The 72,089-nt window shown below is 40.9% G+C and overlaps 1 protein-coding gene across 1 annotated transcript; it reads left to right on the forward strand.

Annotated features, from left to right (window-relative positions):
• The first annotated feature begins 13,565 nt into the window (after nucleotides 1-13,565).
• Nucleotides 13,566-43,528, forward strand: LOC139471698 (uncharacterized). The gene is made up of 2 exons (XM_071254160.1): nucleotides 13,566-13,722; nucleotides 42,982-43,528. The coding sequence occupies exons 1-2, from the start codon at nucleotides 13,624-13,626 to the stop codon at nucleotides 43,186-43,188; spliced, it is 306 nt and encodes a 101-aa protein (XP_071110261.1). The 5' UTR covers nucleotides 13,566-13,623; the 3' UTR covers nucleotides 43,189-43,528.
• The last annotated feature ends 28,561 nt before the right edge of the window (nucleotides 43,529-72,089 follow it).

Raw genomic sequence — 72,089 nt, forward strand, 5'->3', positions numbered from 1 at the left:
GGCACGTGAAGGGTTCTAACAAGACAGTCTAAAGTGTTCTGGAACATTGGGAAGTTACATCGTTTGAGCTGATCTTACCAGGGCAGTGATGTAGAAACGTGATGCTTTTTATGCAGGGGCTGACCATTTGAGGCCTTGGTGTGTGTGTGTGTGTGTGTGTTGGAGGGGGGGGGGGGGGGGCTGTGGTGGCTCATACCAACTTAAAATACTTAAGTCTATAACAAGGTGTTTTTTTAAATAAAAACAACACCAACATTTAGACTCGAATAATAAACTACGTTTATAACGAACTGACGGATATAACGAACCTATTTTACTATCCCGACTATTTGTGGTAGTTATGCTGTATGTGTGCTTATAACAAACTACGGTTAATACGAACTAAAATTAGTGGTCCCTTTGAGTTCCTTATAACCGTAGTTTACTGTAGTTTTAATGAAGAAAAATAAAATATCCGGTTTTGCTGCCGTAGTGAGTGAATAAAAAGGTAAGAAGGAAGTATCAAATGGCACAACAAGAGTGAGTGAGTTTAACGCAACATACGCATTATTTCACTCAGTCACTGCCCATGGACATTGACACACATATCTGAACATCCTTTTCTGTACTCGACAACAGATTTTCTCAGACCAGCGTTCTATGAACACATATTCACTAACTCGTTTACACTTAAACAGTAAACAGGGATTTTTTGCGACCGTTTTATTATTGCGAGTTTTGCGAACGAGACTCAATCGCAAAAATTAAAAACGCAAAAATAAGTATAAATAATACATACATACTTTATTCATTGCAACACGTCATCAAATGTTGAAATCATCAACCAGAACCACAAGTTACTCAATAAGTTAAAAACACAAATGAATGCAGAATGGTCACACAATACATCACAAATGACAGTGTAAACAGACCAATTAGTGTCACTGTTACCTCACAGTAATCCTGCCTTCTCCTAACCTCGCTTGATTGCGTCAGTGTCCTTTGCAATTTTGTCCACACAGGAAACAAGCCATCTTGCGTGTACCGTTACGTATCTCCACATTGTCACAATTTGTGAGTGACGAACTTTCATTAAAATCCATCTTATATTCATTCAAACTCAGTCATGACACTAAGTTGAGTCAATTATCGTATTTGATAATATCAACACGGCAACTCGCAAAAATATCTCGCCGCAGTATTGTCTTTGGTGTGGTATTCGCAATATTTTAAGGACGCAGAATAAAGCTAACTGGGGAGCCTCCAAAGATACCCTCCTCTCTCTCTACATATCACTAATTAGATCAAAACTAGACTACGGCTGCGCCATATACAACACCCTAAACAACTCTCTATCTAAAAAACTTGACTCAATACAATATCAGGCTCTCAAACTAATTACACGCACCCAACATGGCACCTCCTACACTTCACTTCAGGCCTTAACAGGAGAAATGCCACTAAGTCTACGCAGGGAACAGCTAAGCTTAAATTTCTGGGCCGCGTCCCAATCAAACCCTCTCATCCAAAACTTAATAAACCAAAATATCAGCCCCCAAAACCAAGCTCTAGCTCGTAAACACCCCTTACTTACCCCAATATCCCAAAGAATAACAAACTACCTCAATGAACACCAAATTAAAAATCTTAAACAAAACTGCAAACAATCAAATATCTTCACCCCTAAACTTAAAATACCCAAAATAGACACAACACTAGCTAGCCAAATAATTAAACAAACCGACCCAAACATAGCTAAAACCACCACACTAGCATACATTCACGAAAATTGGCCAAATTGGTGTCACATTTACACGGACGGATCTTCAGATCCGACCTCCAAACACACAGGTTTCGGAGTCCATACCACACAACCAACTAAAACCACACAATCCTTACGACTCCCAAACAACCAATCAATATTCACGGCAGAACTAATGGGCATGGCCTCAGCCCTCCATAATCAAGAATCCAAAAAAACACAAAAATTCCTAATACTTACCGACTCCCTAAGTGGACTGCAAGCCCTCCAAAACAAAAATACCAAAAGCCGACCTAAATTAATAAATCAAATACTTAAAAGCTCCAACGACCTAACTAAGGCAGGCAAACAAATAACCTTCTTGTGGATACCCACCCACGTAGGAATATACGGTAATGAAAACGCCGATAAAGCAGCTAAACTATCCCTCAAAATCCCAGAAATAAGCTTAAACTTATCAATCTCAAAATCAGAAATTAAAAGCGTAAACAAGCAAAAAATCACCAAAAAATGGCATAACCTTTATCTAAACTCAAATAGCCAAATCAAAAAAGTACTCAGCAAACCACTAACCAAACCAAAAATTCTCTATCCATCAAAAAAAATCGACAGAGTAATCACTAAACTCCAAACAGGACACACCAACCTAAATAACCATCTAAAAAAATTTAAAAACATACTACAGGTAACTGCCCACACTGCAAACAACTAGAAACCCCAGAACACGCACTCATTCACTGCACACACTACCTAACACATCGAACCGCATTACAAACCACCCTCAATCTAAACAAGGCTCTCACTCTAGAAGCAATACCCAACCCACAAAATAAACTAGAAAACTTCAAGGCCTTAGGCGTATTCTTAATCAAAACGGAACTAATAAAACGCATCTAAAAACACTATAATCTACCAAATCAAAATTACATAAACAAACAAACATCCACCATACCCAGCACCTAGTTCTCCTCCCCAACCCCATCGGCACCTATTCCAAATCTCAAAATTCCAAAATTCTATATAAGCAACCCCTTAAGCCCCCTCTTGGGTTGCACACACCACTTTCGCCCCTTTCGGAAACACATTAAATGGCCTGGCCGGGCCCGTGTGCGAAATACGCATCAGTCGGAAAGCGCACGTTAAATCTCCAAAGTAAGTAAGTAAGTAAGTAAGTAAGTAAGTAAGTAAGTAAGTAAGTAAGTAAGTAAGTAAGTAAGTAAGTAAGTAAGTAAGTAAGTAAGTAAGTAAGTAAGTAAGTAAGTAAGTAAGTAAAGCTGTTTACACTTATTACAAATCAACATCAAAATCCTCTCATTTACATACTTGTAAATATTATCAGAGACAACAGCTAAAAATGATATTGATGTGTGAATGTTGTTTTACACAGCAGTCCACAATATGCCATATATAGCCCGGTGGTTGGCTCAGGTAATAACTGGTCGTCAGCACAAATGGACGACAACACACCGTCAGAGTTCATTTTTCCCATCCGATCCTCAGTTCAGTCGACAGGGAACTGGAGACCAGCACTGATCCGGAATCCCCGTGAGAGTACCATGCTAATAGCACCGGCGAGTGCTGTCAAGACTTTCCGATAATACAGTTATTGAAATATGATTTCCAGTTTGATTTGTCTCGTAGATGGATTTGTCTGCGTTGGCAGCGGATATCCTGATCTTTGTGATAAATCTGACCAGTCAATTATAAGGTTACTGTACATTAGAGTACGCTGAGAGAAATAAATAAATTGAATACTGTTGATTTCTGGTAATATGATATAGTGTTGTGGTGTTTCTAATACAGATCAAATGCGCTTGAAATGATGAATGCACACCCGGGTACTCTCCCAATTTCAGTCAACAGATTGGGAGGTACCAAACCTAAGGCACCGAGAACAATGGAAAGTCGGATAACTTGGTACTTGGGATGCAAGCGTGACATTTCGAAAGCGAGGTCCGCATATTTGCCATGTTTTCCCCCAATCTTGTCAATCACGTTGGTGTCAAAAGGGACAGAGAATTCATTGGATATTGAAAAAGAACAAGATAAGGTTTGTTGGCCTGGATACGTCTGAGGCTGTATACGGGCCTATTCCAAAGAATTTTGTATTTATCATTGTCCATGAAGCCCTCTACATATTTTTGGCCGTACCATGTATGGACCCCTGTGTCAAAACCACAAGGATGGCGAAGACGGTAATAAAAAGATCGAGCCACGCCATCGTGTCGCTTAAGATACTGTGTTTGAGCCAAAGCTGGGCATCCACTGACAATGTGTTGGAGAGTCTCTTTGAACTCATTGCATAATCTACATTCCATATTTACATTTTGATGCAAAATCACACATTAACGCATTGACTGGGAAGTGACTGGTCCTGAGCAGCGACCAAAAAGCCGTCTGTTTCCCCTTTTCATCCAGTCGACTTAATCCAAGCTAAGGACATTGAGAAAGTGTCCCCCATCCTTGGCTCGTTTAAAAAAAGCTGTGGAATGCCTTGTTTTCATCATGAGTCTTGACATGCTTCACACGAGGGTCACCAGACGAAATGAATGTGTGCAAAAGTGCACAGAACAATTTGTGGCGTTAACTTTATTGCGAGTCTGTTTATTATTATAATTATTATTATCATTGTTATTATTATTATTATTATTATTATTATTATTATTGAGATGCAACGAAAACATAACGTTATCAGCGTATGGGTGGACAGATCGTGGTTTTGAATTATTATTATTATCATTGTTATTATTATTATTGAGATGCAACGAAAAAATAACGTTATCAGCGTATGGGTGGACAGATCGTGGTTTTGAATTATTATTATTATTATTATTATTATTATTATTATTATAATTATTATTAAGATGCAACGAAAACATAACATTATCAGCGTTGGTTTGAATCCCTGGTTCGCCCCGATTATAATTGTTGGCCTGAAGGCACCACTTCCGTGTTTACATTTTTTCCCAATAAACGACCTGCGGTCACCCTTCCTTTTGCACTAAACACATCCCACTCACCCACTCACTCAATATCTTTTCAAACATTAAAACATTATCAACGCCAAAAACCGTCATCTCAATTATTCAAATCACCTATGTATAAAACATTCGTTTTCTTACACACCAAGACGTTTGAACATGTCCACGATTCCATTAACGCCACTACGACGCATCACCGTCAAGGCAGCGGTTCCGTTATCAGACACACTCAGACGCAGCACGATACTGAATGTCAGAACTCATAAATCTATAACCCAATGACACATGGTGCACCTTCCATACATGGGGATCACAATCCTTATCCTAAAGGCCGTATTCACGAATGTCAGAAAAAGCCTTGTGGTCAAATACAGCATAACCTATACGTTGTCGTGATCGATATGTGCTCCCAAATTCGTCCCCAAAGGTCTAAAACAGCTAATGGTATGTTCACCCGGACCAAAATGGTAGAATAGATTGTTAACTTCCACGAAAGACATAAGAGTGAGTGAGTGAGTTCGGTTTAACACCGCTTTTTACAATATTCCAGTTATATCGTGTCAGCTTAATGTGAGAGGAAAGCCCGAAGTGATGCAGGTCTTAGACGTTTACCACTTCGGTGAAACCCACGAGCACGGACAAACCTAGAAACATAATCGGGGCGAACGGGGATTCGAACCCACAATCATGGGTTTCTGGCGTGCCCAAGGGACGCAACTCTGCACAGCGAATCGCAGCGCCTAAGACGACTGGGCCACCCGTGCCCCCGAAAGACATAAGAAGCCTTAAGAAGCCGAATAAAGGAGAGAAAACCTGCGACTTCACTTGCTTTCGTTTCAAAATCAATTTTGTTTTTCTTAGATCTTTTAGACGTTAACATTGCGCACAACCAGCCTTTTACTTACATGAGTGAGTGAGTAATTATTAGTCACATCGGCAATATTTCAGCCATATCGTGACTAAATCAAGTTGTACATTAATAATACATAAATATAGACATTAAAATCTGTCGACAAAGGACAGTATTAATTACATGACATTTAATAGCAAATATTGACACTGCGACGTTGTTTATTTACAAGATATATGGCCATGCAACTGTAAGCTGAATGCTGGGCGGTCGGGTAGCCTAGTGGTTAAAGCGTTCGCTCGTCACGCCGAAGACCCGGGTTCGAACTTCGACAGGGTACAATGTGTGAAGCCCATTTCTGGTGTCCCCCGCCGTGATATTGCTAAAAGCGGCGTAAAACCATACTCACTCACTCACTCACTGATCAATGCTTGATGTCGGAAGGAACTAAACACGAGACTGAAGAGTGAGTGAGTGAGTATAGATCTACGCCGCTTTTAGCAATATTCCAGCAAGATCACGAAAGGGACACCTGCATCTTCGGCGTGAGGAGCGAACGCTTTAACCACTAGGCTACGCGACCCCCCCCCCCCCCCCCCCCCCCCGCTTTGACTTGAGGAGCGAATGCTTTAACTACAAGGCTACCCATCGCCCTCATACTTAAAGGTATTTTAACCTGCATGTATATGTGATAAATATAAATGTTTGATATGTAAATTACATCTATGTTAGATTGTGAATATAAATTATCAGTGCAAGAGAACAACCTCTCTAAATTAACCACCGAAACAGATTCCATTTAGCGTAAAGGGCAAAATGGCTGTGGAAATTATATGAATGGACCACTGAAAATCAGTGATGACACCAGGTGCTCGCGAAAAGGGCAAGCATGTCCTGCCCTACAGGTAGAACCCGTCATCCACACATGTGCATGAATTGAGTTCATAGTTGTGGGTCAGTTGTGGAACTGAATTAAAATCAACTTAAGGACTTCACGTATATTGTCTATTCCAGTACCTTAACCTCAGATACGTTTAACGTTCTATTTTAATTATATGACGACGTGTCAGTGTCATGTCCAAGAAAAACAAAACAGAAACTGAATTAGGATGGGGGAATTGGTGTGTGTGTGTGTGTGTGTGTGTGTGTGTGTGTGTGTGATGAATTAGAACCACAGATCAACAGATCCTTGAATGAACAATGTACATGAACTACGGTTATAACGACCTCAAAGGGACTACTAATTTTAGTTCGTTATAACCGTAGTTCGTTATAAGCATATATACAGCATATTTACAGCAAATAGTAGGGACCAAAATGCAACTTCGTTATATCTGTCAGTTCGTTATAAGCGTAGTTTATCCGGGTCTTCAGCAACCAATGCTTGCCGCACAAGTCAACTATGCTCGTCGTGAGAGGCGGGTAACGGGATCGGGTGGTCAGGCTCGCTGACTTGGTTGATGCATGTCATCGATCCCAATTGCGTGGATCGATGCTCATGATTTCAATCACTGGATTCTATTATTTACACACCGTGAGGCGTTAAACAACAAACAAAATACAATCAAATATGCATACAGAATTGCGACACATTCGACAGGTTGCACAACATGTTTTTTCGAGTCAAAATATGAGGGGCGGTCGGGTAGCCTCGTGGTAAAAGCGTTCGTTCGTCACGCTGAAGACCCGGGTTCGATTCCCGACATGGGAACAATGTGTGAAGCCCATTTCTGGTGTCCACCGTCGTAATATGGCTGTTATATAGATAAAGGAGGCGCAAAACAATACTCACCCAGTCACTCACCGAGAGTGCTGAATTTATTCATGTTTCCTTTCAAAAACTTTAAAAGTTATACAACAAAAAACATTGAAATTTTTTGTGAAGATGTTTTGCGGTGGTTGACACGTGAATATAAGCATTATATTATAAGTGATTGTTTCCCCTGATTGTGCGAATTTAATTCTTCTTCTTGAATTGACGTGAAAACTATGGTCACCTTTCTACTGATTTAAAAAACGCACTTGCCTTTCTTTTTAATTTAACAGATATCACTCGATGGCACTGTCTGCAGCTCAAAGAAAACGTTTTAAGGCGTCAATGATAAATGATCGCCTGTCTATTCGGACGTACCAGTGAATAAAAACAATATGTGATTGATATAATTCATAGTTATTTTGTTGAGGAGGATGTCACACACAGTAATCATATCAAAATGAAAAATGTAGAAAATGGTGTTTTCATGTTAGAGATAGGCACTTTCCCATTTTGCGTTTGTTTGATAGATGATTCTATCAAATTACAACGAAACGTACATTAGGTTTGAGCCGAGCTACTCTTCAGTTTGCGAAATAGTGAAACAGACACGCTCTCAAATGACGTTGACATCTGAATGGGTGTATAGGGACCATCGTGAGTTATTGAGTGTGTGTGCACGTGCCCAACTCTCGCGCTAAGTCCCGCGCTCGAGACCACTCCACGCGCTGAGCAGCAAATTACTTCAGATCATTTCGGGGCTGCATTTCCTGCCAAGAGAGATGTGATCCATATGGGTGGCAGGAGTTATGATTTATATGAATTAGTGATACACGTTCTTCTGTTTTGGGTAAGTGAGGTAGGCGGGTGGTTGATATCGATGATTGATGATCTGCGTTTTGTTGTTTACATGACGTTTTCACCTACTTAATTGTATTATAACACACTGAATTCATGAATTCTAGTTTTAATAGATATATTCAAATTACTGTAATGGAAGACCTCTCTTCGAAACAAGTCTGCCTTGTTTCATATTCCGGAGCAGGGGGGGGGGGGGGGGGAGAGAGAGAGAGAGAGAGAGAGAGAGAGAGAGAGAGAGAGAGAGAACGTGTAAGGAGTTATAAAACACGCATTGGTTCGAACAAGCAGTCACACACGCAAGCACGCGCACACACACACACGCACGCACGCAGAATAAATCCAAAACTCTGTCTTCGTGGGAAAGGCATTTAAGAACTTACATACATATTCATCAGCTAGAACCCTTCACAAAAAAGGCAGTTTGTTGAACGGCAGTATCCTATAGATGTCTAACGTGTGGATATCGTTGCCCAGAGGGGGCACGGGTGGCCCAGTCGTCTATGGCGCCGCGATTCGCTGTGCAGAGTTGCGTCCCTTGGGCACGACAAGAACCTATGATTGTGGGTTCGAATCCCGGTTCGCCCTGATTATGTTTCTAGGTTTGTCAGCACCATACCCGTGCTCTTGGGTTTCACCGAAGTGGTAAACGTCTGAGGCCTGCATCACTGTTTGACGCTGCCAGGGCTCTCCATCTACCAGACCTCAGAGGCGGTCAATTCATCTTTGATAATTAATACTGTTGACAGGAATACATGAAGCGGATAAGAGGGGAAACAACCAGATTGATATATAACTGAATCATTATGTGGTTTTATACGTGGTGTTTTCCATAATTGTTACGACCCGTGAATACCCGGGGTAGAATAGGTCTTCATCAACCCATGCTTGCCGTAAAAGGGAACTATGCTTGCCGTAAAAGGGAACCATGCTTGCCGTAAAAGGGAACTATGCTTGTCGGAAGAGACTAAGGGGATCGGGTGGTCAGGCTTGGTTGGTGCATGTCATCGTATCCCAAATGCGTTGACCGATGCTCATGATGTCAATCACTGGATTGTCTGGTACAGACTCGATTATTTACAGACCGCCGTCATATAGCTGGAATATTGCTGAGTGCGGCGTTAAACAACAAACAAACAAACAAACAAACTGCATCACTTCGGACTTTTCTCCCAGATGAAGCTGAGACGATGGGATATAACTCAAATACTGTTCAAAACGGCGTTAAACCCACTTCACTCACTAACTCACTCGATCTATATTTCTTAGGAATCTTAGCGGAATTTCGATTTTCTGTCGCGAGTGATCTGAATTCGCGAGACGGGTAATATGCTGTTCCGGTATCGATTTGGTTACATTGTTGTTTATTCAGAGATATGGACTTTGTGCAACAACATCCTTCATCGCAACGTTGTAGCTACTGATATACAGCTGAACCGTAAATGACGTCACGAACAATGCTTTCCTGCAGTACGTCATGCTGACGTCATACTTTCATTCGGCCATTTTTGGTTTCGGTTCGAAGATAAACATTATTGACCAGAATCTTTACAAAAAATCCCAATATGTGCCCCTGTGGGTGTGGGTGTGTATGGTTTTACGCCGCTTTTAGCAATATTCCAGAGTCATGGCGGGGGATACCAGAAATGGGCTTCACACATTGTACCCATTTCGGGAATCGAACCCGGGTCTTCGGCGTGACGAGCGAACGCTTTAACCACTAGGCTACCCGACCGCCCCTGTGTCCCTGTGGGCCTGTGGTAGCAATATTACTACACCTAACATCCTCGTGAGATTGTATTTCTGTCAGATAATCTATGTTGCCAAATCCAATCACTATATATCACAAGCATTATTTAGCATATATGATTAATTTACGAGTGACCGATAAAACGATCCAAAAAAATTAAAACATGTTTCTTTTTACACATCTACTTTAGAAAGGATGTTATTCCATCATCACAAGATTAACTAGTATGGATTCTGGGTTAGAATTAGTCCCGACAATTTGACCTTGTCGCACGAGTCGACGTTATGGATCGGGTCCTCGGGGACTTGGTTGATAGCGTGTCAACGTACCACGAGTAAGTGAGTGAGTATGGTTTTACGCCGCTTTTAGAAATATTCCAGCAATATCACGGCGGGGGACACCAGAAATGGGCTTCGCACATTGTACCCATATAGGGAAACGAACCCGGGTCTTCGGCGTGACGAGCGAACGCTTTAACCACAAGGCTACCCGGCCGCCCCCACCGTACCACGAAGGTACGTGTCGTTGCTCATGATATCAATCACTGATTTGTCTGGACCAGACTCGTTTATTGACAGGCCGCCGTCTTTGAGTATGGCGTTAAATAAACATCACAAGGTTAACCAAAGGGGGTGGAAACAGGTCTTGACGTTGATAGTCGGTACTTGTGTTAAAAACTATGTGTTTGTGGCGGGTACCACCAGTGGAGCAGGATATGCTCACCTTTTCGCCCCAAACACGGTATCATCGCTATTTGACAGTGATTCATAAACACATCCTCTCATGACAGAGTTGGAATCGTACAATCGACTCTGCTTTTGACGGAAACTTCATGTGGCTATGGTTGATTTGGTTGGTTGGTTTGTTGTTTAACGCCGCAATGTTCCAGCTATATGACGGCGGTCTGTAAATAGCCGAGTCTGGACCAGACAATCCAGTGATTGATATCATGAGCATCGATCCACGCAATTGGGATCGATGACATGCATCAACCAAGTCAGCGAGCCTGACCACCCGATCCCGTTAGTCGCCTTTTACGGCAAGCATGGGTTGCTGAAGACCTGTTCTATCCCGGATCTTCACGGGTCTCTTGTGGCTATGGAAATGGTCTTGTCGCTATTTTATATTTTTCTGGGTGCAACGTATTCTACTTACATCGAATATTCTTCGAATAGTGTTTGTCGAATTCGTCTTATCTGTAGTTTTTACCAACAAGCTGTATTTCATTTGAACTTGAATTTATGTACATTAGAAATATTAGTACCTGCCGAATATATCTGTAAGAAACCCCAACAATAAAACGTTGCACGTCAACGACAGAGAATAACCAGTCTCGATAAGTGTCCACCGAAACAGATTCCAATGGACGTGAAAGGAAATTTTGCGGTGAAAATGATATAATTGGATCAATAAAAGACACAATTGTTCCCTTTTTTAAACATGGCGAGAAATAAAATAAGTAAAAGTTTATCGATGATTGTCATATTAAAGGCACACTGACACTTATGAATAAACATGAACAGAAGAAATATATGAATATGCATTTGGGAATAGCAATGAAGATGATCAACAATGAGCACTACTTTCAACTTTCGTGAAACTTAAGACCACAGGCAACTGTTGTGACAATTATGTTTCTTTGTTTGTTGTTTAACGCCTCACTCAGAAATATTCCAGCTATATGACGGCGGTCTGTAAATAATCGAGTCTGGACCAGACAATCCAGTGATTGACATTATGAGCATCGGTCAACGCATTTGGGATACGATGACATGCACCAAACAAGCCTGACCACCCGATCCCCTTAGTCGCATCTTCCGACAAGCATAGTTCCCTTTTACGGCAAGCATAGTTCCCTTTTACGGCAAGCATAGTTCCCTTTTACGGCAAGCATGGGTTGATGAAGACCTATTCTACCCCGGGTATTCACGGGTCGTAACAATTATGGAAAACACCACGTATAAAACCACATAATGATTCAGTTATATATCAATCTGGTTGTTTCCCCTCTTATCCGCTTCATGTATTCCTGTCAACAGTGTTAATTATCAAAGATGAATTGACCGCCTCTGAGGTCTGGTAGATGGAGAGCCCTGGCGGCGTCAAACTAAAAGACAGACTTAAAGGTGGTTCTTCCTGTTTCACTGCTTGGCGCTCTTAAATGAGGTAAAACTAGGACTGGTCGGCTCGGAGTGGTATCTGAGTGGGCTAGCGCTATAACATTCGTCACCACTCGACCCTTTCCGTAACCTGCAAGAAGACTCGTCCCCCCTATCGATGAATGTTATGTGCGAAAATACGACAAACCAATCAGGATGCGCGTATGATTTCAAGTTCTTCGTCAAAGAATCCCTCAGAAATAATTTTTGATTTTACACGTCTTGCATTTAAAAATATACCCAAGGCACAGTTAAATGTGTTCAATCATATTGTATAATTCCGCATGTCCAGATGTGCTTTAAATTGCATCTGAAATATATATAATATATGGGGAAATATATGTGAACCATTTCGCAACGAGTTGACAATTGTTTTAGGTATGCCCGTTTGCGCTAAGACGAAACCCGGTCACAAAAATGGCCACGAGATGGGCACGAGTCTCCATTCGGCTTGTCTCGGAATAACACGAGTTGGTCACAAATGGCGCTATAAAACACGCATTGGTTCGAACAAGCAGTCACACACACACGCACGCACTCACACAGAGAGAATAAATCCAAAACTCTGTCTTCGTGGGAAAGGCATTTAAGAACTTACATACATATTCATCAGCTAGAACCCTTCACAAAGGTCAGTTTGTTGAACGGCAGTATCCTATAGATGTCTAACATGTGAATATCGTTGCCCAGAGGGGGCACGGGTGGCCCAGTCGTCTAAGGCGCCGCGATTTGCTGTGCAGAGTTGCGTCCCTTGGGCAAGCTATGAACCTATGATTGTGGGTTCGAATCCCGGTTCGCCCCGATTATGTTTCTAGGTTTGTCAGCACCATACCCGTGCTCTTGGGTTTCACCGAAGTGGTAAACGTCTGAGGCCTGCATCACTTCGGGCTTTCCTCCCACATTAAGCTGACACGCCGCGATATAACTGGAATAATGTTAAAAGCGGCGTTAAACCAAACTCACTCACTCATTCACTCCATGCCCAGATGGACACGACCTTAAGGCAAGCTCAATATGGCCATTTTATTATCACGAAATTATGTTTAAGCCTCTTTTGTTTCTAAATCAATCCTCTGACATTCTAAAACTGTGTACTTGTGAGGTAAAATTGAGTTAAAAGTCGCGTTTAAGATAATAGGTCTTATATAGCAACGTGTGTGTGTTATTTTCAAACAGTGTGTAGGTGAAGACAGTGAACCATCCTATATTTGTGTTCAATAGTTGCCCAAGAATTTGCACTGAGTGATCGCCTGTTATTATCCAGTAATTTCCCAGATGACAGACACGGGAACCAAGGGGGGGTTGGAGGTAGGACGGTACATGTGGTGACGTGTGGGAGCCATCTATGACACCACTAATTTGCTTGGTCATTCCTTTTAACAATCCCTACGTCAAATCGACTCGCCCACTCTGGCGTGTTCCCTGTGGGGATGTATAAATGACCGGGTCCCATAAAATCCCGCCAGCAGAACATTAGCATAGGCCTAGGTTGCACCTTTCACAACTCGAGAACTTTGCAAGAAATTCCAAAATGAGAACCTCGGTATTCTTGGTAGTTTTGGTGGCATTTGTGCTGCTTTGTCAGATGGTGGCATGTATGTCGGAGTCGGAAAAATCAGCACTAAGTGGGGTGAGTATTGTAGCGTGTTTTATCGATTACTTTCGTCTCATTCAACAATGTACATTGGCACGGAGGGTTTCTTGTTTTAAAATATTATTCAGCATCATGCGTGGTCATATTTGACTTGGAATCATTGAGAATTTGCCCTTTTCATACAGCCATCATTGAAATGAAGCTGCCACATTAAAAAACCTCATTTAATGATTTTCCTTCAAGGAATTCTGTTTCGATTTTCTTTGGTTTGGAACTACAGTGCAAAATCGTATCTAAGTAAAAAATCGCAAAAGATATATTCAATATTAATAGATAATTATGATAGTTGTAATACAAAAAAAGTAAAAATTCAGAAATCTATAAAAGTAAATTAATGTAATTAGCTTGTTTTTTTAAATCACGTTTTACATGTCGTTTGTGTAAATTGAAGGTACACTCTATGTGAAGAGATTCAGTTCTTGCATTTCTTATGAACCGTTCGATAATGTGTGTGTATGGGGATGATGGGGGTTGGGGGGTGGGGGTGTGTGGGGGAGACACTTTTCAGCTATAGCTGCAAAAACAAGATACTTTTATGACCAGATATAACTCTGAGCCGGCAGATTTTTAAAGAAAAACACGTTGCAACAATATAATTTTTGTGGCAGGTAATTTCTGTTTTCCCCAGCAGTCTCAGGTATAAAAAGAATAATTTTTTTCACGAATTTTCGGGACAATATATTTTAGCGATAAAATCCAAGACAAACAGCGTTGTAATAGATATGACCAGTTATCTTGGATCATTGATAAAAGAGAAACAGACATAAACTAACAATTTCGTTATCAGCCTTTCCGTCACCCCACCAAAAAAACAACAACAAAAAACGGCCACCATATGGTCACGGGGGGGTACTTACTTTACACACTGGAGCAGGTAGTAAACGAAACATTTGCCTTAATGGAACGGTCAGGTTTTGTAACCTGACCGCTGACCCGAAGACACAGATCGTTGCTCATGAAACTGATCACAGGATTGTCTGGTTCAAACCCGATTGTTTGCAGGTTATCTTCGAACGGCAGGAGTATTGCTTGGTGGGCGTTCCGCAACAAACAGTCACTTATATTTTTATGAAAATTGTGTGAATGGCAGGACACGCTTACCCTTTCTATAATTGATTTCATTGATCAATTCTTACCTTTTTCATAACTATTTTATCTTTTATGCGCTTTTGAATCTCTTGCGGCAGATAATTGAGATTGATTTCGTTTCTGGCGTGAATGTTTTCAATTGCTCTAAACGGCCGCCCGCACTAACGCCTAAGTCAAATATCTTAGATGAGATAAACTGTGATATCGATAGGAAGGAACCGCAAAAGAACTTTAGTTTGAGTGAGTAAGGTTTCACGCCGCTTTTAGCAATATTTCAGCAATATCACTGCGGGGGACACCAGAAAAGAGCTTCACACATTGTACCCATGTAGGGAATCGAACCCGGTCTTCGGCGTGACGAGCGAACGCTTTAACCACTAGGCTACCCGACCGCCCCTCTTTAACTTTAGGATCTGCTGGTTCAAATATCATTCGCTCCAGTTATAATCTTTGGCGTGACACTAACATGCCCTCGCTCGTGGATACACCAATATGGTAAACGTCTTTTACCTGCGTTACATCGGGTTTTAGACACATTACTTTTACACGCCATGATGATTCTGAAATTCTGTCCAAAAGGGCGTTAAACCATACTCACTCACCGAGTAGAGCTGACAAGCCGGTATAGAAATGAGTGAGTGAGTATGGTTTTACCCCGCTTTTAGCAATATTCCAGCAATATCACGGCGAGTGACACGAGAAATGGGCTTCACACATTATACCCATGTCGGGAATCGAACCCGGGTGTTCGGCGTGAAGAGCGAACGCTTTAACCACTAGACTACCCGACCGCCCCGTTATAGAAATGAAATTCTGTCCAAAGCGTCGTTCAGCCAAACTCGCTGAATACATGCTGACACGCCGTGTTATAAATGCTCTTGAAAGCGGCGTTTAAAGCTATCACTTTTCCCATTCATCATAAGGTGCATATTCTCCCAACATCTTTGTCATTTCCATTTATGAAACGTTAATACACTACTTTAAAGTTAACTTACATTTTTCACATCAACTTTAAATGTCCACTGATTAAAAAGAGACACTGATGACGTGGACATTATTTGTAATTGTATTTGACAGAAACACCCCAAATCCATTTCAACTGTCTCAAGGACACGACGGCTATGACACAAACATTACTACTTAAAGGGAGACCCAGACATAACTGTTTCGATCTATCAGAATCTGCAGCGGACGAATTCGTTTGTCTTGCTTAAACATTGGAACGTTCGACAGTCTGTGACACCCTCTTTATTACGAAATTCTTCTCTGTTTTTACATTTTCAACATGCTTTGCGTGCAATATGGTTTAAAGGAATATTCTACTTACATTATTTCACGTATGGTTATAAGCTCAGGCTATGTCGACGTTAAGGGCACATATGATGTTTTTGTTTGTTGTTTAACGCCGCACTCAGCAATATTCCAGCTTTTTGACAGCGGTCTGTAAATAATCGAGTCTGGATCACACAATCCAGTGATTTACATCATGAGCATCGATCCACGCAATTGATGCAGTTTGTTTGTTTGTTTGTTGTTTAACGCCGTACTCAGCAATATTCCAGCTATATGACAGCGGTCTGTAAATAATCGGGTCTGGATCACACAATCCAGTGATTTACATCATGAGCATCGATCCACGCAATTTGGATACGATGACATGCATCAAAAAGTCAGCGAGTCTGACCACCCGATCCCGTTAGTTGCCTCTTACGACAAGCATAGTCACCTATTACGATAAGCATGGGTTGCTGAAGACCTATTCTATGAGATAACTGGTGTTTCGAGGTAGAGAAGTTGAAAGGTAAAATACATGTCAGCCATTATATTAATGTTTCCATATGCCGAAGTCAACAGTAGTTTCATTTACGAGATATAGAGGGTCGTGTGTAGGTGAGGGAGTAAGGTCTAACGCCGCTTTGAACATGGAGCGCCAGTTTAATGAGGGCGGAAAACAGTGCTAAATTGTTACGTTTTCAATGCCGCTCTTCTGTGGAATTTTAACCAAAAGATATACGGCAATACCAACCACGATGCACGAGACTAATATATTTGGAAAAGGACATATATTGTGATAAATTACTCAAAAAACGGTTACAATTAGTAATGGCTTCGGTGCTCTTGTAAAAGTCATCCCGGTTCATCATCATCCTCATCCTTCCTGGAAACAGTAAGTTTATGTCGTGTTTACGACTACATCGCTGGATAATGACGGTTATATTCCTAGACAGTTTCCCCATAAATTAAATTAAAAATAAATTCCAGAAAACCGTCTTTTCAGCAGGAACTTACGAAGCATGCGACGCGCGTTGAGAAGTTTATTGTTTGAGTGCCTAGCAACAAAGGGAAATACGTTTTTACTGATTCAGTGCAACACGCCATAAAGTATTTTCTTCATCCCCATGCCGTTTTATTTCGCTTCAACACACGTTCAAAATCCCGCTGGAACTATTCAATCATTATAAGCCTTTATTTTATATACTGTGAATGTGATGTACTCGCATGCGTAAGGAGTTTTTGCATACGTTAAGAGACTTATTTGCATTCACGTATTGTCCGAAAACTTGGTCTCTTAAAGTAACTGTTCAGTGATTGAGTATAAATATATTCTTGAATATGCTTCCGATTTTTCAGGACCTTCTTGTGAAATGCTACGGTTATAACGAACTCAAAGGGAGCACTAATTCTAGTTCGTTATAACCGTAGTTCGTTAAAAGCATGTATACAGCAAATTGCCGGGATCAACACAACAGTTAGTTATATCCGTTAGTTCGTTTTGTTCGTAGTAGACACAGACATGAACAACCCAAATACGTTGACGAATTTTGTTCAGGTGAACACTTGAACACTTAGCCTTTGCATGTGTTTGTGACCAGTGCCACATTTGAGCAGGATGCGCCCACCTTTTCCTGAACACCCATATCATTTCAATTACATAGTGATTTTTAGATGCATGCATACAATGGACTTCCCTTTTAGAAGAGATATCTTATGATCATGTACATAAGACAATTAAAAACATCGTGCTTTGTTTTTTATATCAGAAGCCCATTTAAAAAATGAACAGGTCGTCAGGCTGTTTTTTCAGCTTGCAGAAAACTAATTGGTTAACACGACGGCAGAGCTTTAGCATTGAAATGTTCCGTTGAAATCCGGACAAAATTCATACAATTTATATCAAGAGCTTATAACCGGACAAAATCTCCAAATGTTGATCTCCTGAAAACAATCGTCCACATGGCATGTTTAAAGGGGCACTGATCTAACGCAATTCCCCGGGACTGGTTGTTGCCTTTGTTATTGTTTTTTCCCAGTGAGTACCCGGATGTAGAGCAGAAATCTAGACTAGCTCGCGACCTCTGTTGCGCCATTCGTAAGCGCATTAGTCACTTTTATGGATACCGGTAGTAATAAGAGCGTATGGTCACACTGATCAACAAAATGAAATACAGTTTTCGAGATAATAAGGAAATGTAGGTATTTTTGTGGGTAGCATCGGTAATGGTGACGAAGTTTTGATAAGTCACTTGCTTGGTAATTTTGCGATTTTCGTTTACACTATTTTGACTTGCAACACAAAGTAAATATTTCATCTGAGCATTGCTTTTTTTATAGTGTGTATATTTTTTTACTGTCAAAATGTGTAACATAGTTATTAAACGTATAAATATTCAGTTATTTTACAAAGTGACTGAAAAACATTTCCATCTGTATTATTATGATAACGAATTCCAAACATTTTGATGTTTAATGTCATCACCAAGAGACTGAAAATGTTACGTTGAAAAGTACATTTCTATGTTGTTTGGCTTCTAATCCTACATAATAATCTGTTGTGATGTTTGTAGGCCCTTTTGATCGTCTTAATCAATCTGGACAGATCTTTTAGTCAAAATGACTGAAATATTTACACATTTTATAAATTGCCTGAGAGAATCACATTTTACAAATTGACGGTAATCTATACACGCTTACAAAGGAAATGACCTGTGAAAACAACGTCTATCGCGCATTGAAGAATTTCCCAACCAAGACGTAGAGAAACAAGAACGAATCGGTTCAAATGAAGGAAAACAAAATGCAAATACCATAATTACAACTTACCAAATTTATGTGTATAAATAGGCAGCTTCCTTGTTCGAGGAATGTATCTGTGAATATCCACACTCCACACAAAGGAATAATGTCCCACTCATCTGCAGCTATACAAAATAACTTATTCGATGTCACGTGTCTCTGTAACTATCAAATATTCTAAAAGATATATATCGTTTCGGGATATTATAACCAGTGTTCGTTTCTCAACTGATCACTTGGATTGTTTCAGGTGTTTCACATAGGTGTCAAGTCTCAAGGGTTGGCTGAGAAAGGCCACGTGACAACTATTTTCATAACGTCCACGGTTCCTAAAAAATCCACTGAGTTTGATAACAATGAGCAACCAATCAACGTATTATCAGTTAACCCTTTGAACAAAGTATGTTGTTTTTACATCGGCACTTCACGCCATGATATGAGTGTATTCCCTTTGTTTTAGTAAACCTAGACATGTAAACACTCACTTTTGACATATCCACTGTGCAAGATAACAGTGATTAATCAATCAACGTATTTTCTGTTAATCCTTTGATGACTAAGAACGATCCGTTGATTTACCTAAAAAAGTAAATCAACTGATCATTCATCTCTTGCTGGGCTGCCACGTGCATATTACATAACGCACATTTCACCTCACTTCAAACCTGGATATAGATTGAATAATTACCCCAGACACAATAAATGCCAAATGAGAACCTTTGTCAGGTAATCTAAGTGGTGCTACCACTAATTGTACCTGTAATAAATTCATTAACTGAGCATCAAGTGAATGACGACAAATACACAAGTGTAGGGTTATACGAGAAAACGTTGATGACAACAAGGGAGTAGTAATCGTATTATCGACGCAATCCGAAATCCGAAAATGCTTTCACTGCATGGATACCTTTTTTTTAGTATTAAACTATAACCATCTGGGGTATTTCCAAATGACGACTTCCGATGAGCTCCGCCGTTCTTTTTGTCTGTTTGTTTAGGCTGAAGAAATTAATTAACATGCGCCCTTTGTCGAATCTTTATAGATCACATTTAACTAATCAGTGTTTATTCAAAAATGCGTAAAACAAATATTGCCTCCAGCCTCCAAGTTTATTTAGCTGTCCTTGCAGACGGTAGCCCAGTCTCTGGTCACGCTCAGTTGCGTTGCGTATCATCCGGGTACTCACAGGGGAAAAAACAATAACAAAGGCAACAACCAATCCGGGAAATGGCGTTAGATCAGTGCCCCTTTAAAATGACCCGAACGATTATGAGACTATATTTGTTTAAATTGTGTGATAAGCATTTAAGTTTTAACTTGGGAAGAACTCACGAAAATAGTTCATTTCATGACCTAAATCAAATAACCAACCACTAATAGGACTCTGAACTCCTTGAAGATCCAATTGCAATGTCACTATTTTCAGCTAATTCCTGTTTAAGGGAAATGAAAAGAAAGAAAGCAGGAGAATGGCGGGCATCGTACCTTGACAAAACAAACGATTTACTTTTTAAAGTAAAAAAAAACCACATTAAATTAAAACGTGTACTTAAACAATATTTTAAAGGGAAATCCATGAAAAGTAGATGCACAATAAAACATTATTGTTCTATTTGCAAACGTCATTGTGTTATCTATTCATCTGAAAAGTGTCACCGTAATGTGATTTGTACAGCAAATCATATTTCCCCCAAGGGATATACAATTCTATTAACACCACATGAATTCATTAATGTAGTAATTGTTGAATCAGGCTTTGATCATGCCATGGGCCTAATATCACTTTGGGGGCACGGGTGGCCCAGTCGTCTAAGGCGCCGCGATTCGCTGTGCAGAGTTGCGTCCCTTGGGCACACCAGAAACCTATGATTATGGGTTCGAATCCCGGTTCGCCCTGATTATGTTTCTAGGTTTGTCAGAACCATACCCGTGCTCGTGGGTTTCACCGAAGTGGTAAACGTCTGAGAGCTGCATCACTTCGGGCTTTCCTCCCACATTAAGCTGACACGCCGCGATATAACTGGAATACTGTTAAAAGCGGCGTTAAACCAACTCACTCACTCACTAATGTCACATTGACAAATGCAATATTGGACGCTCCATTCGTGGACGATACATGAATCTCAACATTCCTCTTTAGGAACATAGGGTTTTATGTCAGTTTTATCCGTTTATTTGTTTACTTGTGTTTTACGTAAGTGAAATCTTTTTAGTTCAATGGTTGAATTGTGACAATAACATTCACATAGACCGATAGGCGCTGTGTTGAACGGTGTCGATTTATTTCTTGTTGTAGCAAACATACGAATTGACACGACTGGCGTTGAATTTTATAAGGAACTTCCTATTTCTCTTTCTTGATACTTCAGATATGCATAGTACAATGATACAAACACACAACTTATAATACGCACACGACCCGTGAAGATCCGGGGTAGAATAGGTTTCAACCCATGCTTGCGGTTAAAGGCGACTATGCTTGTCGTAAGAGGCGACTAACGGGATCGGGTGGTCAGGCTCGCTGACTTGGTTGATGCATGTCATCGATCCCAATTGCGTAGATCGATGCTCATGATATCATTTACTGGATTGCCTGGTCCAGATTCGAATATTTATATACCACCGTCTGGAATATTGCTGAGTTCGTCGTTAAAGAACAAACAAAAAATTAAACAAAACAATACGCACGCAAACGTAGAACAGTGTTGAGATTACATCCGATTATTTTCTGATGCAAATGATCTAGACCAGCTTTTCGGACAACGTCCAGAATTTATTTTATTGATAGTTGTTTCGATTTATGTATAATTCAGATCTTTATTTTATTGCAAATGGTACCTTAGTATTTTAAGTATTTCAAACGCTTGCTAAATTTCATTTTTTATAGTAAATTTAAGCAACAAAATACTTTCCATAATCATAAGAAATCTTTTGTTGACGAATTAGTATTCTGTAAGGCATTTTCATTATCTTGTAGACTAAAATAAAAGGACAAAGCCCTTTTTTAATCAAAGATCGCTGTGCAGAGTTGCGTCCTTTGGGCAAACCAGAAACCTATGATTGTGGGTTCGAATCCCGGTTCGCCCCGATAATGTTTCTAGGTGTGTCAGCATCCATACCCATGCTCGTGGGTTTTACCGAAGTGGTAAACATCTGAGACCTGCATCACTTCGGGCTTTCCTCCCACATTAAGCTGACACGCCGTGATATAACAGGGATACTGTTAAAAGCGGCGTTAAACCCAACTCACTCACTCACTCTAATTAAAGCAACGTCACGATTCAGTAATGTTAACGTCATCTAAAAAATAACTACTGGGTCTATTGGTCTCATATACAACAAAATTCTTGAATCCTTGTTTTAAAAATAAGGGATTCAAGGATTCGTGTTCTCTCATATACAAAAAAAATCCTTTAGTTTTTGTATTTTTACACAAAGGAATCAAGGTTTCGTGGACCTTTGCATATAATAAATTTATGGAAATCTTTGTTTTTTATGTTTATTATCATTCGTCAGATTTAATTGTTTGAAAACTTTCTGGGACCAAGACACCTTCACCATCATCGATTGCACCAGCCTACATTTTTAGTACGTGCTAAATTGATTAAAAACATATTTTCCTTATTTTTATTATTATGGCTGAGTAAGTATGATATCAATTAATATATCGGTTTTCATTTATTTCAACAGAATCAGTTAATGCATTATCACGTCATTGGATTTTCTGGTTCATTGATCGCATGATTGTCTGGTTTGTTTACAGGCCGCCGTCGCAAGGCAGAAGTAATGCTGCGCGGCGTCTGGCCAAAAAAATACTTCCTTTTTTTGCAATTTGTAGCGGGTTCTACCTGTAGAGCAGACCTGCTTATCCTTTTCGCGAACACCGAGTTTTAGTGGTCCATTCATATAAATTACAAGCTTTTTTTCCCTTTACGCCAAATAGAATCTGTTTCGGTGAATTATATTGGCTTGCTATTCTCTTGCATTCACAATTTATATTATGTTAAAATGTACTTTAGATCATATCAATAAAAATTGGAACTCTGAAATATGCTCGGTCATTCAGTACTTAATTTTACAATGAACATATGTAAGCAATGAACAAAATCTGAGTGTAAACTTATTACAATTTTTGTACCACTCCTTCCCTGCCATGCAACACAATATGACACAAAATAACACATACAAATAACATGCCATTTTGAAACATAACACTAACATTCTAGCACCAGTGCACAAGAGACCATTGTTACCACCACGCCAGTACCCGAAGTTGTCAATTAGTATCGATTGCTCAACTAGGCCCTACCACATTGATCAACCCATTACGGAGACCACGCCAACGTCTTCATTGTCAGTTCCTAGCATGGCTGCTTCATTTCACAGGGACAATTACTGACTGTGGTGCAGCCTTTCCATGACCATGTGTGTTTTGCACGTGATTTGCACCTGATTACATAGCCTCGATTAAAACACGTGGAACCGAGACGTATGGAGCATGTCATCGATGTTTAAAGTTACGACCCAAGAAGACGTTTCAATCTGTAATGTAAAAACAGGATATGAATGCAGTCACTTCTGATAGTGTTCTGGAAAAATTGATAAACTAGTTTTCAAAAGGTCAGACGCTGTATCGAAATTTCTGCTTCATTCGAATGATTTTGAGGAGAAAATAACACGCTTCCTATAAAAAATATGAATAATGAATTGTAAGGAATGGAAAATGGCTATACGATGTAAGTGGGTGTTTTCCGACATGCGCAGAAACGACACGCAGAATGAATGATATTTAAAAAACAATCTGGATCTTGAGAGCAGTTAGGTTTTGGCCCTTTCTCCTGTTTATTTTCGTTTGGTTTGTTGTTTAACGCCACACTCAGCAATATTCCAGCTATTTGACGTCGGTCTGTAAATAATCGAGTCTGGACCAGACAATCCAGTGATTTACATCATGAACATCGATTCATTTTAGTGAAAAGTTCATACATGTATTATACATATACATTGAAAAATAAGAACAATATATATTTCATTCTTAATTGCTCAGTTCATGTGGCTATGCTTGTGCATCAACCATACGTATTTAACGTGGTTAACCTGTTTAGATGATGTTCTTCATTTAATAATTTGTACCTTATTTGGAAACACCTGATGTCATCGGTATTTGTTATACATTTATAAAAAAAAACATGCTTCTGGTAAAACTGGAATCGTTCAATGGACTACACGTTTACCAGATATTTCTTATGATTTCTTATTCATATCTCTGACGAAAACGTATTTCTTCTTAAACATGGAATCTGTTTCGGTGAATTATATTGGCTAGCTATTCTCTTGCATTGACAATTTATATTATGTTAAAATGGACTTTAGATCATATCAATTAAAATTGAAACTCTGAAATATGCTCGGTCATTCAGTACTTAATTTACAATGAACATATTTAAGCAAGGAACAAAATCTGAGTATAAACTTATTTAACGTGGTTTCCCTGTTTAGATGTTGTTCTTCATTTAATAATTTGTACCTTATTTGGAAACACCTGATGTCATCAGTATTTGTTATACATTTATAAAAAACATGCTTCTGGTAAAACTGGAATCGTTCAATGGACTCCAAGTTTACCAGATATTTCTTATGATTTCTTATACATATCTCTGACGACAACGTATTTCTTATTTATATTTTGAGTGTGTTGCCATAAACTAAGCCGCATATAACTCTTCTTGTAGCACGTTTCATGAGCTTGTTTCCAGATATCTAGACAACCAATTCCTTGCTAATTACAGACAACATACACAGGTATTTATTTTACGAGAATGCTCAGGCCCCTTCCTAAACATATCCCTCTGTTTTGATAGGTTTCGTTTCAAATAATCCCCATAAGCAGTGCAACCAAAAGAAAAATGAAATTTTACGTTGATATCTTTCTATCATTATTTTACCATTAAATACATCGTTAAAGCCGGAAGTCTTGTCATCTCACTCCACTATATGGTAATGCTTGATAATCAATATTACTCTGTAGTAGCTTCCCCCATCACTGACACGCTGAATCCGGAGGTGAGCTGTTGTCCTTATATCGTGACCAACAAGAGAAAACCTTCAGACGCCGTTGTTCACTTAAGCCTTAAATCAAGCTATTGATAAACGCTGGATGAGTATGTCCGGGTACGTCAATATCAACACACAATTCAATTATTCTCTGTTGATGAACATCAGCGAATGTTGCAGCATATTGTGTGATATATGATGCGTTATGGAGTAGGTTAAGGTTTTTTTTATATTTCTGACAGCGACAAAGTCTGATCGATGATTCCAGTAGGAGATATTGAACCAGGAAATAGGTGGAATTTTACACAGATAAATATTGTTATTAGGCAGATTCATTTTACGATATTCAAAATCATAACTCGTGTTACGTTTCTGATTGTATGGTGTTGTTCGTGTAAAATTATACGCCTACTGTGGTGTTTTAGAGGTCGTTTACCTTTACTTGATGGGACACTGCCGCGATGTTTGATTGAAACAAGCTTCCATCAATTGTCAAATCAATATTTTGGGATATTTACGGGGGGTGGGGGTGGGGTGGGGTGGGGTGGGGGTGGGGGTGGGTGGGTGGTTGGGATTTCAATGAGGAGAGAAAATACTACATTGTATTAATCAGAAGTAACATTAAAGCAAATATTGTTTCAGTATCCATTTCTATTCGGACAAAACATTAAGTATCAACCTTATTTTTTCTTGACTATGAATTTATATATACTGACATGGCATTTCCATAGAGATGACAACACAAATGGATCTGAAATTAATATTGCAACTGAATCGTTTTCATTGTCGACCAAATTTGTTTAAAGTAAAATATAATATTCCATAGATTTCGTCATTTTTTATTCTTAAAGATTACTGTTAAATGGTTACTTTGAGAAAGTCATTTTTTAAAGATAAAATATTTTAAGCTGAACACAACACCACTTTAATTAGAAATATGATCCATGGTTGAAAAAATAGCAGTATTTTCTACTTGCCATATTTTTTCTACTTTTCTTTTTAAAATGGGTTCACGTGTAGAGGTCAAGATTGTTTCAAGCGTTCGTCACGTCAGATAGGCACACTGTGTGTAACAGGCATAAGCAGTGGTTTGTAGACTGTAGGTACTGGGGAACTTAACTCACCAGGAAATAAGGTGACAGAGATGATACTGTCACTGCTCAATGGATACAAATAGAGACCTACTCTTGTAGTAATCGAAACAATTTATATTATAACATCTGTAAATATACCCATATTTCTATAAAACAGAGCCACATGGAAGTAAACCAAATTTAACGTATTTCCTCAGAAAAAAATATTATCAGGATCCGCAGATGGTAGGTTCGAGTCCGACTTTGGCCCTCTTGATGTCGTTAAACAACAAACAAACATTTTACAGTGATACATTCTTTGTCACCAAGTTTTTGCCTTTCACGCCAAAGGAATCTGTTTCGGCGGACAATTGAGACTTGTTATTATCTCGCGTTGATGTTTTTGTTCATATTCAACAATATCCACTCACTGTGACCATACATTGGCATTACTAAACAAAAGTTTGAAGAAAATATCAACACAAAAAATCCTCAACAAACACAAACTACCGAGCTCAGCTTGCCTCATCCAAACTGTTGGCAACGTCGAATCACTAACCATTACTTCCTCCATAAAGCATCAGAGTATATTTGATTGGACAAAAAGATAAATACGAGTCTATATCCAGATGGGGCAATGGGACATTGATCCTTGGCTTCAGATTCTCCAGGGACCACGCGGAACGCTTAACTGAACAGCGGACCATCAACGTGATGACCCTGTATGATCATTGCTGTTGGCCATAGAGTTTATTGAATCAACACTATTCGTGCCAGGCTGTATTATCAGAGGTTAACAAGTTTCATATTGGGTAGGTGTTTACATCAATAAAATAAATGACACAGAATAAAGTCGAGTTTGATGCGACATTCTATTTTGGGGTCTTACAGTGCTGATGTTTCTATTGCTGTCAGGAATATAACGTCAGGCATTGATTAATACATGTACATAATAGCTCAATCCGTCAAATATTCCAACCCATGATCTTAATGATCCGAAACTAACGCACATGACCCTCCATAATTGCTCGCTCGATTTCTTGTATTGAAGTGCCGTAAGTTCACATGACGTTCATACTCTGTATGCCAGAAGTCAATAGGAATTTGGTGGCGGTATAGGACACACATCGGGTTAAGTTGAGAAACACTGGTCAGAGAGAGTAGGTGGAAGGGAGACCGTGTTTGACAAATGTGACACTGAAACACGTGTTACATGTGGTGTCTCCTCAGGCAGACACCCAGCAGTGAATGGGTACCCGGTAGAATAAAATTGTAATGTGACTGTTAACCTTCTAGCGCCTCATGGGGCAGCTTGGCTTGTATACTCCCCAGCAAGCTGAGAATGAGTGAGTGAGTATGGTTTTACGCCGCTTTTAGCAATATTCCAGCAATATCACGGCGGGGGACACCAGAAATGGGCTTGACACATTGTACCCATGTCGGGAATCGAACCCGGGTCTTCGGCGTGACGAGCCAACGCTTTAACCACTAGGCTACCCGACCGCCCCTAACTGAGAATGTAATTCGAAGACACAATGATCCATTGAATTGGGTTATTACGTAGCGTTGAGCATGATTTAGAGCGTGGATTTTGGGGCATTATAAATATCCTTATTATCATTATTATGTAATTAAAGAAAGAAAAAGAAAAACTATGCACTTTACGAAGTCGTCAGTTTAACATTACCTTGACACAATGACTGAATGTGTGCATCCTTAAATAGTTTTACATTCGTTGTTTCGTCATTATTGAATTTATGTATAGGTCATTGCTGGACGCACTCTCCCTCAGTGAAATTACACATGGAACTAAACAGTGGTTATTCATAATGACTGGAACGGTACACAGTTAATCTGCTCGAGTGAGCAATTCAGTGCATTCAATGAGGCTCGTGGTCATATTCCTGCCATACCATATCATTCACAGTTGATGATTTACTACAGGCCTCCTTAATGATACTGCCTGTCAAACTTAATACTTGTATGAACAAACCATTATACATCACAGTTGGAGCAGCCTTCCCTCGGAAATTAGCAGTGAGGTCAAAAGGGGACAAATCTTTGGTGCCGATCACAAAGTATATCATGTGCTGATCACAAAGCATATCATGTGCAGGTCACAAAGCATATCATGTGCAGGTCACAATGCATATCATGTGCAGGTCACAAAGCATTTAATGTGCAGGTCACAAAGCTATCACTTTCTGATCACAATGTATATCATGTGCAGGTCACAAAGTATATCACGTTCTGATCACAATGTATATCATGTGCAGGTCACAATGTATATCACGTGCAGGTCACAAAGTATATCACGTTCTGATCACAATGTATATCACGTGCAGGTCACAAAGTATATCACGTTCTGATCACAATGTATATCATGTGCAGGTCACAATGTATATCATGTGCAGGTCACAAAGTATATCACGTGCAGGTCACAAAGTATATCACGTTCTGATCACAATGCATATCATGTGCAGGTCACAATGTATATCATGTGCAGGTCACAAAGTACATGTATATCACGTGCAGATCACAAAGTATATCACGTGCAGATCACAAAGCATATCATGTGCAGGTCACAAAGCCTATCATGTGCAGATCACAAAGCATATCATGTGTAGGTCACAAAGCATATCATGTGCAGGTCACAAAGCATATCATGTGCAGGTCACAAAGCATATCAGATGAAAATTCCCTACTTTGACTTCGACCATCTGTTCTCATTACCACATGGCCTTTGTTTTTGACGGGTGCCAACTGCGAGGCAGAATATTCTGACCATCTAGTGAAAATGTGGCATCATCCCTGTACAAACATTTGAAACATTATTCGTGATTCATCCAACAGACGCTTATCATATAGTCGGAATCGTACAATGAACTCTGCTTCTAGCAGAAACTTAGGGTTATGAAACAGGGTTTGTCGCTTATATTCATTGAGTAGTCATGAGAAAATAGATTATGGGAATGTCAGTTTAATAAAAGTATCATGTAACTGCGTGTGTTGTGCACAACATTTCCTCAATTATTTCCCTCGTTTCTTCATTTGAATCTAACCATCTTCATTACGTCCAAGTAAAGGTCCAATGTTGCCAACTAAATTGGCAAGAATCTTAGAATATCTAACTAAGGACGTCAAATGACGAACGGGGTCTTTGAACGTTCATTATGTGGCTTCCATGCTCGCAAATTAGCTGGAATCGGAAGTCCCACTGTCCGCAGGCCGTTTTTCTTGTCTGCAGATTCAAGACGCAGTGACAGAAAATTCCCTGATTTCCCTCACATATCCTTAGCAATGAAGAACCTACTTAGGAGCTCATTGTTCAGAAATCCCATGATTTCAGATCTCAGAGAAAGGTCGGAAACAGGCAACGAGTACACAATAGCCTTGTTAGGTATCATTTCCTGAAATATACAACAAAGTAATTTGAGATGACTGTATTGTGCTCAATGTACTGCGTGCCACACCTTCAGATTGTGCCATCCATAATGAAGGATTGTCCAAAGATTTGCACCTTGCCTTATTGGACTGTGCCTCTGAAACAACATGTATATTAATCAGCCCTTATTAAAATAATATTAAAATGATGGTCTCAAGGTTGAGTAACAGTGGGTTCAATGATATATAGCAAAGCCCCTTTTATTCTTCCCCTGGTTTTACCCTTTTAACCTGACGTCATCACTGATTTTCAGTGATCCATTTCGATAATATTCTCTTTGCCTTTCAAGACCAATGGAATCAATTTTGGCGAATAATCGGATAATGATTTATATTCTGGGTATGGCGTTTTACATTCTGATAATCATAATCATATGGTTGCCAACTTTGTATCCTTAATAATTATTTTTTTCCAATTATCAATACATTAAGTTATTGTGACAAATTCCTTTGCCTTTGAACATGTATTTTTCGATATTCGTGACTTAAGGCTCTCATCCGAAAGTTACCTCACGTGTAGGTGCTCACAACTGATTACAAGAGATAATACAAGACACAGAGTTCTTTACCCAGTCATAATTCATTGAGAAAGAACCATGAATTATTCATATTTCATATCCAATAGTAATAATAACTTTTCATACTTTATTCATGGAAACGTACACGAGAATGGTTTGGTTTTGGTTTGATTTGTTGTTTAACGCTGCACTCAGCAATATTCCAGCTATATGACAGCGGTCTGTAAATAATCGAGTCTGGACCAGAAAATCCAGTGATTGACATCATGAGCATCGATCCATGCAATTGGGATCGATGACATGCATCAACCAAGTCAGCGAGCCTGACCATCCGATCCCGTTAGTCGCCTTTTACGACAAGCATAGTGGCCTTTTACGGCAAGCATGGGTTCTGAAGACCTATTCTATCCCGGTTCTTCACGGTTCTATCTTTAAGAAAATCATTTACAGTTAAGTGGTACTGACGTCAAGAACAATTTACATATCAATGCTTGCGTGTTTACATGATGTTTTTGTAGTGTCAGGGTTGCAGTCGGTGTAATGATAGCATCCACGGAGGACAATCTGCGGGCGTCCGGTTTACAGTAGACAGATTGGTCAGCACGTACTCTTGAAATGTCAAGCCAGTCACTTGGTACCAGTCAAGCCAATATTTCATAATACACCTAGAATTAAAGTTTTAAATCTGCTTTTGATCATGCCCCAATGAGGATGTTGTGGACATATTAATTTTATTGTTTGAAACCTTACGGACTTTCTTATGCGATAACTTAAGCTATTTATAAATTCGCCCTTTTCAAATCTAGGCATTATACATTTTCACATCTCTTATGATTTAAGAATTTAAAAAAAACATTCATTACTTCAATCACATTGTGGAACTTCATGAAACAGAAACTATTTTCATGTGAGAAATACCTTTATGATGTATATCTTGAAAAATATGGAACGGTGTATCATTTTTGACCATGATAACGATTGAGAACAAATTATTTTGTAGGGCTACAAGGTGACGTTGATAACTTTGAACACAGAAACTGTTTTAACAATTGCAAGAAATTATTTTTAATTATTCACCAGTTGGAGATATCACCGTTTAAACAACGTGCAGCAGTATGACACATTGTGTTATACCAACACGTGCGAAAGGGACTGTTTTTGGCCATCAGCTGAGTATTCGAATGGAGGGGTTGGTAGTATTCAATATCTATTTTCTGTAGTACATAGTATGTAGCTAATAGTTTCTAGTTTATTTAGTATTCAGTATCTAGCTATTATAGCTCTGGCGTTATATATTAAAGAAATAAACGACTTGAGGTCATTGTTTATCGTATAATAAAACACTGCAGGGAGAATATACCACTTACGGCTGCCCCCCCCCCACACACACACACACACACACACACCATGGTTTATTCTCCCTGCAGTGTTATAGTGAAGGATAAACAACTCCCACTCGTGATTTTTTCTTTAATATATAACGCCAGAGCTATACTAGCTAGATACTGAATACTAAATAATCTAGGAACTATTAGCTACATACTTTGTACTACAGAAAATAGATATTGAATACTAAATAAACTAGATACAACAAAACTAGACACTGAAATAAATAGATGTTACATACAATAGATATTATATAAACCAAATTCTTTGTACAAGATATCAAACAAGCTAGATATTATTGGACACGATTCTGTATATTTGATTCTAGATACCATAACAACGTAGATTCTAGATACTATATGAACCTGAAACAAAACAGTATTAGGTATTGAATACTGTATACTTGATACTGGACGAATAACGAGTCGCTTTTCGCGAACACCTGGTGTCATCACTGATTTTCAGTGGTCCATTCATATAAATTACGGTTTTTGTCCTTCACGCCAAATGGAATATATATATATATATATATATATATATATATATATATATATATATACCGTATTCAACGTAATAAGCGCTCAGGGCGCTCTCAAAATTAGAAATAAGGGGCGCTTATTAGGATATTATTTTGAGTTGAAAGATCGTAAATTTCGTTGTTTATGCTAACAGCCTGAAATGTTTACATACGTCAGATCTATTTTTCAAGTATTTAATTGCCCATAATTAAGGGTGATACAACACACGAGTGTGTATTATACACGTATAAATAAGTCTTGTGTACATTTATCAATCGGAAGGGGTGCTAATTGGGATTGTTCACTAGCCAATATATTAGCAAATATCGCCGAGGGCGCTTATTAGAGCGGGGCGCTTATTACGTCGAGTACGGTACGCTAGATATTCTCTTCTATTGACAATTTATATATATATTTGATCAGAAGGGTCTTGATAATATGGAACAATGTAACAAAACAGGTTCAGTACTGCACCAAATGAACGTGTGATCCCAGTGTTATTTTCACTCACAATCGATGCTTACCCCCACACTTGCTTCTGGATGGTAGTGGGTAATAGGAAACTGATGAATTATTTCCAGAGCGTAAAGTGAAAATGATGTAATGCATGCAGTGTGTATGCGAATATGCATCCTGTTTGTAATATGATGTATGTGTTCCCTGTAAGAAGTTTGCTGTTAAAAGATATAAAAACAATAGGTACTCACTCGATTATTCCCACGTGGAGCTGAAACCCAGTGAAAAACTTAAATCCAGTTGAAAACGCACTCACTCACTCACTAACTCACGCACGCACTCACTCACTCAATCACTCAATCATTCACCAACTAACTCACTCACTCACCCATCCACTCACTCACTCACTCACTCAATCATTCACCAACTCACTCACTCACTCACCCATCCACTCACTCACTCACTCACTCATGCAATCACGCAATCACGCAATCACTCTTACTCACTCATCCATCCACTCACTCACTCAATAACTCACCAACTCACTCACTCACTCACTCACTCACCCACCCACCCACCCACCCACTCACTCACTCACTCACTCACTCACCCATCCATTCACTCACTCACTCACTCACCCATCCACTCACTCACTCACTCACTCACCCATCCACTCAATCACTCACCAACTCACTCACTCACTCACTCAATCATTCACTCACTCACTCACTGTTTCACAAGTACCAGTTCCGCATACACGCCCCACTGATTTTACTGTATACATTTCCTTGTACTGTCAACAATGTATCTTAATATTCGTGTCCCTTTCTGATCGGAAAATTCAACGAACGTGGGCATTGTGTTTAAACCTCGGGATGTCGACAAGCGTCACGCAAAGATGCGACACCGTCAGAGGTTGACCCATGTGGGCGCACTCGATTCTGAGTTGCCTAGAGACTTTGAGGACATTAGAGCTGCATCTTGATATGTTTACTGCAGCAATAATGAGACAGAGGGCTGTCAGCTACTGCTGCCGAAGCCATGCAATTCCTCTCCTTAGGCACCCCATGTTTTTGTTGAAGTCCTATGCGCATTGGCCACAGCTTCAGTCGAATGAAAGAGGACATAGTTATGGAATATTAATATTAGTATGAGCAACAATTTCTTTTCATGTATCCTTACAGAAGTAGTCAGGAACATGGTTGGCCATCCATGTGCTCAAAGGAGAACAAATTTGCAAAACAGAGTTGCGTTGTTCCATGATCCGTTGGTCGTGGTTCGAATCTCATATTCTTCGTTGTCGACACCATATCCGCGCTCTTTGGTTTCACCAAATTGTAAAGCATCCATGACCATGATCCCATGAGTTTGACTCATACATGCTGACCGGCCACTGTACGGTTGAATGAGTGAGTGAGTCTAATTTTACGCCGCAGTAGCATGACGGGGGACACCAGAAATAGGCTTCACGCATTATACCAGTGTGGAAACGGACCCGGCAGAGGGGCAGTCGGGTAGCCTAGTGGTTAAAGCGTTCGCTCGTCACGCCGAAGACCCGGGTTCGATTCCCGACATGGGTACAATGTGTGAAGCCCATTTCTGGTGTCCCCCGCCGTGATATTGCTGGAATATTGCTAAAAGTGGCGTAAAACCATATTCACTCACTCACTCACTATACGACAGAAATACTGTCTTCAGAGAATTGCAGCACCTCCCTAGACCTGTTAATCATATTTGTATGTGTACAAAGTAGATATATGATATGAACCACACTGTTCGACATGGTCTGACATTGAAAGGTATCTGCCAAACGTGTAAATGAGACTGTTCACGCATATTATTGACAGTTACTGTCCAAGTTTGAACCCCGATATCGTAGATCTATTATTATCATTGTTATCAGTTTTGGCTCTACGAGTAGAAATATCTGTTGATCGCGTATAAAATGTAGCGTCCTAATAATCTTATTATATTTAGAAAATATACATTCAATTTGAAATACGCCGCTTCAACCGTTTCTAATAATTTAATTTTTCATTGAATTAATATTAAAATTAAACGTCAACACCCCCCCCCCCCCCCCCCAAAAAAAAAAAAAAAAACCAACAAAAAAAACCCAACAAAAAACAACCAAAAAAAACCCCAAAACAAAACAAAACAAAAAAAAAAAGAAGAAAAAAAAGAAATAAATAAAAAGAAAAACGGTCTTGATTTTCAGACGAAACAGATTCCATTTGGCGTAAAAGGCAAAACAGCTGTAAAAATTATATGTACGTATCACCGAAAATCAGAGACGACACCAGGTATTCGCGAAAAGGATAAGCATGTTCTAACGGTACAAACCATGTCTATCACCATTCGCCAGTAGATGAAACAGTCGATGTATCATTTTAAGAGTATCCCAGAAACATACAGCCTTCCATTTTACCATTTCTGTTAAATAACATGGAGTCCATTCTTGTCTCCACCGTTGACAGTCTGAGTTTGTTACTTCCCATCTGTTTTATCTCGGTCTCAACCTGATACTCCAGGACCAGAAACAAATGACGTCATACACTTCAGTAATGCAATACTCTTCCGCGTAAATGTTCACCGCTGTGACAGAGAGCAAGTGTTTTGAGGGAGACGCGAGACTCAATGTGGTCAAAATGAACAGGCAAATGGCGTGTGTTTGATTGGTTTTGTAGACGATTCACTGGTTATCCGACAATGAAATACGACATACGACAACTGGTTTCAGTTTCAGACGTGGCGTGAGTCAGAGTTGATGTCTGTAGCTGTAACGGTATTTTATATCGTACGGAGGCGCCCGAATGACGTGCACGAAATACAGCTAACCCTGTTAATCCGGACGGAGCCTTTGCAGTGGAATCGTCCGGATTAACGAATGTCCGCATTAAGTAACCATGGGTGAAATGAATTTTGAACATATCGACTTTATAAATACAATCATACGAAAAGAAAGTAAGCTAAATTAACTGGATCCGGAATAACGGAGAATCACTGTGTTCTCTACGTAGTGTTACGATACACATATGGATGCTTCGATGTATACAATCTGCGTGTAAAAAACTCTTTAAAAAATATTATGTATTTTTTTCTACAAATTTTTATACAATGTATGGAACCCTCTTTGTGCCACATACATCAATATGGGTTGTGGGCAAGAGATCTCCTTTCAAGTAGATGACAAAATCTCTTTCGTAGAAGATACCACTTATTCATTTTGCACCCAAAGGTGCCACCAATTAGTGGGCCTGCCTGGTTAACGGGGTTTGGAATAATAGGGTTAACCGAATACCCAACGAAATACAATGTACAAGGACTCAGTCATGGATTAGTCTCATGTAGTTTAGTGGTTTGTACTTTATAAATATAGCGGCCGTGATGGGATTCGAACCACGGACCTTCTGATCCGAAGTCGGACGCCTTGTCCACTAGACCAAACAGGTTAACTCCGTCAGCAAGCTGACTAGGTAAGAATGTCATCTTTGGGATGACTCCACGCCCTGCTACATAAACTCACTGTAATTTACAAAACAACATTTTGCCATGACAGATGTAGAATTGTTTCTACTAGAATTATATAGAAACTCACACAATGAATACTACCATCTGGACAAGATTTCACTTTTTGAGAACAGTTGGTTTCATCATCGTAAAAGTGTCATTTTACTTACTATGGAATACTGTAAGGAACATTCTCGCGATCTCGCATTCTCGCGATCTCGGCCTTTCGTGGTGTTTGTACTATAGATACCATAAGGATCAACATAGTTCAAATCGTGATAAAAGCATGAAATTTGGCCTATAGTTCCATTTTGTAACCCTAGTTTCAATAGAAGCAAGACTCACTCGAAAAATGTCCTCAAATGGCGGCCATCTTGAATTGCAAGATGGCCGCCATTGAAATTTGCTTTTGTTTTGTAAATTATCATGTGTTATATATGTAACTGAATAATCATTTAATTGAAGACTTTTTAAATTATATTTCAAATTGATATTGTTAGTTTATTCTATTATATTTGTGCGTTGTGTTATTTTTATTTATATGGCGGCCATATTTGTTTTCAAAATGGCGTCTTCTGAGACTATCATTCAGTGTTTGAATTCCTATTCGGTGATTAAAATCTACTTCAAAGAAAAATTGAGTTTGTTTAAAATTGAATTTATTGCCCAATCTTTCAAATATGAAACAAGGTTTGTATTTAAAAAAATATTTAATAATATTTAATTTTGAAAAAGTTAAAGTAACTGTTTTTATGAAATATTGAGCAAATGTAGCAGCGTTGACCTTCAAAGCTCTATCACAAAGCATATGTCTCAAAAAATGAGAGCAGAACAGAAACATAACAATTATTTATTCATTTTAAAACTTTAATTTCACCAAAGAGTTCCAAAAATCCTAACTATTGAAATAACAATAACAATTTACACAGTTTATTGCTGACAGCTTCCCTCTAATAAGCAGAGCGACGTGCATGGCAAATTGGCTTTCGAGCATTTGCATTGACCTCTTAATACATTTGTACAATTGCAGGGGATCAGTTCTTGACAGGCTTCAGATGCCTCTTTTAAAGTTGTCCATTGTGGTAACTAGGGTCGATGTGTATTGCACCAGCCCCATTCTGTTGGGTTGGGGAGATCAGTTGTCAGCGGCATATATAAAACACTGTTGCACAAACAGTGCAAAAATTCGGGACAGAAAAACTCCAATCTCAACGACTTGGATTTCACTAGCGTCATTCTAACGCCATGTGACTAAGGGGGAAGTGGTTGTAAACCCCTTGAGGTTAAGTCAACACTGCAATCACGGCGGTGGATTCAAGAGGCGATTTGTGTCCCCCTTCAGCAGTATGTGAGAAGGAAGCTAGCAAGGCAATTTACCTGAACGATCAATTTGTGTCAGAAGATTAAACTTCTCATTGATAACTGGGTTCCCCCTCAGTGTAGTGTAGTAGGGTTGTAGCTGTTGTATCCTGGCAGTAAAGGATTATTGTTAGTATTTATAACGAGGGGATTTGATACTTTATTGGAGGAGTGTCTGACTCAGTGGAGAGTGCTTTAAAGTGTTACGCTTTATATTGTTGCAGGATCCGCTGATCTTGTGTTTAAATTCTGGATTTGCCCTAATAATTATGTTTGGATTGTCATCACCGTCCCCGCACCAGCGCCCACGCCCGCACCCTCACCTTCACCCGCGTCCTCACACTGACCCACAGCCTCACCCTCACCTTCACCCGCGTCCTCACACTTACCCACAGCCTCACCCTCACCTTCACCCGCGTCCTCACACTGACCCACAGCCACACCTTCACCTTCACCCGCGTCCTCACACTGACCCACAGCCTCACCCTCACCTTCACCCGCGTCCTCACACTGACCGACAGCCTCACCCTCACCTTCACCCGCGTCCTCACACTGACCCACAGCCTCACCCTCACCTTCACACGCGTCCTCACACTGACCCACAGCCTCACCCTCACCTTCATCCGCGTCCTCACATTGACCCACAGCCTCACCCTCACCTTCACCCACGTCCTCACACTGACCCACAGCCTCACCCTCACCTTCACCCGCGTCCTCACACTGACCCACAGCCTCACCCTCACCTTCACCCGCGTCCTCACACTGACCCACAGCCTCACCCTCACCTTCACCCGCGTCTTCACACTGACCCACAGCCTCAACCTCACCTTCACCCGCGTCCTCACACTGACCCACCGCCTCACCCTCACCTTCACCCGCGTCCCCACAATGACCCACACCCTCACCCTCACCTTCACTCGCGTCCTCACACTGACCCACAGCCTCACCCTCACCTTCACCCGCGTCCTCACACTGACCCACACCCTCACCCTCACCTTCACTCGCGTCCTCACACTGACCCACAGCCTCACCCTCACCTTCACCCGCGTCCCCACAATGACCCACACCCTCACCCTCACCTTCACTCGCGTCCTCACACTGACCCACACCCTCACCCTCACCTTCACCCGCGTCCTCACACTGACCCACCGCCTCACCCTCACCTTCACCCGCGTCCCCACAATGACCCACACCCTCACCCTCACCTTCACTCGCGTCCTCACACTGACCCACAGCCTCACCCTCACCTTCACCCGCGTCCCCACACTGACCCACAGCCTCACCCTCACCTTCACTCGCGTCCTCACACTGACCCACAGCCTCACCCTCACCTTCACCCGCGTCCTCACACTGACCCACAGCCTCACCCTCACCTTCACCCGCGCCCTCACACTGACCCACAGCCTCACCCTCACCTTCACCCGCGTCCTCACACTGACCCACAGCCTCACCCTCACCTTCACCCGCATCCCCACACTGACCCACACCCTCACCCTCACCTTCACCCGCGTCCTCACACTGACCGACAGCCTCACCCTCACCTTCACCCGCGTCCTCACACTCACCCACACCATCACCGTCACCTGCTCCCTCACCATTACCCTCACTCGCTCCCTTACCCTCACTCACCCGCTCCCTTACCCTCACTCACCCACACCCTCACCCGCGCCCTCACCCACACCCTCACCCTCACCCATACCCGCGCCATCACCCACACCCTCTATCACACCCTCACCTCACCCTCACCTCACCCACACCCTCAGTCACACCTCACCTCACCCTCACCCACACCCTCACTCACACCCTCACCTCACCCACACCCTCACCCAAAGCCTCACCCTCACCCTCACCCTCACCCACACCCACACCCTCACTCACACCCTCACCCTCACCTGCTCCCGCATCCACATCCGCACCCGTACTCCAAAGTGGTAAAAGTCTACTCGTGCATAATTTTGGGTTTACCTCTACCCCCAAGCAATCACCCCTTAAGGACTGAAATAGTGTTCGTAGCGGCATTAACCCTATCCACTTATCTAGTGAGTGTGGAGATAAGGTACCCCTAAGATGAAGATGATTTGGAGGCAGTGACGTTGACGACATTGACGACAATTATAATTACAATACCGTCGACGTTGACGTCAACACTGATGAAACAATCACAAATGTCCTGCAAACAATTCTCACAGACCTGCAAGGGATTCCAAGACACTACAAGACAAAGTAAAACCCCTGAAGATCAACTGACAATCATTCCCATCAATGATACATGACGTGTGTATGATCCGGAATGCTTCTTCAAACACTGATACATTTCTTGCAAAGTGTTATAACCTTAATGTAAAGGTCAATTGTCTCATAACGATGGCCGGTACCTTCACCAATATACGTTTGGACCGTGTTACAGCGTTAACTAGGTCAGACGATACCGTTCTGAGAGATAGCCTGGCATAACTGATGTCCAGATTACGTTACCATGGCAATGTAGTCGATGTTCTCTTCTGTATTTGTTCGTGAATGTGGGTTTTCGATTTCCATGTTCAATAACCCGTCTCCTGATATCATGTACAATAACCCGTCTCCTGATATTATGTTCAATAACCCGGCTCCTAATATCATTTACAATAACCCGGCTCCTGATATCATGTACAATAACCCGGCTCCATATATCATGTACAATAACCCGTCTCCTGATATTATGTACAATAACCCGTCTCCTGATATCATGTACAATATTCCGTCTCCTGATATCATGTACAATAACCCGTCTCCTGATATCATGTACAATAACCCGTCTCCTGATATTATGTACAATAACCCGTCTCCTGATATTATGTTCAATAACCCGGCTCCTAATATCATTTACAATATTCCGTCTCCTGATATTATGTACAATAACCCGTCTCCTGATATTATGTTCAATAACCCGGCTCCTAATATCATTTACAATAACCCGGCTCCTGATGTCATGTACAATATTCCGTCTCCTGATATCATGTACAATAACCCGTCTCCTGATATTATGTTCAATAACCCGGCTCCTAATATCATTTACAATAACCCGGCTCCTGATATCATGTACAATAACCCGGCTCCTAATATCATGTACAATAACCCGTCTCCTGATATTATGTACAATAACCCGTCTCCTGATATCATGTACAATATTCCGTCTCCTGATATCATGTACAGTAACCCGTCTCCTAATATCATGTACAGTAACCCGTCTCCTGATATCATGTACAATAATCCGTCTCCTGATATCATGTACAATAACCCGTCTCCTGATATCATGTACAATAACCCGGCTCCTAATATCATTACAATAACCCGTCTCCTGATATCATGTACAATATTCCGTCTCCTGATATCATGTACAATAACCCGTCTCCTGATATCATGTACAATAACCCGGCTCCTAACATCATGTACAATAACCCGTCTTCTGATATCATGTACAATATTCCGTCTCCTAATATCATGTACATTAACCCGTCTCCTGATATCATGTACAATAACCCGTCTCCTGATATCATGTACATTAACCCATCTCCTGATATCATGTACAATAACCCATCTCCTGATATCATGTACAATAACCCGTCTCCTGATATCATGTACAATAACCCGGCTCCTAATATCATTTACAATATTCCGTCTCCTGATATCATGTACAATATTCCGTCTCCTAACATCATGTACAATAACCTGTCTCTTTATATTATGTACAATAACCCGGCTCCTAACATCATGTACAATAACCCGTCTCCTGATATCATGTACAATATTCCGTCTCCTAATATCATGTACATTAACCCATCTCCTGATATCATGTACAATAACCCGTCTCCTGATATCATGTACATTAACCCATCTCCTGATATCATGTACATTAACCCATCTCCTGATATCATGTACAATAACCCGTCTCCTGATATCATGTACAATAACCCGGCTCCTAATATCATTTACAATATTCCGTCTCCTGATATTATGTACAATAACCCGGCTCCTAATATCATGTACAATATTCCGTCTCCTGATATCATGTACAATAACCCGTCTCCTGATATTATGTACAATAACCCGGCTCCTAATATCATTTACAATAACCCGTCTCCTGATATTATGTACAATAATCCGTCTCCTGATATCATGTACAATATTCCGGCTCCAGATATTATGTACAATAACCTGGCTCCTAATATCATGTACAATAACCCGGCTCCTAATATCATGTACAATAACCTGTCTCTTTATATTATGTACAATAACCCGGCTCCTAACATCATGTACAATAACCCGTCTCCTGATATCATGTACAATATTCCGTCTCCTAATATCATGTACATTAACCCATCTCCTGATATCATGTACAATAACCCGTCTCCTGATATCATGTACATTAACCCATCTCCTGATGTCATGTACAATATTCCGTCTCCTAATATCATGTACATTAACCCATCTCCTGATATCATGTACAATAACCCGTCTCCTGATATCATGTACAATATTCCGTCTCCTAATATTATGTACAATAACCCGTCTCCTGATATCATGTACATTAACCCATCTCCTGATATCATGTACAATAACCCGTCTCCTGATATCATGTACAATAACGTTAACTCGGCTCCTGATATTATGTTCAGTACTCCAGTCTGATACCACTGATATCATGAAAACCATTCCACGAATATTTACGTCCTGTCAACTCTGCCTTCGATGGACCAATCAGAGAGCAGCGTTGTAAGGGTCTTTAACAAGGCAGTCTCAGAGTTTCAGTGTGGGGTTATTGAGGTGACGGGTGATGCAATTTGACCCAACATATTTTTCTGCAAATAGCACGAGTTTCTGACCTTGTACATTGCTTTAAACAGCACATTCCTTAATATCACATGCATACTGTAGTCCGTATCAATTAAGATACCGTGTTTGTGGAAGGGTATGTTACAGTGGATATTACCAACCGTACGTTGTATTTATCGAGATGACAACATGTATATAATTAGCGTGAAATGAAGTCGATATCAAACGAGTCACTTCTTTCTGTATTAATGGCTTGGGCACCCCGATTTGCTGTTCGGAGTTGCGTCCCTTACACTAGGTAGACTCCGCATTCATCTGATGAAGATGCAAGAAGTTGCTCTGAAACGTCGTGATAAAGAATAACAAAAGTTGCTTTCCGTAAAAGATGTCAAGTATTCATGTTCTTACAACTTCTTAATAACTATCAAAGACTACCCTCGCCAGAGAGCATTATTCTGGTTCGTCCTGATTATATACCAAGGTTTTCAAGGTGGCGAAAGCCCGAAGTGATGTAGGTCTCAGACGTTCATCACTTAGGTGAAACCCACGGGCACGGGTATGGTACTGACAAACCTAGAAACATAATCGGGGCGAACCGGGATTCGAACCCACAATCATAGGTTTCTGGCGTGCCCAAGGGTAGAGCGCCCGCCCGTCGTTTAGTCTCTCACTTTCAAGATGTCTTCGAATAAGAAAATGTGGCTGACATTTAGCGCAATTTCTCAATTCGGAAACTTTCAATTTGGCCAAAACGAGTACCCCTTTTATGAATTGTCAGTTGTTCATGTTCTAACGTGGGTATTTGTTAATGTATGGGGAAGTTTCAGTTTTACAATATATTAGTAAACATTAGTGTGCATGAGTGTTTTGCATGTATTTGCACTTATGTTTTGTACAATATACTTGAGAGAACCAATACTTTATATTTTTTGGGTTTGCAGCAAGGCAGCAGCTCGGATACGGTTCTGCTCAAGAGATCTTTGAGACAAGCTTACGAGGACCAATTGGCTATGTTACAAGAGGCAGAGGAAAACCTTACTCAACAAATAGCAGCTCTACAACACCAGAGGCAGGAGATCACACAAAGGAAGCGGAGTCACTATATGTGTCTGGTCAACCTCATCACGTGTTACAGGAAACGGAAGTGAACATACCGGAAGTGACGTCCCGGAAGTGGAAAGGGTGTCGCTTGTGACATAACAAATCTGCCCAATTGTAACATGTGTTTGTAGGAGAGGAGTGCCTGGAGTTCCAGTTTCTTAGTAATGCCATAACAGAGATCGAAATAAATTAAAATTGTAATTCTGGTCGTGGATCATTTAAACAAAGAGGATTGCTGGATGTTGTTCAACCTTTCTACCATCAAACTTCTACCTTAAACCGTTCTGGTCTGAACATGCATGAAATTAAGTCTCACTGTTCAACGTGTTATCAATTTATGAAAGACAATGTAAAGACTGAACAAATAAATTGTATTTATTGTTCACATTTCCCTTGTATATTATGTGGACCCGCTGTTAACACACATCTTCAATCAGAGAGTTAAAGTCACAATGCACTGCCCCAAGCGACTTTGAGGCGGGGATGATGACTTCAGTAACACGTGACCACCGACCAATAGCACTGCCGCTGTCTTTTTCTTGGTTGGGGAACTTCTAGGCTTTTCTGTGCGTTTCGGGTGGGCGTTTCGTCAATGCGTAGTAAAAATCGAAGAAGGTTACTCGGTAGTCGAACGGCGGCTTGTCTGTTCACGGTCTCTGGAACCTGAAACATTTGATTTGAAACGCAAAATGAAAATTCAATTGAAAATAATAAAATTCAAATTATCAATGCAAGAAAATAACCAGTCTAGATTATCAGCCGAAAAGATTCCATTTGGCGTACATGACAAAATAGCTGTGTCACAATTATATGAATGGACCACTGAAAATCAGTGATGACAAAAAGTAAACTTTGGATATTACGAAGTCGGATACGGTGAAAAAACATTCACACGAACTCTCTCAACTCGACATATATTGTGACAGTATGGTCCTCCACTCGATAAGTCCTGGCAAATTAATATTTGTCTTGAAAATGTTATACTTTAGTTAACATGGTTTCGCTGTGGAAGTACCAATATAACGAAATCAGTCCAAATCACCGATCACCTCACATCGTTTTATTGTTCATTTCAGTCAGTTTAGATTTAACGAACTGTTTTTACGACAATCATGGTATTCGCTATAGCCGTAGTGAAGTCAATGTACATGCTTTCAGAATTGGTGAACTCTTTGTAAGAACAAAGTTTGATACAGACAGGCAGACCAGGAAATAAACCCCATTGAAACGAACAATACCTATAAATGCGGGGATGGATTTGATTGAGGTGATAGTTGCCTAACCATTGATGGAGTCTGAGTGACTAGGTGAGTGAGTGAGTTGGGGTGGGGTGGGGTGGGGGATGGTGGGGGTGGGGGGTGGGGGATGGGGGTGGGGTGGGCGTTGTTGTTGTTAAACGCCGCATTCAGCAACATTCCAGCTATATGATGGCTGTCTGTAATTAGTCGAGTCTGGATCAGGCAATCCAGTGAACAACATCATGAGCTACCTTCTACGAAATTGGAACATGATGACATGCATCAACCAAGTCAGCGAGCCTGACCACCCGATTCCGCACGGCGCCTTTTGCGACAAGCAAGGGTTGCTGAGGACCAATTCTAACCCGGATACTGCAGAACTGTTGCATAATCAATCAAACGACACATTTAATCTTCAATACCCTCCCGTTTACGCGGACGGTTCCGTTTCCATTAAAATGTCTTAATTAACGAGGTTCGGACAAATGAGGTGTCACTGTGGATAGGGGCGTTCATAAGCAGCCGGTCGTTGGCTATTCATGGTGGGGTGCCCTGGGAATATTTTGAAAAAAATGTTATATGTTGAAAGTTCCAAAACACAGATAAAAAAATAATGGTAAAGTTAATCTGTCATGACATGAGAGATTAATTATAGTAATATGAAAGAATCAGGTGATCCTTAACTTCTTTTGAGTAGTATATAATCTGTCCCAGGAGTTCCCCCACCCCTCCTACCCATCCCCTAGAATATTAAATGGTCGGCCTCTAACATTAAATCCCCCCTGGATGGGCTTTTTTCCGATTAACAGATTAACTGATGGGGTTAGGGTCGTCAAAGGGCAGTATCTTAGATGCATCACATGCAGTAAACTACGATTACAACGAACTCAAAGGGACTACTAATTTTAGTTCGTTATAACCGTAGTTCGTTATAAGCTTATATACAGCATAACGACAGCAAATAGTCGGGACAAAAAAGTAGGTTCGTTATATCCGTAAGTTCGTTATAAGCGTGTTAGTTATAAACGTAGTTTACTGTATGTGGCGAGACGTTCCAGGCACGTTTTACGTTTTTAAACGTAAGATGTACCTTGGGTAGGTTCATGGGTATTTGTTGCAGGCAGGAGTCAGTAGTACACATTCAGTATGTAGTTATCTACGAATGTCTAATGGTGCCACTTTGGTAGCATTATTTAAAAAAAATAATAGAAACGTCCCTTTAATTTAATGTTGTTTTTTCTCCAAATGTCAAGAATTTTTTCGTTACTTCGATTATATTTTCGTACTTTCGATTATCTTCCCGTTATTTTAACTATTTTCTCGCTGCTCCGATTTCTTCTCGTTGCTTCAATAAGGGGCAGGTTAAGGTTAAGCTTTCGCTCGTCACGCCAAAGACCCAGGTTCGAATCCTCACATTGGTACAATGTGTGAAGCCCATTTCTGGTGTCCCCCACCGTGATATTGCTTGAATATTGCAAAAAGCAGCGTAAATCGACGCTCACTCACTCTCGTTGCTTCAATCATTTTCTCGAAGTTTCTATTTTTCTCTCGTTATTTCAATTATTATCTCGTTGCTTCGTGTTTTCTCTCGTTATTTCGACTATTTTCTCGTCATTGCAAGTTTATCTAAAAATCTCGAAATTCCGAATATTTTCTCGTTATTTCAGTTATTTTCTCGTAATTTCGAAATTTTGAAATAGACTTGAAATAAAGAGAAAATAATTGAAATAACAAAAATATTTCGTAATTTTTTAAATAACGAGAAAAACTCGAAGTAACGAGAAAAAAGTCGAAATTTCGAGAATATAATTTAGATAACGAGAAATTTCGATTAAGGTGACACATTAGTATGATTAGTATCAACTATGAAGTGTGTGTCGCTTCAATGAATATTGGCATTGCATTCGCTGAAGTTGAGTGATGGTTTTAGGAACTCAGTAATGATGAATGCGTCAGAAATCCACGAGATGATAAAAAAATCTTCATGAATAAAATGGATTAAACTTAACATATTGTGGCAGAATTTCTGCAATGTTACACACAGAGAGACAGACAGACAGACAGACAGATATATTTCGTATACTTGTCCATGATGCCAATAGCACAATGCCATTTTGTTGTACGTAAAATTGTCGTGTAGAACCATTTGAATACTGAATCTGCACAAATACACTGTGAATTTTCTTAATACGGTTCAGACACACAAAGGGTGAATGAATCGCTGTTGGGGATTTTACGAACCTTCTTACAATAATAATAAAGGGGGACAACTCGCACATCTCCAACAAAAACCCGGTCAGAATATTTTCATCATTCGCAAAGGAATCGAGTCATTATGCTTACTGATATTAACTGTGTGTAGAAATACACCTACTGGCAAGAGAATAAATAAATAATTTCTTTCAAACAGTAATCCAATATTTGGTCGTTCACACACATTCAATCGTGTTCACTTCTTGATATTCATTGTCTAAAACAATGGTAGTCATTTAATGTCAAAGTGTTATAAACTCTGTTAAATAATAAGAATATTAACGCAATATTATTATTACTTTTCGGTTAATTACTGAATATATATGAACTGATTTTATATAAAAAGTTCATTGATCATCTCATGGTGTCAATCACTGGATTGGTTTCGATTATTTACAGACCGCCGTCACATGGCTAGAATATTGCTAAGAGCGGCGTAAAACAACAAACAAACGTTTCATGGCGATGCGGGAAATGGACTCGAAAGAAGGATTTTAGTAGAGCTTCCTTTACCGTCAATATTTCATTATCTCGCAGCTCTGGAAGATCGAGATATGAATGTGTGGCAGTTGAATGGTAACAGGTATAGTTCTGCTAAATGTCCTGATCGCGACTGATACGCTCCAAGGACGACACTTCTTTCATGTCCAATTGAAGCATAAAAAAAATCCGGATTTCAGGTTGTGTGCGAGGTGGTTTTAATCCTGGTTTGAACGGTAGCTCAGTTCCATCACGGCGTCAGAATTCTTTTGGAGTGAGTGAATCAGGTTTAACGCCGCTTTGAACAGTATTACAGTTATATCCCGGCGTGTCAGCTTAACGTGGGAAGAAAGCCCGAAGTGATGCAGGTCTCAGACGTTTACCACTTGGGTGAAACCCACGAGCATGGGTATTGTGCCGACAAACCTAGAAACATAATCGGGGCGAACCGGGATTTGAACCCACGATTATAGGTTTCTGGAGTGCCCAGGGGACGCAACTGTGCATAGTGAATTGCGACGACTGGGCCACCCGTGCCTCTCTATTGTGTTGGAGGAAGAAATCGGTAAACACATGAATGAAAGTAACGGTGTTACTGACAAATCCAAACTGTTAAACGAGGCGAACCCATGATTGGATTTGCAAATCGAATTTAGACGCTGAACCAACTTGACCACCCATGACCAAATGATACAAAATAAACTGCCGGGAAAAACTGAGAATACATTTGAAAATTGGTGAGTGAGTGAGTGAGTGAGTGAGTGAGTGAGTGAGACGATAAATGGTGTATGTAAATTATTTGAATCTGGACCAGACAAACCTATGATTGATATCATGTGCAACTTTCCACGTTGGCACGCCACCAAAGCTGACCCGTCACCTACTACGACCAGTACCAGATGCCGGGCATCAATTGTAACCCAGAGTCCCAAAGAGACGAACGTCACGTGAATATACTGGAATTATGTCTGACATGATGTAGTATTTTTATATTTGTTCCTGAAATAAGCTGATGAAATGTGATCAGGAGCAGTTTGCAATATTTACAATATTGGTATTCTATTTTTGTATTGTACATTTCTTTCCTAAAGCACGTTATTATCGTTATTACAGCTACCTCTTAATAACAAGGGGCGGTCGGGTAGCCTAGTGGTTGAAGCGTTCACTCGTCACGCCGAAGACCCGGGTTCGATTCCCGACATGGCTACAATGTGTGAAGCCCATTTCTGGTGTCCCCCGCAATGATATTGCTGGAATATTGCTAAAAGCGGCGTAAAACCATACTCACTCACTGACTTACTCATTGTTCTCTCTCTTGAACGTGCGTCAGAAGGCCATATCAGATTAAGGAGAAGCCTGCCAATTTCGCCGCTTCGATATTTGTGTGTTAATTAATGCATCACCCATTCAGACGTGATGTGTCCTGACAGAAACTGTGTAAATATTGTTCAGTGACGTCACGACCAGTGGGGATTCCGGGTCAGAATTAGTCCCCAGGAATTATTTTTTGTTGAAAGTGGCAACTCAGTGGTTCAGGGTAAGGGGGCGGGGTCGGTGGTTTAGTTTATTGCATATATCCATACCCATATTGCATATCATCATAAGATCAATCACTGGATTGTCCGGTTCAGACTCAATTATAAACACGTCGTCGTCATGCAGGTGGAACATTGTTGAGTGCGGCGCAAAACAACAAACAAGCAAACTAGGAGGCCATGCCGTCAATTCGACGTGCAGAGTTGCGTCCCTTGGGCGTGCAAGATTACTATGATCGTGGGTTTGGATCCCAGATCTGATTTTGGTGTGTGTGTGTGTGTGTGTGTGTGTGTGTGTGTGTGTGTGCTTGTACTAGGTCTAGATTCATGCCGATTTTATAGTGCCAGCCCACTGAGATACGAGTCTGAATACAGGATACTGTATATTGTGTCTGAGTGGGGTATCCATGTTAAACAGCGGTGTGATATCTACTTTGTAAGTACAATAAACTCGCAACGTTAAGCCCCATTTCACCTCACCAACCTCCGCCTCTGTATTACAGACTCCTAGTCGACCAGTCCTTGTTTTAGTCCCTTAATGCCCACCGCCAGGCAGGGTAACAACAAGTACCATATTTTAATGTATTTTGTTATGACGCGACTGGGGATCGGACCCCGACCTACTTCCCTCCGGGCACACGCTTTACCACTAGACCACGGTCCTAAAGGTAATAAAGGAATGTATGGACACTATAGCGGTTTACGGGGGGCACGGGTGGCCCAGTCGTCTAAGGCGCCGCGATTCGCTGTGCAGAGTTGCGTCCCTTGGGCAGGCCAGAAACCTATGATTGTTGGTTCGAATCCCGGTTCGCCCCAATTATGTTTCAAGGTTTGTCAGCACCATACCCGTGCTCGCGGGTTTCACCGAAGTGGTAAACGTCTGAGACTTGCATCACTTCGGGCTTTCCTCCCACATTAAGCTGACACGCCGTGATATAACTGGAATGCTGTTAAAAGCAGCGTTAAACCCAACTCACTCACTCACTACAGCAGTTTACATGAGATGCCGTGGCGTAATTAAAACACTTCTCAAAGCGGCGTTAAAACAAACTCACCGACTCACTCACTTCAATTTACACTCTATAATGCATCGTGATCGCTGCTCTTTTGATAGGAATATGCATATGAGTCTAACCTCGGTACGCACACAATCAAGGAAAGGAAATCCCTAGACTAAGTCAAGAGACGGTCAACTAAGACTGTCTTATAAAACTGACTTATCCAGCTTCCTTAGAGATTAAAGGATGACGTGCCGAGGACATAGTCATAACGACCATAACAAAAGCTTGACAGCGTCTGCCCGACGACTGCGGTCAATGACCATCAACAGACAAGTCAGAATCTCCTATGATCCAGTTTGTTGTGTTCAAACTTCTTGGATGTCAACCCGTTTATAAATCCAAAGGTGGATGGATGTTCTATTACGCCACCATCGGTTTACAGCTGGTCGCCACTGTGAAACGCATAAATTGTAAGGTGAGGTGAGGTGAAATTGGGTTTAACGTCGCGTCCAAGATTATTGAACTTATATAGCGACGTGCATGCACGTGTGTGTGTGGCTGCTTGTACTAGTCCAGACTGATGCCGATTTATAGTGCTAGCTCACTCGCAGTTTAACATGACTACCCCACTCAGACATAGTGTACTGACTCCGAGCTGACCAGTCCTTGTTTTAGCCCCTTAATGCCGAGCGCCAGACAGGGTAACAACAAATACCATCTTTTAACGTCTTTTGGTATGACGCGGTCTGGGATCGAACCCCGGACGCTCTACCACTAGACCACGGAGGCGGTCGAGGTGAAATAGTGTGAGTGTGTTACAGAGATCATTGTGAGTATCATAATATGATGCATCGTAACATACGTACATCATACATTTGGCGTTTGCTGACACTGCAAGTGCATTCTGAATTAGTTTAATCAAGCTTATTATGGCTGCAAACAGTGCTGGGCTTCCTATAGTATTTTTCTCACTGTTCAATTATAGCTTGATGGAGTAGAGTGCTCTCAGGAATGTTGTCTTATGCCGCATTCAGCACAATTTCACCTATATCACAGCTGCCTTTAAACAATCAAGTCTGGTCCGAAACACAAGCTGTTGAAATTATCAGCAACTTCCCATGCAGTAGGGGTACGATGACACCCAGTCAACCGAGATACCTATGTTACGTCAATGCCCAGCTTGTCATAATGTTAGGTTGTCCTCCTGACATTTCTTTAAGAAAACCAGACTACCCCCAACCTAATGCTAAGTCCAGGCCAAAAGAGGTATTCACAACCCAAGTCCAGGCCAGATCAAACACCCCAACCTACCGCTTGGTCCAGACCAGACCAAGTACCCCAACCTACCGCTTGGTTCAGACCAGACCAAGTACCCCCAACCTAATCCTGTATCTAGGCCAGACCAAGTACCCCATCTAATCCCGTTATTAGGCTAGCCAAAGTAACCCCATCCATTCCTAGATCCAGGCCAGACCAAGTACTCCTAACCTAATCATAGGTCCAGGCCAGACCAAGTACCCCATCTAATCCTTGGTCCAGGCCAGACCAAGTACCCCAAACCTAATCCTAGGTCCAGGCCAGACCAAGTACCCCAAACCTACATCTAGGTACATGCTAGACCAAATACATCATCTAATCCTAGGTCCAGGCCAGACCAAGTACCCAAACCTAATCCTAGGTCCTGGCCAGACCAAGTGCCCCCAACCTAATTCTATGCCCAGGCCAGACCAAGTACCCCCAACCTAATTCTAAGCCCAGGCCAGACCAAGTACCCCGATCTAATTCTATGTCCAGGCCAGACCAAGTACCCCAAACCTAATTCTATGTCCAGGCCAGACCAAGTGCCCCCAACCTAATTCTATACCCAGGCCAGACCAAGTACCCCCAACCTAATTCTATGCCCAGGCCAGACCAAGTACCCCGATCTAATCCTAGTTCCAGATCAGACCAAGTACCCCCACTCTAATCCTATGACCAGGCCAGAAGAAGTACTCCTAACCTAATCCCGTATCCAGGCCTCACCAAGTACCCCGATCTAATTCAATGACCAGACATATTCAGTATCATCTTGCTTTCAGAAGGCTAAACAGAGCTTCAATGCTGATGTAATCTGGTAGCAGCAAAGTCTTGGTGGTGTCCCGCCTGGGGGTATTGGTCAGCCTTTGTTCTGGTATAACGCCAGTTCAATTAGCGGCATCGTTCGAGTAACCTTCACGGAGCTTGATGAAGGGTGATGATCTATATCAAAAACAATTCAGGACATCTAGGACGAGATTGTTGATTGAGCGCGAATTTGGTTTTGTGTGGGAGCTTGATCATCGGTTGGAGTGTGTGGGTGTGGTGGGTGGGGTGTGGGGTGTGGAGTGTGGGGGTGTCGGAGAGTGGGAATGGGCGTGTGAATGAGCGTCTGAGGTAACGTGAAAGTGAGAGGGAGCGTGAGTGACTGAGTGAGTTTGGTGTGAGTGAGTGAGTTTGGTGTGATTGAGTGAGTGATAGTGAGGGAGCGTTAGAGTGAGAGAAAAGGTGATACTGAGAGTGAAAGTGAGTGAAAGTGATAGTTACAGTGACAGTGTAAGTGAAAGTGACAGTGATTGTGACAGTGATGATTGTGGATGTGAGAAGAAGCGTGGGCGAAGAAGAACCATCTACTAATATATTTTGTGTACCAATCGTTATCGATACCTTATTTCAAAAATCATGTAAACCAGCTTTTCATGTCGGGTGCGGTAACTCATTTTACGCCGCGTTGCTGTTAACCGAGGCAGTTTGTCACAAAAATAACGGTCTCTACAAACAAGCACCAACAGGTATCCTTTGACTTTCACTGTGAGGTGAGGTGAAATTGGGTTTAACGTCGCGTCCAAGATTATTGCACTTATATAGCGACGTGCATGCAAGTGTATGTGTGTGTGGCTGGGGATCGAACCCTGGACCTTCCGCTCTCCGGGCGGACGCTCTACCATTAGACCACGGAGGCGGTCGACTTTCACTGTGGCTTGACACATCAGTTGATTTGAAAGGATAAAGTCAATTAGTGCTTATTTCCGAGAGGTAATTAATTACCCTGACCTACTCCTTTATAACACACATTGTGTACAACCAGTGCAAGAAGAAATCAAGAAATTACCGATGACATAGTGAAAACAAAAAAGCCGTCAAATATCATCTTCATCGCTGTCAACTCTTGTATAGCTTAGACAGAAGACAATATCCAATTTGATACACGAGGTATACACTGTAGGGCGGTCGGGTAGCCTTGTGGTTAAAGCGTTCGCTCGTCACGCCGAAGACCCGGGTTCGATTCCCGACATGGGTACAATGTGTGAAGCCCATTTCTGGTGTCCCCCGCCGTGATATTGCTGGAATATTGCTAAGAGCGGCGTAAAACCATACTCACTCACTCACACACTTTGAAAAGAAAACCAGCAAAACCATGTGGGTATCTCTCTGACATCCATCGTGATGGAGTCAGATCTAAATTCATAAAGCCTTCGATTAAACCGAAGGGCAATGGCATTCATATGTCTCAGCAATAGGTGTAAACTGTACATGATGATACCATATTTTGAGAAACGAATTTCATGCATCTCCTGCTCTTTGAATAGCAGCCTTCGCGGGCCAAGAGCACGTCGTGAATACAGATTTCAGTGACAAAAATGATGTCCGATGCCAGTCCTTATTTGGACTAGTACCATTTGTTCCCGTGTTTTGTTTTTTCAGGTAAACAATTGACTTGCTTGTGCATGTGTTTGTGACGGATGCCACCGGTGGGGCAGGATACGCTCCCCTTTTAGCTAACATCTGGTATCATCACTATTTGATAGTGATTCATAAACACATGCTCATGATATAGTCGGGCTCGTACTATCGAATCTGCTTTATGCAGAGATTTCTATCGGATATGGAAAGGGTTTAATCATTTAAATTAAGACGTGATCAAAACATTTGGGTGCGTTTCAGGGCAAATAAACGTAGAAACCGATGTACACCCTATCTTATCCGCGTCGGGTTTTACCTGTAGACTTCCATAAACACATTTGGGGCGGTCGGGTAGCCTAGTGGTTAAAGCGTTTGCTCGTCACTCCGAAGACAAGGGTTCGATTCCCGACATGGGTACAATGTGTGAAGCCCATTTCTGGTGTCCCCCGCCGCGATATTGCTGGAATATTGCTAAAAGCGGCGTAAAACCATACTCACTCACTCACTCACTCATAAACCAAACCAATTGCTTGGCTGACCAATCCAAAGCCACGGAGTGACTTGCGATGTATTTCCAGTAAGTTACACAATATCACATCACTGACACACTACTATACATGACATGCATCTTACACAATGTTAGCCAACCGTGCCTCTGAGTAGCACCTCTCTGCGATTCCACATTCGACGACCGATGGTTGATTTATTTAGACGGAACATGCGAAGACATTCGGGAATCCTTGGAGAAAGCGATTTGGCGGATGTGGTTATTATCTGAAGATTAATGCGTCTGACTATTAAAGAGTTTTTTGCGAGAAAATCGGTGAAATCGCACGCTGCTCACAGTGCAGACAATTAGTTGACAATCCCAGACAGTGTAACACGTCCCTTGGAAATACTTTTTTAGAGTCGCAAACAAGGTGTCATTCATTCTGAGGTGATCGGATAACAGACGTTTTCAGCCGAGGCACGTTTGCATTTATTGAACAATATTTCAAAGTCAGCTTGGTGGATGTGTACCTTGGATGTCAGTGATTTAAAAATTGGACCAAACTGTCATATACGTCAAAAAAGTTACTAGGCTGAAAACAGTCATCGAAAAATTATGACATCCTTATCAAATACATCCCCATCGAATAACTATTTCTTGTTTGTTGCATTTTTAGACACCGTCGAACATGGTGTACTTTCTTTTGCCCGGCAGTGTATCTGTCATACAAGATTTCTTGGGGTAGAGGGTCGTTAATTGTTTGACTGATTCAGTGATTGTGACAGTGGGTCCTGGATTTCTTGGGGCAGAGGGTCATTAATTGTTTGACTGATTCAGTGATTGTGACAGTGGGTCCTGGATTCGTTTGGGCAGAGGGTCATTAATTGTTTGACTGATTCGGTGATTGTGACAGTGGGTCCTGGATTCGTTTGGGCAGAGGGTCATTAATTGTTTGACTGATTCAATGATTGTGGCAGTGGGTCCTGAATTTGTTTGGGTAGAGGGTCATTAATTGTTTGACTGATTCAGTGATTGTGACAGTGGATCCTGGATTGGTTTGGGTTGAGGGTCATTAATTGTTTGACTGATTCAATGATTGTGACAATGGGTCCTGGATTGGTTTAGGCAGAGGGTCATTAATTGTTTGACTGATTCAGTGATTGTGACAGTGGGTCCTGGATTGGTTTGGGTTGAGGGTCATTAATTGTTTGAGTAATTCAATGATTGTGACAGTGGGCCCTGGATTGGTTTGGGCAGAGGGTCATTAATTGTTTGACTGATTCAATGATTGTGACAGTGGTTCCTGGATTGGTTTGGGCAGAGGGTCATTAATTGTTTGACTGATTCAGTGATTGTGACAGTGGGTCCTGGATTGGTTTGGGCAGAGGGTCATTAATTGTTTGACTGATTCAGTGATTGTGACAGTGGGTCCTGGATTGGTTTGGACAGAGGGTCATTAATTGTTTGAGTGATTCAGTGATTGTGACAGTGGGTCCTGGATTCGTTTGGGCAGAGGGGCATTAATTGTTTGAGTGATTCAATGATTGTGACAGTGGGTCCTGGATTGGTTTGGCAGAGGGTCATTACTTGTTTGACTGCTTCAGTGGGCCCTGGATTGGTTTGGATTGAGGGTCATTAATTGTTTGACTGATTCAGTGATTGTGACAGTGGGCCCTGGATTGGTTTGGATTGAGGGTCATTAATTGTTTGACTGATTCAGTGATTGTGACAGTGGGTCCTGGATTGGTTTAGGCAGAGGGTCATTAATTGTTTGAGTGATTCAGTGATTGTGACAGTGGGTCCTGGATTGGTTTGGGTTGAGGGTCATTAATTGTTTGAGTAATTCAGTGATTGTGACAGTGGGCCCTGGATTGGTTTGGGCAGAGGGTCATTAATTGTTTGACTGATTCAATGATTGTGACAGTGGTTCCTGGATTGGTTTGGGCAGAGGGTCATTAATTGTTTGACTGATTCAGTGATTGTGACAGTGGGTCCTGGATTGGTTTGGGCAGAGGGTCATTAATTGTTTGACTGATTCAATGATTGTGACAGTAGGTCCTGGATTGGTTTGGGCTGAGGGTCATTAATTGTTTGGCTGATTCAGTGATTGTGACAGTGGGTGAGTGAGTGTGTGAGTTGGGTTTAACGCCGCTTTTAATAGTATTCCAGTTATTTCGCGGCGTGTCAGCTTAATGTAGGAGGAAAGCGCGAAGTGAAGCAGGTCTCAGACGTTTACCACTTAGGTGAAACCCACGAGCACGGGTATGGTGCTGACAAAGCTAGAAACATAATCGGGGCGAACCGGGATTCGAACCCACAATCATAGGTTTCTGGCCTGCCCAAGGGACGCAACTCTGCACAGTGAATCGTGGCACCTTAGACGACTGTGCCACCCGTGCCCCCTGTGACAGTGGGTCTTGGGTTCGTTTGGGCGTTGGTTTATAGAGTGTCTCTCGTTGTGATTCAGACTAGTTCTGAAAGCGGTCCGTGTTTGGGTAAGAAGAATGGCCATGTTCTCAGTAACGTTCAGAAAATATGGTAGCGTCATGCTCTCCCACGCCTTGTCAGCAAGCATCAATTAAAGGTCTTTCCGTTAAACTGGCGTTCTCACGTGATGAAAATAACTAAAGGAGACTATATATCTTTTACCTCACAAAAATAATACTCCATACAAAAAATCTGAATATTTCGAACAGCCGACGCCAACAAAATAACGGCTTTAATGTTGCCTTGGGTCAGTGAAGCTTCCTCGGTGGGAAAGCAGTACCTTGTGGCTTCCTGAATGGAACGTTAACCTCAATCCTTTGTCTTACAATGGCTAAATTTAAAGTGTCACCAGACACACAGGAACATGGCGTTGTACGGAATCTAGAAGACCTACAACTGATACCAGTCTGGCTGGAATAAATACTCTCATCCCTTTCTTTTGATTCAAACCATCCAACAGGATGACCTTTAATAAGATCCCATTGTCAACCCATCAAGAACATAATGTACATTCACTTCACATTGGTTCAGTTGTGTGCGGTCTACCAGGTCACACCATATCTACATCGTATATCTGTGCTTTGTCTCCGTCATTGATGTTGAGGTTTATGTTGATGCAAATCACCGTTTGATAATGAGTTTGTATGTCTTTGGATATTTTATGAGAGTTTATGTATTGAAATATTTCTTTCGCTAACAGTGATAATTTAAAAAAAATTTTTTTTGGTCTTTTCAGTTTTTTTAAGGCAAATAGTATTTGAATATGATATCATATTTTAAATCTGAAATGCATTCATTATCTGTATAGTGAGTGGATGAGTTTGGTGAGTTGGGTGAGTTGGGTTTAGAGATACTATGATTAGGTTTTTTTAAGGCAGGTAAATATTGTGTGATAACGGAAGTGACGTTCTTTTTGATAACTCCGTTCTATTGATAACGCGACCCGTGAAGATTCTGGGGTAGAATAGGTCTTCAGCAACCCATGCTTGCCGTAAACGGTGACTATGCTTGTAAGAGGCGACTAACCGGATCGGGTGGTTAGGCTCGCTGACTTGGTTGATGCATGTCATCAACCCAATTGCGTGGATCGATGCTCATGATATTAATCACTGGATTGTCTGGTCCAGACTCGATTATTTACAGACCGCCGTCACACAGCTGGAATATTGCTGCTTAAAACAACCAACCAACCAACGAACTATTGATAACTCATGCAAAATTCATTCTGTTCTATTAGTATTTATTATTATACTGTATCGTTCTGTTCACCTGACAATTAATACATGTCATTCAATTATACCATTAATCAATACCAAGCCATTCCGTTCTCCTGATAATTAATGTAAAAGCCATTTCATTTGACTGATAATAAATATCAAGCCATTCCGTTCTCCTAATAATAAATATAAAAGCCATTTCATTCTACTGATAATAAATATCAAGCCAATTCGTTCTACTGATAATTGATACCAATCCATTCGGTTCTACTGATAATTAATAGCAGCCCTTCCGTTCTACTGATAATTAATACCAAGCCATTCTGTTCTACTGATAATTAATACAAGCCATTCCATTCTACTGATCATTAATACAAAGCCATTCTTGTCATGTAATAAAAATAAAAATAAAAGGCGGGGTCAATATAATGTGTCCCAGTGGGTATCCTTGTTAAACTGTGGACCGCCTCCGTGGTCTAAAGGTAGATCGTCCGCCGGGGACGTTAAAAGATGGTACTTGTTGTTTCCCTGTCTGGCGCTCGGCATTAAGGGGCTAAAACAAGGACTGGTCGGCTCGGAGTCAGTATACTGTGTCTGAGTGGGGTATTCATGTTTAACTGCGGCATGGTATCTCAGTGTGCCAGCACTATAAATCGGCATCAGTCCGGACTAGTACAAGCAGCCACACACACACACATACACGTGCATGCACGTCGCTATATAAGTGCAATAATCTTGGACGCGACGTTAAACCCCATTTCACCTCACCTCACCTTGTTAAACTATGGCATAGCATCTGAATCGGTTAGCACTGTGAAGTGGGACTTGTACATGTGCCAGAAGTGAGTCATACTCGTACAGGTTGTCGCAAAATGAGTTAAATAATCTTGAAGGCATAATTAGACCCCATTACACATCACCTCACATCACCATAGCTTTACACAAATATTCATAATTCATTGGGTCTGGACTAGACTAACCCAATCTAATTCAAATCAGATCTAATTAAGTTATCGCTGCCGTTAAACAAAGATCTGAGGACATCCCATTACGGGTCACGTCCGAACGAACTTTCGCGAACTTTGACCGACCACTGAAATGAATAAATAGAGGTCGACATCAGCCAATGAGAAAGCAGCTTTCTTGAGCTTTACGGCACTCGTTTCAACCTGGCAACTTCCATTTCAGACTTCGCTTGAAAAATATGTTGACACAGTTCTCGATTAAAATTTTGAAAACTGAACAAGCGAACATTCCGGAATGTCTGATATATGGCTGAGATTGTATGGCAGTGCTTCCCACGCACTGTGCAACGCCTCCATCGTTCAAATGTTTATCCCACGCAAGCGAGAGATAGACGATAATTTGGACGGAATTAGTCGCATGGGCCATAACTGTCGTTCGGAATACCCCGTGTTAACGTTTTCGAGGTTGCATGATTAGAAAACACATTCTGACTGTCACTTTCAGGATCTGGTAAGCGACGCTTTGATTGGTTGGATGAAAGGTCGTTCTGGCGTGACCCGTAGTGGGATGTCCTCAGATCTTTGTTTAGCGATAGCGAGAACTAAGATCTGATTTTAATGAGATAGAGACTAACCATGATTCTTTGATCAACGTACCACGAGGGTGCACGGGTGTCACAGTCGTCTAAGGCGCCGCGATTCGCTGTGCAGAGTTGCGTCCCTTGGACACGCCAGACACCTATGATTGTGGGTTCGAATCCCGGTTCGCCCCGATTATGTTTCTAGCTTTGTCAGCACCATACCCGTGCTCGTTGGTTTTACCGAAGTGGTAAACGTCTGAGACCTGCACCACTTCGGGCTTTCCTCCCACATTAAGCTGACACGCCGCGATATAACTGGAATACTGCTTAAAGCGGCGTTAAACACAACACACTCACTCACTCACTCAACGTACCACGTCGTCGCGGTACATTGACACACAATCAAATCTGTGAGTCTAACCATCCGATACAAAGAGTACCACGTGTACATCAATGTTTTTAATAATGATAATTGTAATAACAATACATGTGTATGTTAATTTAATATGGAGATAATTAGTCAAATATATAGTGACTGTCTTAAGCCTTCGGTGGAGATGAAGTTTGGACGTGACATCAGTGACGGTGTACTATGTTTGGGCAGTTTAAAAGACAACATTCAACAGACAGAATCCTGGTACGACTGAGGGGCTCAACTCTACACATCTGTAGAACACACGTATTTTATTTGAGTGAGTGAGTGAGAATGGTTTTACGCCGCTATAAGCAATATTCCAGCAATATCACGGCGGGGGACACAGGAAATGGGATTCACACATTGTACACATGTCGGGATTCGAACGCTTGTCTTCGGCGTGACGAGCGAACGCATTTACCACTAGGCTACCCGAGCGCCCCGTATTTTATTTGAAGATATTCCAGAAGTGTGACGTTTTGGGAAATCCTTATCACGATTGATAATTAAGACAAAGGAAATGAAGACTGGGCGGTGAGAATGTTGTTTAATTAGGAACTATTGATGGTTTCTTTCGTCCCTCTCGTACGGTTTCATTTAATTTCTCATTACAGTTCGTACATGCACGTCCATCTTTCTTATATGGCTTCTGTTTCATCAAACATCCATATATATGACTTGACATGTTATTTCCGGGCTGCAAATTTGATATACAGATTCTAATAATGTATCAGAAAATTAATTCATCTTCGTTTGTGAATTCAATCAACCTTCACCCGAACGATTTTATATAGACTGTCATCTTAGATTTGTCACGGGATGGTCAGGATCTGTGACGCGCTCATGTTATTCAGTTGCTAGTTAGCCTTTTATTGATTCGGTAATATACAGGCCGTCACTCAGTCACTCACCCACTCACCAACCCACCCACTCACTCATTCACTCACTCACTCACTCACTCAAGATAAGACTTCATCCTTTACAAACACAACAAGCATCACATAAAATAGAGTTCATGTTTTTTTAGTCCACACTCGTGACATTACATATCTATGATTATCGGGGGATTTTAAAATAAGTTAATAAGTTAAAAATAGGGGACAGATTCATTTCCATTATCATGCTTAAGCATTGTACGATTCTAACAACAGTAAACTACGGTTAAAACGAATTCAAAGGGACTGCTAATTTTAGTTCGTTATAACCGTACTTCGTTATAAGCATATATACAGCATATATACAGCAATGGCTGGGACCAAAAAGTATATTCGTTATATCCGTGTTATAATATAAGCGTGTTCGTTATAACCGTAGTTTACTGTATATCATAAGCCTGACAGTGTGTTTATGAATCACTATTAAATTGTGACCGAAAGTAAGTGAGCGGAATGTATCGACATTTGAAATGTTTATTTTCAGTTAATATAAAGAAGAAGACACCATTTAACATTTGCTTTTACACATCCTATTTAAAATATAAATCCTTCAGTAAATATTTTGACATTCCGTTTCACGCACACTCTCGCCAACATGCATGGAACCAGCTTAGTAACAATTGCATTGCGCAAGCGGAGAAGAATTCCTATCTGTAATTCAAAGCGAGGAGTTGTTCTCGAATTTGCAGCTCCAATATTGCTTTGATCGTTTCTTGAGCTTGAGACTATAACATCCTTCATTCACATTCCCCCTGTCGCATTGGTATTTCAATTTACACGCAGAACAATATCTTTCCGTCTCACACGCACATCTTAAATAATGCATAATAATGTGTGTACCAATAATGCGCTAAAATTATAACCCCAATGACTGGATCAGTGTGCACTCGATTTTCATTCTCAGCTCCCTGGGGAGTATACAACCAAAACTGCCTTATCAGACACTAGAAGGTAAACAGTCACATTACCATCTCATCCTACCGGGTACCCACTCACTGCTGGGTGAACAGAGGCATATTTCGAATCATGTCACTCGCCTAAGGAGACACCACATGTGCTACACGTGCTTCAGTGTGAGGCAGGACCGAAGCCCTAGAAACTATGGGGTCAAGATGTCGAACGCGGTCACCCATCCAACTACTCTACGCCATCGACGCTATTTTCACCTGACCGGTGACCTCTAAGCTGTCCACAGGCTCACGTGAAGCCACAGTTCAGGCACGACTGTTCAGAGTGAGTGAGTGAGTGAGTGAGTGAGTGAGTGAGTTGGGGTTAACGCCGCTATTAACAGTATTCCAGTTATATCGCGGCGTGTCAGCTTAATGTGGGAGGAAAGCCCGAAGTGATGCAGGTCTCTGACGTTTACCACTTCGGTGAAACCCACGAGCACGGGTATGGTGCTGACAAACCTAGAAACATAATCGGGCGAACCGGAATTCGAACCCACAATCATAGGTTTCTGGCGTGTCCAAGGGACGCAACTCTGCAAAGCGAATCGCGGCGCCTTAGACGACTGGGCCACCCGTGCCCCCTACTGTTCAGAACACGCGTCACCTTGACCATTTCAAATCCAATCAGGTGCGATCGAGGGAATGTTATTTTTGGATAGTAGTGTAGCTATCATCAAATTACACAGACACATGAAAAGTCACGTACTTGTTAATGTAGCAATTTTCCTATTAAAGATCGCTTCATTGTCCTTTATTTTATATTGTGTACTATTTTGATGTGTTTATGATATAATCGGTATCGTACGGCTCTGTTTTCAGCAGAAATGATCTCATAATTACAGAAAAGGTCGTTTTATTGATTTAAAAAAAAAATATTCCAAATGTCAAACAATGATACACAGAAGAACCCGAACAGACTCGGATTTCTATAGGCGACATTTATACACATGTCCTACGTACTTAAACTGGTTCAGCATACTCGGCAAATGCCGTTAATTTAACAGCTGCTCTCAGCGTTTAGAGGGTCATATAACCCACGCTTTGAAATCCCGTTTGACGCCCACAATGCCATTATGAAAGGATGTAAAACATCTCCACGTACCTACCGCATTAATCTTAAGGAGAGTTTTTAACTCGTTTAAAAGACTAGTCTTTTTGTCTAATTTAAGCCATAATTGCCTCTATTTCAAACATATTTGTTTATGTTGGTAAGGTCCCGGTTGCTATGATACTTAAAGTTGGAATTGGAATTCGGTTATTCAAACTTGAAACTTTTTGTTCAGGACAATTTACGTTTTTCATAACTCTAAAGGCATTTATTTTAACACCATGGAGAAACGGCATTTGACTTTGTAGTGAGTGAGTTGGGTTTAACGCCGCTTTTAACAGTATTCTAGTTATATCACGGCGTGTCAGCTCAATGTACTGTAAATTAAACATTAAGTCTGTATTTCAGGTAAATGGATGAAACTGTTTCCACTTGTTCAAAAGCATATATAATGTAGAATTAATAATAATATATAAATTTATGAAAAAATTAATACACCCTTGAGGATAATATATTTGTAAATATTGAATAGTCTATGGTTTAATCATTGTTCAGTGTTAATATGTTATAAGTCAAACCTTCTAAACACCCATGAGACGAAAATGCAAACTTATCTTACAATTTTGATTGATGCCTATCAGTCTTAATGTTAATACTTTGGAAATATATATTTTTTGAATAGTTTTTTTGCGATTTAATTATAAACTATATTCAAACACCTACTTTTGTTGGCAATACCTTACCGGTTTCTCTAAAATGCATTTAGTGAGGGACGCATTGGAACAATTGAGCCTGAACCATATATTTCGTCATTAATGTGTTTAATAAACATTACTAGTTTGTTACAAGTATTATCTTAATCACTGATCTCAGCGAACGAACACTCCTTTCTGTAATTATGGGCTATAAAATACTCTTGAAATCACGTACACATATGACCTTGCCAGAAAGAACAGTGACGTCATTGACGTTGGAACCTTCACAAGCATAATCCTACATTATCATTACAAGTCGAAAGTTTTAGCCTCAAACAGAGCTCACAGCAAAAGCTATCTCTCCCATCTTCGGTGCCAGAGAAATGAGCAACGCAACTCTTCCTCTAAATATGGCCATCGAGCTGATGGGAATCACCCTCAAGGGCTGATGGGCACTCGATTGACATTTTGTATGCTTTGATTCCAGGACTCTGTGAAGCCCAATTGACAGGAGCAAGGATCCTTAATCGCCATCTTGGCACGTTTCGGAATAATTATGTCGTTTGACAAGTTCATTCATCAGCGCCTTTGGCCCCCATTAGAAACAGCCTCCAACGTCGAGGTGTTCAAGTGTAGCCAGCGGTAGAGATCTGTAGTTGAAACGAACGGATGGAACTTGGGGATTGAGATGCATTGAAAACATACGGTGGTCTTGCTTTAAATATGCATCTTCCCGGGGCAAGGGAGTTAACTGAATATAAAAGTCCAGTTACCACCCTTGTCGAACCTAGCTGGAATTCGGGAGTTACAGTTTGGATGGACTAACGAGTCTAAGCATAGTCCAAAATAAATCGCCGTCGACTGAAGGATTTGCAAAGAATGTGTACCGTCAAATGGAAGCCGACAGATATTTTGCAAATCTTTTCATGTTTTGGATCAAGGCGCTCAAGTGATTTGAAGCACTTCGCGGGGTATTGTTTTATTACAATATAGATCTGAATTATTGATCAGATCATCTTCGCTGGGCGCTTTCATTTTGTTTGAAGCAAATGCAAGCTATATGAACGATGGAATATTATTGGTCAATAGGATGGACGAATAAGTGACATAACTCGTAATAGCCACTAGTGGCGCTACGATCGAGCCTGAAAATTCCGGCCTAGTTTGGCAAGGGTGGAAACTGGGCGATGATATTAAGGTTAAAGCCTTTGCCTGGGGAAGATGGAAATATGTTTGTACCTGCACACATGTTCTGTATGCAAAGGCCAACAGAGTTACCTATCGTACCAAACCCACAATGCAGGTGAGGTGAGGTGAAATGGGGTTTAACGTCGCATCCAAGATTATTGCGTTTATATAGCGACGTGCATGTACGTATGTGTGTGTGTGTGGCTGCTTGTACTAGTCCGGACTGATGCCGATTTATAGTGCTAGCTCACTGAGATACCATGCCGCAGTTTAACATGAATACCCCACTCAGACACAGTATACTGACTCCGAGCCGACCTGTCCTTGTTTTTGCCCCTTAAGCCGAGCGCCAGATAGCTTAACCACAAGTACAATCTTTTAACGTCTTTTGGTATGACGCGGCCGGGGATCGAACCATGGACCTTCCGCTCTCCGGGCGGACGCTCTACCACTAGACCACGGAGGCGGTCCTCACAATGCAGAGCTGCGTCACTCAATGTTCCCCAGCTCGTGGGTTTTAATCCCAGATTGGTAAATTATTATATATAGTACAAGGGACGGACGATTTAATATTTTGGGGCAGGGTAAGGGGTTCGATAATTTGTAATCACGTTTCACAAAACTATACATGATGCGTGTCCTGAAAAAATGTGTTATAAATATTTTTTGGGGAAAATCGGCTCCTCCTTCGACAAAAACAGAATGCGTTTTTTTAAAATGACTGACAAAAAGTCCTGTCTTTAACAAAAAATCCCATATTGTTTCCTGGGCACCATAATAAGATCTACGCTTTCAACAAAGCGAAATATCTTCATATTGATTCGCGTCTTACGTCTAAATTACACAGTAGGCCTTAGCGTGTAGTCGTAACATACAAGTTATATGTAACCCACAAGTCGCCCCAGTCATGTACATTGATCTGTCAGCACCATACCCTTGCTTATGGGTTTCACCGAAGTGGTAAACGTCCGAGACCCAACTCACTCACTCACCAAAGTCATACTTGTCTATGACCTGCGCCACATTAGGATTCTACCAACATCAGCCAAAATGAGAGTTCATTGTACGATTCCCACAAAATCATAAGCATGTGAATATGACTATGAATCACTATCAAATAGCGACGTTTAAGTACTCACAGGGTTAGGTCATACATACATACTTATTATTATAATATTTTCCTTTTCTTTTAAGCATTTAGTCAATTCAATCTTGCTCAAAATCTTTGACGGGTGGGGTTAAAGTGTTCGCTTGTGTTGCAGAAGGCCCGGGTTCGATTTCCATGTGTAAGCCCATTGGTGGTGTTCTCCTCCGTGATGTTGCTGGAATATTGCTAAAAGCGTCTTAAAAGGAAACTTCTGTGTCACAATATATTATATTCCTCTATCCATTCACCAAGTCATCAACAACAGAACAAAATTGTCTGCCATAACCGCTATTTCACGCTTATGCATACATAGATATAAAGAGAAAGTCTCATTTATAGCACATTTGTGTCTAATCCTTTACGTTCGCCATTAAGAAGTTAAATCAGAAAATGAACAGCCTGTTTCCTGTAATTACCAAAGTCGGTGGTGCAAGCCATTTTTACATATCCAGACAGCACACGTACGTGTTAAAATAAACTATTTAGAGAGCCATTCGAATTCAAGTCGCAAACACGTCAAGGTGTAATCCATTGGAAAATATATTGTGACACTTTCTTTGCAAAAACCGGCACGGCTGTTATGCGTGTGGTTTTGAAATGGTGTTTTTTTATAAAATAGTTTCGTTGCAACTTGTTAAAAGAAATGCCACGTGGTTGCGATAAGATCTCACTTCTAAGTATTAGATCGGGTATCCGTACGTGACGGAAACGACCACAGGCTTCCATTATCCTGGCGTTATCTTGTCAATGTTGGTTCAACTTCTTCATTTTGGATAAGAGTTCTCAATGTCTCGTCACATTCAGCCACAACAAAATAATGAAGCAATTCCCCGTTGTACATCTGCGGCTAGTGGAACTTCTGGGGCCTGTGTCAAACTCATGTGGCGTGCGTTGCACAATACTGGTTTTGAACGCGAAAGGGCAGCAAATTGACAAACTGACAGGGCAAACATATGGCTTAGGATTGTAAACCACAACGCGACCGCTTCCCTGTCAAAATGTTTTGGACTTGCTTAATGTTGTCATCACAAGGTGCAACTTATGAGGTTATTTAAGAAGCGTGTGTTGTCAAGTCTAGTCTGAGATTAGTGAATTTATCATTCAGACTTCAGTGTTTTAACAAATATTGGCTCTCTTTTTCAAGACTATTAGGAAGTTAAAGTCATCCCTCCATCTTGGCCTGTCTCGTTTGTATTGTCCTCTCTCTCTCTCTCTCTCTCTCTCTCTCTCTCGCTCTCTCTCTCTCGCTCTCTCTCTCTCTCTATCGCTCTCTCAGCTATAAGTTACAGCTATATCTATGAATTGTCAGGGCGATGATGATAATCCAAACATTCAAAAACAAAGAAAATTTTTTTAACACCCTAAAACCATAATGTTTCGACACAGACGAAGGTGAATTCGACCGAAGCGCGAGAAATTTATCAATGAATTAGAATAAGGAAAGTAGTCGTTATAATAAGGCCTGAGGTCATCACCATGGTAACAGTAACTCACAGACCTGGGATTCGATCTCAAACATAGGTCTGATATTTGAGCTGTAGTTAACATCTTTTCCCCGAAAGGAAGTGAAGTGAAGTGAAATGGCGTTTAACGTTGCGTCCAAGATTATTGTGCACGTTTGCGTGTGTCTGCCTGTACTAGTCCGGACTGATGCCGATTTATAGTGCTAGCACACTGAGATACCATGCCGCAGTTAAACATGAATACCCCACTCAGACACAGTATACTGACTCCGAGCCGACCTGTCCTTGTTTTAGCCCCTTCATGCCGAGCGCCAGACAGGGTAACACCAAGTACCATCTTTTAACGTCTTTTGGTATGACGCGGCTGGGGATCGAACTCCGGACCTTCCGCTCTCCGGGCGGACGCTCTACCATTAGACCACGGAGGCGGTCTCCCCGAAAGGACACAAACCCCCAAGTGGAAACTGGTTTGTGGTGTACATTGTCAGCACACTGACCGATATTGTTTTACGATATATAAGATAGATGCGCGAAAAATCGCAAAGAACAATGAAGAACGAAGCGTGGTTTCTTTAATAAAACATTGTTCAATCATGACGTCATTTCTACAGATTCGAAAATGCTCTTGCAACTTGAAGAGGTCGTATATTTGACGACGTTATTTTTGAGAGGGGAGTGTCTAGTGAGTTGTTTCCCATAGACGTAGCTGGGGAACGCAGATTAACGCAATGGTCGAACGATTGCATCCCAAAACGGGATAGATGTGACAATCGACTTTAGGATTGGGAGAATATGCGGAAAGTACCCACATGTACATAAAATGGTCTTGTACGACATTGCCGAGGTCGGATTCTATTGAGGGAGTCATCATTATCTAAATACCAGTTAATATTTTTTTAAGCTTGTACAGTATATTAACATCATAAGAGTCTGTACATAATGTTGCTATCTCATATAAGAAATATACTACTCGTTGTCGTTTATCTTAATTACAATAAAACACTGGACGAAGAATAAACAACACGGGGCTGCGCCCCCCATGGTTTATTCTCCCTGTAGTGTTTTATTGTACATAAACAATTACCACTCGTCGTTTATTTCTTGAATCATCAACAAATATATATTTTCAGTTATTAATTACATAAGATCTGATGGAATACTTGAGGGATTGTGATCTGTTGGAATACTTGAGGGACTGTTATCTGTTGGAATACTTGAGGGACTGTTATCTGTTGGAATACTTGAGGGACTGTGATCTGTTGGAATACTTGAGGGACTGTTATTTGTTGAAATACTTGAGGGACTGTTATTTGTTGGAATACTTGAGGGACTGTTATCTGTTGGAATACTTGAGGGACTGTTATCTGTTGGAATACTTGAGGGACTGTTATCTGTTGGAATACTTGAGGGACTGTTATCTGTTGGAATACTTGAGGGACTGTGATCTGTTGGAATACTTGAGGGACTGTGATCTGTTGGAATACTTGGGGGACTGTTATCTGTTGGCATAATTGGGGGACTGTTACTGTTTCTCCAGTGTATCATCTTAAAACCATTAGTGATGTAGACCTGATGATGGTTGCCGACGAAATGCGTTACTATAGGCCTTTCTACAGCATTAAGCTGACACGGTATTCGGTAACTGATACGGCAGAGGGAAAGTGTGTTAAGCCCAGGCCCAAATGCGTGTAACATAGAATCTGTTTTGCGCGTTATCTCTCCACCAGGAACTCTCAGCATTTCATGACCAGACTGAGCAACGATTACAACAACCATCGACAAATTACATCAGATTAGGACCTTTTAGGTCGCAATAAACAAACGTTGATTACCATTAATCACAACCAGGTCTAATTATGCTAAACGGTGTTTACAAAGATTAAACAACTATTTTACAACTTTTAAAGAAAATCGACAAAATTCTTCCAATATTCATAAAGAATTTCTAAAAATCAATTTTACGATTTCGACTACACCATGAGCTGTGTTGAGGAAGCACTAGCGAATGTAGTAATGATACAAATGTAGTAATGATACAAATGTAGTAATGATACAAATGTAGTAATGATACAAATGTAGTAATGAGGCAAATGTAGTAATGATACAAATGTAGTAATGATACAAATGTAGTAATGATACAAATGTAGTAGTGAGAAAAATGTAGTAATGATACAAATGTAGTAATGATATAAATGTAGTAATGACACAAATGTAGTAATGATACAAAAGTAGTAATGATACAAATGTAGTAATGAGACAAATGTAGTAATGATACAAATGTAGTAATGAGACAAATGTAGTAATGGTACTAATGTAGTTATGGTACAAATGTAGTAATGATGCAAATGTAGTAATGAGACAAATGTAGTAATGATACAAATGTAGTAATGAGACAAATGTAGTAATGATACAAATGTAGTAATGATACAAATGTAGTAATGATACAAATGTAGTAATGATACTAGATGTTCGTGAAAAGGTGAGCATATCCTCCCGTACCGGAAACATTAGTCTCAAACATATTTAAAATGCAGGAAAAGATTCAGGGAAAAAGCCACGATTAACTTCGAATTACGAATTATCTGCCCCGAGTGAATTAATTTAGTAAGTCGAGAACTTCAATCCTTCAAGAACAAATATCCCTTTATTCCGAGTTGCGGGTTATTCTTATATTACCCATAATTCGTTTGAGGAGTAAATGTTGGTAAGAAGTAGGTTTCCTGATTTCAAATGGAGGCATCAGCTCTGTTACTCTATTCTATTGTTCTTAGTATAGGAAGCACTGAGAAATATTGATGACACTAGGTGTTCGCGAAAGGGTGAGCGTATCCTGCCACACCGGTGGCACCGGTCACAAACACATGCACAGGCAAGTCAATTGTTTACCTGAATGACGAAACACGGGATTATGTTGTTCGGGTCAAAATAAGGAATTGCATAGTTTGTCGTTTGTGTCACTAAGGCGTCAAATTTGGAAATATCCTCCACGTGTCTCTCATAAAACCATATGAAAGCTTTGCTGAGGCCTTGAACTTTGTGGTTCTTTTACAATGTCGATAAAATTATGATGAGTTTGCATACTTGATAAGGGACGTTCAATCACTTGATATCCGGTCGATGGCGTCGTTTCCAAATACACCCGAATACTCAATTATAGTGAGTGAGTTGGGTTTTACGCAGCTTTTAACAGTATTCCAGTTATATCACGGCGTGTCGCCTTAATGTGGGAGGAAAGCCAGAAGTGATGCAGGTCTAAGACGTTTACCACTTCGGTGAAACCCACGAGCACGGGTATGGTGCTGACAAAGCTAGAAACATAATCGGGGCGAACCGGGATTCGAACCCACAATCATAGGTTTCTGGCGTGCCCAAGGGACGCAACTCTGCACAGCGAATCGCGGCGCCTTAGACAACTGGGCCATCCGTGCCCCTCCCTCAATTATAACCTCCAGTGCTTATCGCCAATCTCCAAGAGACATTATATGCAGAAAAGGTACCCATTAAAACAACGACAAAGGAAATAAATCATTTACAAAACAAGTAAATGAGGATATTCGCCAAACTGCAATATGACCCAGATGTCAGTCTGTCAAACGATAAGTGGTTATGGTTATAAATGGTAGTGTGGCCGTCAAAGGAAAGAGGTATTCAAATGGATCGATGTTCGCATGGTTGACACTTTAAAACTTTTCGATTAGGTGGAAAAGTGGCGGTTTAAGTCCCCTGCGAGAAAACTCAATTCTTACAATCAAAGGCACGTCATATGGGGATTTCAAAATCGTTTGATGGGCCTCTGTGTGCACGTAATACTATGTATTATACATTCTAGAGAAAATGCCTATGTCAAAGTCATTCTGTTGTCATCAGCATATATAAAATGCACATAAAAATGACGTGTTCATCCATGTTTGAGAGCGGCTAAAAATGAAACTATCAAGAAATAGTTATCAGATGGAGATGTACTTGATACGGGTATCATAGTCGTGTTTTGGATTATTTCAGCGATTACTTTTAACCTATGAACGTTGTGATGACGTTTGTCATTTTTTGTCAAATTTTATTTTCATGTGTACACTTGGTTTTGCCCGGCAGTTCACTTATAGACGGTCACACCGGTTGCCATGACGATGCATGAGTAAGTGAGTATGGTTTTACGCCGATTTTATTTATATTCCAGCAACATCAGGGCCGGGGACGCCACGAATGAGCTTCACACATTGTACCCATGTTGGGAATTGAACCCGGGCCTTGGGTGTGACGGGCAAACGCTTTAACCACCAGGCTACCCCACCGCTCCTGACGACGACGATGATGATGATGATGATGACGACGATTATGATGATAAAAATGATGATGATGATGATGATGATGATGATGTTTATAATAGTTCATATAATTTGACGTGAATGTGGATGGGCTGGTGATGGTGCTGGGGCTGGTGCTGGTGATGGGGCTGGGGCTGGTGCTGGGGCTGGGGCTGGGGCTGGGGCTGGGGCTGGGGCTGGGGCTGGTGCTGGTGCTGGTGATGTGATGGTTATGTTGATGGTGATTTTGATGGGGATGGATGGTAGCATACTTTAAGTTAACATGTTTACAGTGCAGCACATTGAGCTGAAGCTGAACATTCAGATGGAAGATTGCAACGCGACGCGGTTGTGGCGAGAATGATGATGACATTGGAGTTAACAATCAGGGATTCACGACAGCGAGGCTATTAAAGTGCTGATAAAAGAACATAAACTGGAACAACTATTCCAGTCTATTTGTGTCGCATTAAACTGCAAGGATTTCACCATCGAACACAATATAGACCAGCAGCAATAGTAATCTAATAACATCGATCTCCTGTCATTCACTAAACATGTCTATTTCAGAGTGACAACGTTACGGAGTTCATGTATGAAAGCAAGAATGTAGGTTTGTGATTACGTACAAGTATCTTATTTGTCCGTTTCGCAATAGACAGCCATTCGATGAGGACTAAAATACATTTCCAATCTTCGAAAGTATTTTGTCTATTGGCCTGGAGATCAATGGGATTTGGGAATTCGTCGATTTGTCCACGTGACCATCTTACGACCCCTTGTGAAAATATGACATTTTGACGTTCTTGAACTGGGTCACCATTTGGGATTTCTACTTTGTTGTCTGCAATCCCTTT

The sequence above is a fragment of the Haliotis cracherodii genome, unplaced genomic scaffold (genome assembly GCF_022045235.1).
Source record: "Haliotis cracherodii isolate W230 unplaced genomic scaffold, xgHalCrac1.p SCAF_23, whole genome shotgun sequence".
NCBI lineage: Eukaryota > Metazoa > Mollusca > Gastropoda > Lepetellida > Haliotidae > Haliotis > Haliotis cracherodii.

Bases quoted from the DNA above. Each gene is read 5' to 3' on its own strand.
- LOC139471698 (XM_071254160.1), top strand. From the start codon at position 13,624: ATGAGAACCTCGGTATTCTTGGTAGTTTTGGTGGCATTTGTGCTGCTT. The intron at 13,723-42,981 runs GTGAGTATTGTA...TTGGGTTTGCAG, and splicing joins AAAAATCAGCACTAAGTGGG to CAAGGCAGCAGCTCGGATAC.